This window comes from Protopterus annectens, chromosome 7.part0, assembly GCF_019279795.1.
Source record: "Protopterus annectens isolate FY-2018-M chromosome 7.part0, PAN1.0, whole genome shotgun sequence".
Taxonomy (NCBI): domain Eukaryota; kingdom Metazoa; phylum Chordata; order Ceratodontiformes; family Protopteridae; genus Protopterus; species Protopterus annectens.
Genome location: NC_056739.1, coordinates 1,332,745,591 through 1,332,817,679, shown reverse-complemented (window position 1 = coordinate 1,332,817,679; position 72,089 = coordinate 1,332,745,591).

Genomic DNA, 72,089 nt, shown 5'->3' with positions numbered 1-72,089 from the left:
TGTGGCTTTTGCTGTTGTCCGCCCCTACTGGGAGTTTGTAGTGTACTCAGTCCTGAGAGATAAAACTGGTCAAACAGCTTCTGTGTTATCTCTTTGTCTCAGAGTGTGACTTTGGAAGGGTCTTTTATCTGCTGGTATAAAAATACTAGATTTGAGTTGAATCCCTGCTTATCTTGCTGAGCTCCAGTTGTGCCTGACGAAGAGTACTTCTTAAACAATCTGAATTACAGAGCTACATAAACATATTTTTCATACTTTATCTAATTGTTCAGTGTTTCTTATCAACACTGCACTGGTTGTATTTATTTGCTTATCAATACTGCATTGTTTATTTATTTATTTGTGTAACAGTTCTGCACTAGTTTACTGCACCATTTTTATTTATTTGTTTGACTGAATTATTTACTTTTCTGTGTCTCCATTTATATAATTGCTGATCTATGGTTGAATTTTTGTATAGTTTGTGGCTTTTGCTGTTGCCCACCCCTACTGGGAGTTTGTGGTGTACTCAGTCCAGAGAGGTAAAACAGGTCAAACAGCTTCTGTGTTATCTCTTTGTCTCAGGATGTGACTTTGGAAGGGTCTTTTATCTGCTGGTATAAAAATATTGCATTTGAGCTGAATCCCTGCGTATCTTGCTCTACTGCATTTGTGCCTGACGGAGAGTACTTCTTAAACAATCTGAATTATAGAGCTATATAAGTATATTTTTTACACCTTATCTAATTGTTCATTGTTTCTTATCAGCACTGCACTGGTTGTATTTATTTGCTTATCAGTACTGCATTTTTTTTTTTTTTTTATTCATTTGTGTAACAGTTCTGCACTAGTTTACTGCACTGTTTTTATTTGTTTGACTGAATTATTTACTTTACTGTGTCTCCATTTATATAATTGCTGATCTGTGGGTGAATTTTTGTGTAGTTTGTGGCTTTTGCTGTTGCCCACCCCTACTGTAAATTTGATAAAGGACACCCCTCGCAGTCCCATCTCATTAGCTCATTCTACCTAATATAGAGATCATTTGGGAAGGTCAAACCCCTTAGTTTCTTAACCTTGAATTTTCTTCTGTTCCTCCTCTCTCCCTTTCCACTTTACTAACAACAACAAAAAAACACTTTATTCATCTTTTTTTACTGCATTTGTGTTTCCTTCTCCTGCTCAATACTTCATCTTGCTTTTTCTGCTACTTGCTGCGGCTTGTTCTATTAAGTGTTCAGTTGCATCTTTTCTGTTGCATTTGCCACAGCTTGTTTATAAATCCAAAAACAAAACTTTTGAGGCAGCACCACAGTAGAAAAGGAGCTTTAATTCCACAAAACAGAAACAAAAAATGATAAAAAAAAAAAACAATCAATGTTTTGTTGAGGACCTCCACAACGTGCCTGATGAAGCATTCAAGGAGAACGTGTAAATGCTTGCATACTTGATACATTGCTTTTTATCGTTTTTTGTTTCTGTTTTGTGGAATTAAAACTCCTTTTCTACTGTGGTGCTGCCTCGAAAGTTTTATTTTTGGATTTCCTGGTGTTTCATTGTGGCACTTTATCCTTTGACTGTTTTTTTGATACTACCGCTTGTTTATAGCCTGTTTAAATTGTAAGTGTTATTCTAAGCCTCTTAGTTTTGGTTTAAGCACTTGGGCTTTAGGCTAACCCCTTACTCTCCCTGGCTTTCTCTCTCAGATTATGAAAAATATGGATGGACAATTCCCTACAGTTTCTCCTGCCAGTCTGGTTGATATGGGCATTCTGAGACAGTATAGCAACTGCCTTATGTACATGGACAACCACCTACTACTACTACTACCACCTAGAAATACAATTTGCGAGAGATGCAATTACATTAGGAACCTAGAATCCAAGCTCTCTCCCTCACAAACCAGTATATCTGGCACTGAGAAGGTTGTCAACACAATCATTGCATCTCCTACACCACTCACACCTACACAACACACACCCACATATGTGGAGGTCCTCAACAAAAACATACCCAAACAAAGGAGACCTCTGAGGCAAAACCTTCAGAGGCAAAAACACATGCAATCTTCATAGACCTCCACATTACATACCACGCAAAGTTCACACACCAGTGTCTCACAACCACTAAGGCTTAACCATATACCCAACATATTAGTCATAGGTGACTCCATTGTGAGACACACAGATGTGCCTCTCACCAGCCTGGATAAGGAAAAAGTCACTGTTAGTTGTCTGTCAGGGGCCAGAATCCACCATATCACACACACACTCCAGGCTCTCAACAAGAGGTACTGTTATGATTCTGTTATACTCCATGCTGGTGTGAATGACTTGAGACGTACTCCCTGGACTATTAGAAGAGAGACATGATTGAACTCGCTGAATATGTGTTCCAGGCAGGTATGTCCCTAGCCTTAAGCAGCATTCTACTGTCACCCAGAATGATGCCTGAATACAAACAGAAAATGATTGACTTTAACAATTGGCTTAGTTTCTGGTGTCATATTCCAGGGGGATCCAGCACCTGACAGCCTGGGAAGATATGATCAACAGACCATGTTGCTTTGCCAGAGATGTCCTGCATCTGTCTCACCTGGACTTCAGGATTCTGGCAAAGGCTCTTGCCTCCCCTATAGTGCCTTTTTTAGGAAAAGTGATGTGGTTAAAACTACCAACATAAACATTTCAACAAAACACAAATTAAAGGTCATGCTGCTAAACACTATGAGTCTAAACATGAAACTGCACTCATTGTAGGCATTCCTAACCCTGAAAAATGCTGACATCTGTGAATTCAGAGAAACCTGGCTCAAAGCTGTGGAGAGCATCCCAGCCTTACCTGGTTACTCATCCTATCATACATTCAGACCCCAAACTGTGGGTAGTAAAGCCAAGGGAGGTGGAATTTCAATATATATTAAAGACATATACACCTCCAGGTTGGTCAAACAGAATGACGGACAGGAGACACTACAGGTGCAGTTAACTATTGACAAGACCCCTATACAAATCACAGCAAGCTACCGGCCCCCAAATCTGACCCAAGATGCCCAAACTGTCTATCTAGAACTTTTCAAATCTATCAAGATTCAACCCTTTACCCTGATCTTGGGTGACTTCAACTATCCGAGCATAGACTGGAAGAACTACTCTTGCCAGAACACAAATGCCCAGAGATTTCTCGAATTTGTCAATGCAAATGCTTTGGAAAAGCTAGTCAATACCCCCACAAGAGGTGATAATATATTGGACTTGGTATTATCCAACACGAGTAACCACTGCAGCAATCCTGCAGTATCATCCTCCCTTGTAAGATTCAACCATAAAGCGGTCATGTTCGAAGTCACCATCTCCCCGACATCCTCTAACTGGAGTCAATCAAAAAAACTTCTCCAAAGCTGATTACAGCCTCCTGAGGGATGGTATAAACAGCTTCACAGCCCCCTCCCCCTCTCTAGGAACTGGCACCAGTATCCAAAACTATACCAAATTACTATATGGACATTTATATAGATGTACGGAATCAGGAATACCTGACAGGACTACGTCATCCTTTGCAAGGAAGAGTAAACCTGTCTGGTGGACATCTGCAATAAATAAATTCTATAACAAAATAAAAAATGCACTCCAGGACCAAGAAGGAGCAGGTGCCCAACTGGAAGCAGTCTCTCCTTAGTCTAAACAAGCAAATAAGAGCACTAGTGAAATCCTCCAAAGCAAACTTCGAGTCCAAATTGGCCACATCTACTAGAGACAATCATAAGGCCTTCTTCACATATGGTCGTAATCTCAAAGGTAGCACCCAGATGTGTTCAGAACTTGTGGTTAAGTACAGCATATATACAAGTGCCGTAGATATAGCAAACTTTCTGGCTGACAGATTCAGCAAAAATTTCACCCCTCTGTCCCCGATCAGTAAATCAGGACATTCCCAGTACCTTCCCCCTTCCCCTTATATCTAGGGATCAGGTCATTACTACTCTCTCAAAGGCAAAAAATACAGCCTCCATGGCATCTGATAACATCCCAGGGTGCATCCTACATGAACTCAGGCAGGAACTTTCAGCATCATTAGGCACCCAATCCAACCAAAGCCTGAGTACCAGTTTTGTCCCAGCTGAGTGGAGGACAGTCACTGTCATCCCTTTACACAAAGGTGGAATGTCTACTGATCTGGGAAATTATACACCCTGATCTGCAAGGCCATGGAAAGAATTATCATGGGCCTCATTAACAAGGATATTGACAACTTCCAAGCACTTGATCCCACACAGTTTGGCTTCGTGAAGGGAAGGTCATGTATGTTAAGTTTGGTCGACTTTTTTGAGACTGTCACCAAAGCCATGGATGAGGGGAAGATAGTGTACACCGCTTACCTTGACCTGACCAAAGCCTTTGACACTATTCCCCACTTAAGCATAATAGATAAACTCTCAATTAGGCATCAATCCATATGTTATCATTGGTAGCCAAATGGCTGACTGATAGAACCCACCAAGTCAAAATAGGGCAAGCCACCTCAAGCAGTAGATGCGTATCGAGTGGCATACCCCAGGGTTTGGTCATGGGGCCTCTGTTATTTTGGATATACTTTTCTGAGGTACAGGCCAAAATCAGTGGGGTATGGCTGACCAAGTTTGCAGATGACTGCAAGTTGGGAGTTGTCATCAATTCCCCTAGTGACGTGGACATCCTCCAAGAGGGTGTCACCCAAACAAATGACTGGTGCCAGAAACATGGCCTCAAGCTGAATACTAAAAATGCATCATCATCCCCTTGGGGAGAGAGATGTCCTCACAAATTATCACACTGATAACGTTCTAAGCACACAGTCAATCATGAGGGATTTGGGCCCTCAGATTGATAGCAGCCTGACATTTGACCACCATGTTGCTTCCATTGTGAGGAAAGCTTTCTACATGGCCCACCTCATGAGTAAAGGTATGTCATCCATGGACAAGGAGGTCATAACATCCCTGTATTCTTCCCTTATAAGGCCCATTATTGAGTACAACACCCCATTCATCATGTACCTTGCAAAGCACAAGAAAGCAGCTGGAGAGACCACAGAGTTCCTCACCAGAAGAATCCAGAGCCTCAAAAATCTGCCATACACAGATACCCTAAAAGCCCTATCCCTTTACTCTGTTTCATACAAACTCCTCAGGGGTGACCTCTGTCTGGCATACAAGGTGATCTCGGTCCCCACCTTGATGAGACTGCTGCATATCCGCAAGTCAAGCTCCGCTTGAGTAACCCGCACACGTGGCCTCAACCTGGTCTGTGACATCAATAGGACTTGCTGGCAGGACAGATTTGTGTCCCAAGACTCCCCGCATCTATGGAACAGACTCCCTCTCCACGTCAAGCAGAGTACCTCTTTACCCCTTTTTAAGCACAATCTGGATAACTGGATAGGAAATAGAAAATACATCCCTGGGATTCCACCTGTGTTCCTGCTGGACAGGGGCATTAGGTGCTGATTTGTCTATATATGGGGTAAACTCTTGGCTAGGCTTATAAGGGCATCAGGGCCAATAGCCTAGTAACTTCATATGATCCTATGATCCTATGTTTATGTTGAGTATAAGGAGATCTGTTTTCCTGGGGGTGGTTAGAATGTTATTTGTTTGGTAGCATGAGGAGTTGCTATTGTTTGTAGGGCCAGGATTTGGGAGCATTTCTCCACTAACTATGATTCAGGATGCTATTTGGATTATAGTTTTTGACCATTTGATTATAGATGTGTTATATTTTGAGGAAATGTGGTTGTTTAGTTGATGTGGGGGTTACTTTGAATGTGGCAAGGTCAAGATCTGAGATGTTGTAGATAGAAGGGGATAGTAGTGAAAAGGCTGATTTGTCTTGTGAATGGGTTGGGCAGGTAGGAGATTTAGTATGCAAATTTTGAGTTATTTTGAGTCGCTAGTGTAGTGGTATGAGGTTAAGTGTAAGGTGATGGTGAGGCTTCTTATTAATGTAAAGATTAGGGGCCACATTTGCTCTGACAAAGTGTTGATGTATTATTGTGAATTTTTAGTAGGTATCTTTACATGAGTGGGTAGGGATTTAGGTGTGGCTATACTTTAGGTAGGATTGTGGTTAGAGTGGGGGGATTAGGTTGGGGGTATTAGCCTGAAGAGATTGCACAATTTGGGTATTTTGTGCGTGAAGTGATGTAGAGTGAAGGTAGATGGTGATGCGGATTGAAGAGAGCGAGAAGAGAAGTGGCTATATAGAAATGCATTTGTTGTGAGAATGAGGCTTAGGGGAGTGGCTAGTTAGGTATAAAGGTTAGGAGCCTGGGGGTGGGTGGGAATGGAGTAGTGGAGTGAGCTCGAGCATAACAAAGGGAGAATGGAGCAGGAAGAGCCAAATTCTAGGTATGTGCAAGTAAAAACAATCATTTGGTCTAAACTATTGGCTGCTTTGTAGTACATTCATTTGTCCATTAAGCTATAGCACTTGTTATTGTAGATATTAGTGAGACTGCCTTGGTATGGGCAGCTGGGAGCCTAAATAAATTTATATAGTAAGAGGGCTATAGTTAAATAGAACAATGGAAAAAGCAAAACAAAATGTATTTAAGTTGGGAAGGGAGTCTATAGGGAAGATATGAAATGCAAAAGATGTCTGGTGACCAGTCAAATTACTATAGGGACTAGAGGAAAAAAACTATAATCCAGTACCATGTGCAAGCTACTGTAATAATATTGGAGGAAGAAGAAATAGAGTAAAAAAATCCCTGCTGCCTGCTCAGGCATTTGTATTTAACAAGTTAAGGATTATCATAAAATACAGCTTTCAAAATAACCTTAATGTGGTGAAACATACATATAATAGTGTTTGGTACTTCAGGATCGCATAAACTCCCGATATCTTTTAGGATTCACAGAGGTGGATTTTTGTGCAATAAAACGAGCTGCAGCAATGTTGTGAACAGTGGGAATGCACAGCAATTTAGGAATATACTAGTGTTTGGTTCATCAGGGCAGCATAAACTCCTTATATCTTTTAGGTTTCACAGAAATAGATTTTTGTGAGTAAAAAAAGTTGTAGCAGTGTTGCGAATGTTGGGAATGCACAGCAATTTAGGGATAAAAAAATGTTTGGTTCTTCAGAGCAGATTAAACTCCCGATATCTTTTAGGTTTCACAGAGTTGGATTTTTGTGCAATAAAAGGAACTGTAGCTGTGTCAAGAATGCCGGGAATACACAGCAATTTAGGGATATAATAGTGTTTGGCTCTTCAGGGCAGCATAAGCTCCTGATATCTTTTAGGTTTCACAGAGTTGGATTTTTGTGCAGTAAAAGGAGCTGTAGCAGTGTCACGAACACTGGGAATGCACAGCAATTTAGGGAGCAAGTGGACAAACACGTTGTGAGGCCAGTAGGGAGGACTACCTAATTAAAAAAAATGGGAATGATCTCATATGTTTGTTCTTAATACCATGGTTTGATAGTTCAAATCCACACATGTTTCTGTTATAAGATAAAGGTGAGGAAACTTCAAAAATGTACATTTAAAGTACATGTTTCAATTTTTTTTTCACTTAATCGTTTGTATGCCATTTGGCATTGAGCTCCATTGGCTGGCAACAGTCAGTATCTGTGACCAGAAGATCACTTCTTAAGGTAAAAACTGACATTTAATTTGGAATACCATCAATAGTGCAACTGAGACTGTCATTGGTGCTCTTTCCTCAGCACTTTGGACAGTACCGAGTGAAGAAATTCATGCTGTCACACACCTATCTCAGTGGCATGATGGCTAAATTTATTGAGCTTAGACAAAGAGTAGAGTTGATGCAATGTTTGAAACCTATTCACAGACCATTTTATTGAGGGAGGTAATAAATATTGTTACTCGTTTTGGTGTATGAATGCAGTGAGATGGGATACTCAAGTAAGGTCAGGCATAACTCATCCTTGATATCAAGCATGCATATCTTCTCCAATAATTCTTGCTGCTTGCATTAGGCAATGTGATCAACAGCTTATCTGTGTGTGTATTCAATAGCCAGAAGCAGTAATTAGTTGTTATTACAGGATAGTATTTCTAAAATATTAACAATGATAATATGTCAGTAACAAATCAAATCTGGTAATTGCAATTATTTAATTTTAATGCATATACCCTATCCATCATAGGGCAAAATGCTGCTTTTTCTTATGTCCTAGCAGTGAGATTTGTTTATTTTTCTAACACATTAATAGATTAACATCACATATGGATGTGGCAAAGGTGTATGACAATAAATTATCTTAACTGTTTACATATTGCCAAAAAAGTGTTTTAAAAAAATAAATGAATGTAACATGCCATGGAACTAATTATCTCTTTTTTTCTACCCTCCACCCTATCTCTTATTTTTTGGGAGGAAACTATATACTTTATTAATATTTTGCTGATGGCATACCTTGCTGCTGAAAACAAAATGAGCAACAGCACAGAGAGGTAGACTAGACCACTGCACCTCAGCCCTCCATACCTCCACACATAGCAGCACAGCACCCAACAGTTTAGGTTCACAACCTGTTATCATTGGATCTACAATCCCTCCTCTTTCTACTCCACCTGCATCAGGTATCTCTGTCCGGGCTGCTGGTCCAGTGATAGCCTCATTGGAGCAGTAGCAATGGAGTTGGCAATTTTTTTCCCCAGCAGGAGATGACAAGACTGTTACAGGATACCATGGAGTGGGGCCTCATTGCATGTATTTGCAGGGTTGTTAAGGTCCTGTGTCGGATTGCAAAAATGATGCCACATCCAGCACTAACCCAGACAGCTGATACAGAAAGCAGTGATGACAGTCTTTATGGTGAGGACTAGATTCTCACTGTTCTCAAGCTGGATGTGGGTGCATCTCTGATGTCCTCTATCTATCCTCTATTATGGTGTCCCCCAACCTTTTATCTCCATCCTCATCCCTGTCTGTCTTGTATGTTCTGTATGTCTGTGTATGCTTTCTAACTTACCCTACCTATCTACCTGACCCTAAGCACCTTCCATAACATCCCTCACTCTCCACCCCCCAAAAATGGTCACCTGTCCCACAAAAAAGTATGCCCCATACATAGCTCTCCTCTTCATCTATGTGTCATCTTGACACACTTGATTTGATCTTATTGGCCATACATTATTCTGTTATCACTCATCATTAGTGTAGTGACTCTCCAAAATCATGAAATTGTGTGTACTATTGTACATTTATTTTTTGAAGAAGTGAATAACCATGATGTTCTCCCACTCGTCTCATCTCCTGAAAATTCCTGTATTCTTTCCCTTGTGTCATACCCTCTGCTTGCCAACCCCATTTTTATTACTGTCATATCCATCACTTTTTCACCCATTTAATCTGGTCAAAAATAGATTCACACAAAACATACATGGCCAGAAATGGTCCATGGAAAAGGCTTTACTTTATGTCCTCAGCATTTGCACATAGGTTGGCAGAGTGCAACAATGCTGAGTAACAGTGAACACTGTTTAACCTCCTATTGCAAAAGCTGAAGATTTCAATTTAGCCACAATGGTGCTAAAATCCTCTCTGCTATAGGAATACTGAGTAAACGCAGACTAAAGGCAGTACTTTGAAATAGTTTATGTAACAGTTCTTAGGCTGCTGGATGTAATGATCTAGGAGTTCCTATGTGGCATGTTGGGATAATTACCCTATTTTTAGACTGATGTTTTTGCATAGTGACATGGGTTTGAATACAGCTGCAGGTCACATTATTTCATGACATTTCATAATCCTATCATATAGTTAATTGCAAACATCTGTATTTTCTCCATATATGACCTTTCATTAACATACCATTTGTAGAGTGCAACAAGGCATCATTTGCAAAAATATGGCAGTCCCAACAAGGATATTTATTACATTTATTAAACCATTCTTAGCCTGCTTCTGATTTCACACTTGTTAAACTCTCTTACCCCTTAGTTCTCCCTTTAGTAAGTTCTTTATTGTACACACCATGACAAATGAATAGTGATTTAATAAGAGTAACATATCATACAGGTGTTCCTACATGTACCACAACACACATTGTTTCTATTCCTCTCTGCATCTGTTCCCTCCTCCCTCTGATCACACCTTCTGCTTCAGTAAATTGTCACTGTCACTGTCCTTCAATTGCCAGATAGAGTGAGACTGAACAATAAGCATATGAATGATAAACAATTTTGACTCACATGCACAAAATAAGTTATAATTACTTTGTGATATGATGAGATAATGCTCATATGTATGAGTAGATTTTTGACTACTTTCACGGGTTCTAATCCAGGCATTAGCTACATGTTGCTGACAGTTCTTGGTACATTATTTTATGTGCACTTGTTGGCCATATATTGTTATGTGCCACCATTATCCTACTTGTGTCATAAATTACTTCGCCCCTGGCTGCATCTCACCTGGTCAATGTACCTTCACCCTTCTGTGTCATTATTTTCCTACTCCTGCATTTGTGCAATGAGTGATGCTAGGCACCAAATGCAACTTAGGCTAAATGGAAGTACACAGCTTATGGCAATGGCTTGTGTTTTTTTTCTCCTTTCAGCCGCATTAATCTGTTGTACTTCATGCTGCTGTGTTTAGCAATGTTGAAGAGTTGAATGTACAGATTATGGTTGTCAATAAGGTATGGAAGATAAATACATCCATTCTCAATGTTTTGAAATCTGCTATCACATATAAACTTTCTTAAGTATAACTTTTTTTTAATTTCTCCAAATCTTTTTGGTTTCTAATACCATGATGGGAATGGACCCCATTCCTAAGTCAAGGTACACTTAAAGTTCATGAAATTAGTATTGTTTCAGTCTTTGATGTCAGCCAGAAGTGCTCTTCACAGCACCCACAATGTGCCCAGTAATGACTTCTTCTGCAATTCGTATGGGGTTACATGTATTGGTAACATATCTAAATATGATTGTAGGATCATAGGATCATAGGAAGTTACTATGCTAATGGCTTTGAGACCCTTATAAGCCTGGTCAAGAGTTTAGCCTATGCATAGACAAATCACCACCCAATACCCCTGTCCAGCAGGGACATGGATAGACTCCCAGGGATGTGTTTTCTATTTCCCATCCAGTTATCCAGATTGTGCTTAAAATGGTAAAAAGGTACTCTGCTTGACATGGAGAGAGAGTCTATTCTATAGATGGGGGAGTCTCTGGGACACAAATCTGTCCCACTAGCAAGTCCCATTGATGTCACCGACCAGGTTGAGGCCTCATGTGTGGGTTACTCGAGTGGAGCTTGACTTGCGGATATGCAGCAGTCCCATCAAGGTGGGGTCTGAGATCGCCTTGTATGCCAGACAGAGGTCACCTCTGAGGAGTCTGTATGAATCAGAGTAGAGGGCTAGGGCTTTTAGCCTATCTGTGTATGGTAGATTTTTGAGGCCCTGGATTCTCCTGGTGAGGAACCTTTGTGGTCTCTCCAGCTGCTGCATGTGCTTTGCAAGGTACATGCCGAATGGGGCATTGTACTCAATAATGGGCCTTATAAGGGAAGAATACAGGGATGTTATGACCTTCTTGTCCCTGGATGAGATACCCTTACTTATGAGGTGGGCCATGTAGAAAGCTTTCCATACAATGGAAGCAACATGGTGGTCAAAAGTCAGGCTGCTATCAATCTGGCTGCCCAAATCCCTCATGACTGAATGTGTGTTTAGAACATTGTTATTAATGTGATAATTTGTGGGAACATCTCTCTCCCCAAAAGGGATGATGATGATGCATTTTTTGTATTCAGCTTGAGGCCATGTTTCTGACACCAGTCATTTGTTTGGGTGAGACCCTCCTGGAGGATGTACATGTCACTAGGGGAATTGATGACAGCTCCCAACGTGCAGTCATCTGTAAACTTGGTCAGCCATAGCCCACTGGTTTTGGCCTGTACCTCAGAAAAGCATATTCCAAATAATAGAGGCCCCAAGACTGAACTGTGGGGTATGCCACTTGATACAGGTCTACTGCTTGAGGTGGCTTCCCCTATTTTGACTAGGTGAGGTCTATCAGTGAGCCAGTTGGCTACCCATCTGGTAACATATGGATTGATGCCTAGTTGAGAGAATTTATCTATTTTGCCTGAGTGGGGAATAGTGTCGAAGGCTTTGGCCAGGTCAAGGTAGGTGGTGTGCACTGTCCTCCCCTCTTCCATGGCTTTGGTGACTGTCTCAAAAAAGATTTAACAGACATGACCTCCCCTTGATGAAGCCAGACTGTGTGGGATCGAGCATTTGGAGGTTGCCAATATTCTTGTTAATGAAGTTCATCATAATCCATTCCATGGCTTTGCAGATCAAACTAGTTAGGCTGATGGGTCTATAATTTACCAGATCAGTGGACACTCCACCTTTGTGTAAAGGGATGACAGTGGCTCTCCTCCACTGGTACTCAGGCTTTGGTTGAATAGGGCACCTAGTGGTGCTGCAGGTTCTTGCCTGAGTTCATTTAGGATACAGCCTGGGAGGTTATCAGTTCCCATGGAGGCTGTATTTTTTGCTTTTGAGAGAGCAGTGATGACCTGATCCCTAGATATAAGGGGGAAGGGGACAGGTACTGGGAATGTCCTGATTTACTGATGGGAATACAGAGGGGTGAAATTTTCGCTGAATCTGTCAGCCAGCAAGTTTGCTATATCAATGGCATTTGTATATGCGGTGCCCTTGACCACCAGTTCTGAGCAGATCTAGGTACTACCTTTGACATTATAGACATAAGTGAAGAAGGCCTTATGATTGTCTCTAGTAGATGTGGCCAATGTGGACTCAAAGATTGCATTGGAGGATTTCACTAGTGCTCTTATTTGCTTGTTTAGGCAAAGGAGAGATTGTTTCCAATTGGGCACCTGCTTCTTCTTGGTCCTGAACAGCAATTTATTTCTTTTGTTATAGAGTTTATTTATTGCAGATGACCACCAGACAGGTTTACTGTTCCTTGCGAGGATGATTTAGTCCTGTCAGGTATTCCTGATTCCGTGCATCTTTATAAATGTTCGTATAGTAATTTGGTATAATTTTGGATACTGGTGCCAGTTCCTAGAGAGGGGGAGGGGGGCTGTGAAGCTTTTTATACCATCCCTCAGGAGGCTGTAATCAGCTTTGGAGAATTTTTTTTGATTGACCCTGGCTAGAGGGGTGTCGGGGGAGATGGTGACTTCAAACATGACTGCTTTATGGTTGGATCTTACAAGGGAGGATGATACTACAGGGATGCTGCAGTGGTTACTCATGTTGGTTAATACCAAGTCCAAGATATTGTCACCAGTTGTGGAGGTATCGACTAGCCATTTCAATGCATTTGCATTGACAAAATTGAGGAATCTCTTGTCATTTGTGTTCTGGCAAGAGTAGTTCTTCCAGTCTATGTTTGGGTAGTTAAAGTCACCCAGGATCAGGGTAAAGGGTTGAATCTTGTTAGATTTGAAGAGGTCTAGATAGGCAGTTTGGGCATCTTGGGTCAGATTTGGGGGCCGGTAACTAGCTATGATTTGTATAGGGGTCTTGTCAATAGTTAACTGCACCTGGAGTGTCTCCTGTGCATCATACTGTTTGACCAGCTTGGAGGTGAGTATGTCTTTAATATATATTGAAACTCCACCTCCTGTGGCTTTACTGCCCACAGTTTGGGGTCTGAATGTATGATAGGATGAGTAACGAGATAAGGCTGAGGTGCTCTCTGCAGCTTTGAACCAGGTTTCTGTGACTGCATAGATGTCAGCATTTTCCAGGGTTAAGAATGCTTGCAATGAGTGCAGTTTCATGTTTAGACTCCTAGTGTTTAGCAGCATGACCTTTAATTTGTGTTTTGTCGAAATTTTTATGTTGGTAGTTTTAACCTCATCACTTTTCCTAAAAAAGTCACTATAGGGGAGACGAGAGCTTTTACCAAAGTCCTGAAGCCCAGGTGAGACAGATGCAGGCCATCTCTGGAAAAGCATCATTGTCTGTCAATCATATCTTCCCAGGTTGTCAGGTACTGGATCCCCCTGGAATGACACCAGAAACTAAGCCAATTGTTAAAGTCAAACATTTTCTGTTTGTATTCAGACATCATTATGGGTGAAGGTAGAATGTTGGTTAAGGCTAGGGACATACCTGCCTGGGACACATATTCAGTGAGTTCAATCAGGTCTTTCTTCATATAGTCCAGGGAGGTACATCTCAAGTCATTCACACCAACATGGAATATGGCAGAGTCATAACAGTACCTCTTGTTGAGAGACTTGAGTGCATGTGTGATATGGTGGATTCTTGCCCCTGACAGACAACTAACCCTGACTTTCTCCTTATCCAGCCTGGTGAGACGCACATCTGTGTGTCTCACAATGGAGTCACCTATGACTAATATGTTGGGTTTATGGTTGAGCCTTAGTGGTTGTGAGACACAGGTTGAACTATGCATGGTATGTGTTGTGGAGGGATGTGGAGATCGAGTGTGTTTTTGCCTAGGAGGTTTTTGCCTCAGAGGACTCCTTTGCTTGGGTATCTTTTTGTTGAGGACCTCCACATATGGGGGTGTGTGTGTTGTGTAGGTGGGGGTGGTGTTTGAGGTGTAGTGATTGTGTTGACAGCCTTCTCAGTGCCAGATATACTGGCTTGTGAGGGAGAGAGCTTGGACTCTAGGTTCCCAATTTAATTGCAGCTCTCGCAAGTAGATTATTTTTTATATGACCTGTTGCTCCTACTACTATTAGAACTCTCTAATTATCTTTCTTCCACATTGCTCTCATTTCTGCCTGCAAATCCTGATATTTTATGACTTTGTTTCTCTCTGTATGCATGACACTGTAGTGACTGGGTGTGGCGATTTCAGTGATGAATGCTACTTTTGTCTTCTTTTCATGTACCACGATAACCGGTTTTCTAGCATCTATCTTTTGAACAGTTGGTAATTGGCGATCCCATGTGATGTAGATTTCATCATTGTCTATAATACTTTATAGCTCATGTTTCCAATGTTTTTCAACCAATCTTAGCAACTTGGCATTTTGCTGGCTTGCTCTGTTTAACCATGTTGGAAGATTGTGATCTGTCACTACAGTGAATTTTCTTCCATACAGATAAGGCTGAAGTTTCTGCAGTGCCCAGACTATGGCTAGACATTCCTTTTCTACTGCTGCATAGCATTCCTCCCTGGGTTGGAGCCTACAACTGAGATAAACCAATGGGTGCAATTCTCCCTCTGAAGAAATCTGGCTAAGTGGGCTCCACCCCATAGTTTGAAGCATCCACCTGCACAACAAATTCTTTGGTGTAATCTGGACTGGCTAACACAGGAGGTCCTCACAAAGCTTCTTTAAGCTTCTAGAATGCCTGCTCACATGCTGGGGTCCATACTACCTTATCTGGCCTGATTGTCCTTGTCAGGTCGGTATGGGGAAAAGCTATGGTACCATAACTGGGGATGAACTTTATGTAGTACCCCGCTATCCCTAAGATTGCCATCACCTGCTTTTTGGTAACAGGTGCAGGGCATGCCTGAATGTCTTCCACTTTGGCAGGTTCTGGCCTGATCTTACCACTCCCCACTCTGTCCCTGGTAGGAGACCTCTGCCATACCCACCTGACATTCGGCTTAATGGTCAACCCTGCCCTCTGTAGTCTGCCCAGCACCTCCCTGACATGTTGAAGGTGCTCTTGCCAGGAATGGCTGTAGATTGCAATATCATCTAGGTAAGCAAGGGCAAACCCTCCTGCTCCTTCTAGGATGTGATCTACCAGCCTTTGGAAAGTTGCTGGGACATTTTTCATCCCAAAGGTCATCTTTGTGAACTCATACAAGCCAAAAGGAGTCACAAAGGCTGACTTCTCTTTAGCACTAGGAGTCAAGGGCACCTGCCAGTAACCCTTGGTAAAATCAATGGTTGTGAGATACTTAGCCCCACCCAGCTGCTCTAGGACCTCATCCTAGGCATGGGTAAGCATCTGACTCTGTGTGACTATTTAATGTCCTGTATTCCACACAGAACCTAGTGCTGCCATCCTTCTTTGGCACCAGCAACACTGGGGAGGCCCAGGGACTGTTGGACTCTTGAATTACCCCTAGTTCCAACATTTCCTGTATTTCCTCCATCAGAGTCTGTTTGACTCTCTCAGGCACCCTATAAGTGGCCTGTCTAATAGGCCTTTGGGGTCCTGTATCCACCTGGTGCTGCACCAGTTGGGTTCACCCTGGTTTCCCAGTGAACACACCCCTAAACTCCTGTAACACTGCTCGGATTTCTCAAACCTGAGTAGAAGATAGCTGCTGGGACATTGCTACCCCTTCCACTGAGGTGTCAGTCCGAGCCTTACTGAGGAGATCAGTCACCAGATCTCCCTCAGACTCCTCCTGCAATCCACTGCAAATACTCAGCACAATGGTCTCCCTATCATGGTAAAGTTTCCTCATGTTAACATGGTACAATTTTTGCCCCTGCCTCCTGCCTAGCAGTTCTACCAGGTCTATATTAGATCACTGAATGCTTAGGTAAGCAAATGGTGATTACAAGGCTTACAAAACCGAACTGTCAGAAAAAAAATCACTGTTCCAACAAAAAAAAAAAAAAAAAGAAAGCATATTAAAACATGAGATTAACTGGGGAGCTTTGCCCCCCACACCCCCCCACACCCCCCTACTTAAATATACCAACTCCGAGACCGCACTACAGTGCTGAAAACAACAAAGTACCAAAGTGGCCAAGCAAATTCTTTCCTAGGGAAAGAATTTGCTTACGTGCCGCTTTGATATTTTTCAGTTTCAGTTTTGTCAGTTCGACGAAAACGCATTCGAAAACATGCATCTATGGTCTGCTGATAGGGTCTTGTTCTACCATGTAGTTAACACCACTTACCTTTCTTACCACCTTGTAGGGTCCCTCCCAAGCTGGTGCAGCTTGTTGTGTCTGACAGGAATGAGAACCATTGCTTGCTGCCCTTCAGCTTACTCTTGCTCGAGCATTCCTGTCATGTCTCATGTACACAGACAGCCCTCTCCTCCTACCAGCCGCCACTACAATCTGAGAGAGATGCACTTACATAGCCAAACTGGAAGCAAAGCTCTCTCCACCCTAAATTGTGCTAGACAGTCAAGAGGAGAAGGTTAACACCCGCACTACACCTCAAGCAACACATAGCCCTTCTAAACCCACACCACCAACACCCTCACATAGCAACACTAAACCCTCATATGCCGAGGCCCTTAACAGTAACCTGTCCAAGCAACAAGGACCTACAAAGCTGAAATGCAAACACCAGTCACAACCAAAGTGTCACATAGCTCACAACACCAGTGTGCCACCCAACAACAGCCTCTAAGGCGAGACAACATCCCCAACACTTTAGTCATAGGTGACTCTATAGTCAGGCACACTGATGTCCCACTCACCAGGCTGAACAAGGAGAAAATTGCAGTCAGCTGCTTGTCGGGTGCCAAGATCCACCACATAATGCATGCACTCAAGTCACAAGTACAAATATGACTCTGTCATTGTCCATGTTGGAGTGAATGACTTGAGACGTACCTCCCTGGACTACATGAAAAGAGACATGGAAGAGCTCTCGGATCATGTGACCCAGGGAGGTATGACTCTAGCCCTGAGAAGTATCCTGCCTTTGCCCAAAATGATACCACAGTATAAGGACAAAATGATTGACTTCAACAATTGGCTAAGCTTCTGGTGTCATTCAAAGGGGATCCAGTATCTGTCTGCCTGGGACGACATGATCGACAGACCACAATGCCTTGCCAGAGATGGTCTGCACCTGTCGCCCCTGGGATTCAGGTTACTGGTTAAGGCTCTTGCCACCCCTATAGTGCCTTTTTTAGGCAAAGTTCAAAGGACAAAATCACCACCATAACAGGTACAAGCATGCAAAATCTGAAGGTAATGCTACCCAATGCTAGAAGTCTAAACCTCAAAATGCACTCTCTCAAGGCACTCCTAAAAATGGAGAACATCGATATCTGTGCAGTAGCTGAGACCTGGTTCAAGGCTCCAGAGAGCACCCCTGCAATACCAGGCTACAACTCATACCACACTTTTTGGCCACCAAACCAGGACTGAAACATTAAAGTTGGAGGAGTGTCCATATTCACCAAGGATATTCACACCACCAGGCTAGTTGCCCAACACAATGCGTCTGAAATTCCCCAGATGCAACTAACACAAGGTATGACTGCAATCCAAATTGTAGCTTGCTACACATCCCCCACCATGCCCCAAGATTCTCACTACACCTTTCTAAACATACTGGAAAATATTAAGATACAACCAAACACCCTAATACTGGGTGATTTCAACTACCCTGCCATTAACTGGGAAAACTACTCATGTATCAACACCTTTGCCCAACGGTTCTTGTTATTCATAAATTTCAATGCCCTGGATCAGCTAATCCATAGTCCCACCAGGGGCTCCAATATCTTAGACCTGGTCATTACTAACATGGGAAATCGATGCTCCACACCTATGCTCACCCCCACATTGGTCAGGTCTGACAATAAGCTAATCACCCTTGAATTCCACATCCCTCCCCCATCCTCCAGTAAGGAAACCTTTGTAAAAAACTTCTCCAAAGCCAACTTCATGACTCTAGTCAGAAGTGACAAATTTCATGACACCCATGCAGATGGGAACTGAAAGTTTGACTGCTGAATCCTGCACTAAGGCACTGTAAGAGCACATCCACTTGTGCATGAATCGTGCCATCCCAAATAAAACCAAGAAAGACACTCTCCTCCAAAAAAAAGGAAACCAATCTGGCGGTCCCCTGACATAAATAAACTTTACAACAAAAGGAGGAAACTGTTGCAGAAAAGAGGAAAATCCCAGGATGCAAAAAAAACTCCCTTACCAGCCTCAGTAAGAAGCTGAGATCCCTCATAAAATCCTCCAAAGCTAGTAACGAAAATAAAATTTCCAAATATTCCAAAGACAACCACAAGGCATTCTATAGCTATGTCAAGAATCTAAATGGCAATGCTCAGATTGCTCTGAGCTACAACAGAATGGCATTAAATATACTGATGCCAAGGATATTGCCAATATCCTGGCAGATCGATTCAGTGACAACATCACTCCCCCTCTCACCCCCTGAAGGGTGCATGTCAATACCGAAAGATTGCCAAATTTTGGTAATAATGGCCACACAGGTAAAAACCACACTCTCCAAAGCTAAGAATACAGCATCCATGGGACCAGATGACATCCCGGGCTGTGTACTACATAAACTACAAAATGAACTGGCACCTCACCTAAGTGTCATGATTAATCATAGCCTCACCTCAGGCTTCGTGCCCACTGAGTGGCATACAGCTACAGTTATCCCACTCCACAAGGGGGGATCCACCTTGGATTCTGAGAACTATTGCCCCATCAGTCTGATGAGCCTGATCTGCAAGGCCATGGAACGTATTATTATGGAACTTATAAACAAAGACATTGGCAACCTTCAAACACTGGACCCAACCCAGAAGTGACAAACTTCATGACACTCATGCAGATGGGAACTGAAAGTTCGACTGCTGAATCCTACACTAAGGCACTGTACCAGCACATCCACTCGTGCATGAATCATACCATCCCAAATAGAACCAAAATGCTCTCATCCAATAAAAGGAAGCTAATCTGGTGGTCTCCTGCCATAAACAAACTTTACAACAAAAGGAAGAAACTGTTGCAGAAAAGAGGAAAATCCCAGGATACAGAAAAACTCCCTTACCAGCCTCAGTAAGAAGCTGAAATCCCTCATAAAATCCTCCAAATCTAGTTACAAAAATAAAATTACCAAAGATTCCAAAGACAACCACAAGGCATTCTATAGCTATGTCAAGAATCTAAATGGCAATTCTCAGATCTGATCTGAGCTACAACAGAATGGCATTAAATATACTGATCCCAAGGATATTGCCAATATCCTGGCAGATCGATTCAGTGCCAACTTCACCCCCTCTCACTCCCTAAACAGCTCATGTCAATGCCAAAAGATTGCCAAATTCTGGTAATAATGACCACACAGGTAAAAACTGCACTCTCAAAAGCTAGGAATACAGCATCCATGGGACCAGATGACATCCCGGGCTGTGTACTACATGAACTACAAAATTAACTGGCACCTCACCTAAGTGTCATGTTTAATCATAGCCTCACCTCAGGCTTCATGCCCACTGATTGGCGTACAGCTACAGTTATCTCACTCCACAAGGGGGGATCCACCATGGATTCTGGGAACTACTGCCCCATCAGTCTGACAAGCCTGATCTGCAAGGCCATGGAACGTATTATCATGGAACTTATAAACAAAGACATTGGCAACCTTCAAACACTGGACCCCACCCAGTGTGGGATCATGAAGGGCCGATCTTGTCTCCTGAACCTGATTGACTTCTTTGAATCAGTTTCCAGAGCTGTGGACAAGGGTAAGGCAGTCCACACAGCCTATCTGGACCTTGCCCAGGCCTCTGACACCATTCCCTACTCTGGAAACATAGATCAACTTACTAAGCTAGGCATTAATCCCTACGTCACTTGATGGGTTGCCAACTGGCTTACTGACAGAACCCACACTGTAAAAGTAGCCGACTCCAAATCCAACTCCAGAAAAATGACAAGTGGAGTACCTCAGGGTTCAGTCCTGGGACAGCTCTTGTTTGGCATCTACTTCTCTGAAGTACAGGCCAACACTAGGGGACTCTGGCTAATAATGTTCACAGATGACTGCAAACTGGGAGCCATTATTGAATCCCAAATGATGTGGATATTCTACAAAAGGGCCTTACAGAAACAGATGCTTGGTGCCAGAGCCATGGGCTCAAGCTCAGTGCCAAGAAATGTATAGTTATCCCCTTTGGGAAAAAACATGTACCCGTGAATTACCACATTGGTGGCAGTACACTAAATACCGAAAGTGTGATAAGAGACTTAGGGACACAGGTGGACAGTGGTCTCACCTTCGATAACCACATCGCCACAACAGTCAGAAAATCCTTTTATGTGGCATACTTCATCACTAAGGGATTTTCATCCAGAAAAAAGGAGGTCATTGTCCCACTGTACTCATCCCTCATTATACGCATTATAGAATACAACGCCCTGTTTGGTATGTACCTCTCAAGACATCTGCAACAACTGGAAAGGCCACAGAAATACCTCACCAAAAGAATCACAGGCCTAAAGCAGATGCCCTATGCTGACTGTCTAAAAAAACTCCAGCTATACTCTGTTGCATATCATCTACTCAGAAGACATCTCTGCTTAACATACAAGGCCATATCAAACCCAGAGCTGTTGCACATGCTACACTTAAATAATTCCCATTCTCTCAGAGCCACATGCTCCAAGGATCTAAACCTTGTCATCACAATGAACAAAACATGCCGGAGGGATAGGTTCTTGACCCAGAGACTCCCCAGACTCTGGAATAGACTACCCATACATGTCAAGCAGAGCATCTCTTTGGCCCTCTTCAAAAGGAACCTTGACGATTGGATGGGAGATAGGAAATTCACCCCGGGGATCACGTCAGTCACCTGCTAGACAGAGGTCCAGGGAAGTAAATATTGTGGGATGAAATAGCCAGGGAATTGTTATGGCTAGGCTTGTATAGACCCTAGGGCCAATAGCTTAGTAGCAACCTATAAACCTATGAATAATACCTTTTTCTGTTGCTGGGCTTCTGCCAGGTTCTCCTGGGCCAAGCCCATGAGTGCCCTGAACCTTGTCCTGAGGTTTAGGACATATGCCACAATAGACTCCTTGTGAGATTCACAGTCACCTTCCCACTCATCAGGAATTAAATCTAGAGGTCCCCTCACCCTATGCTCATACAGAAACTCGAAGGGTGAAAACCCTGTGGATTCCTGGGGAACCTCTCTGTAAGCAAACAACAAATGGGGTAAATATTTGTCCCACTCCCTCTTAAACTGGTCTGCAAATGCCCATAGCATGGACTTGATTATAGAGTTTAACCTCTCAACAAGATCATTAGTCTGGGGATGGTAGGGGGTGGTCTTCAGGTACTTCACCCCACAGTACTTCCACAGACAAGCCAGCAGGTCTGACATGAAATTGGCACCTCTGTCAGTCAGTATTTCTTTTGGGAAACCTACCCTGCTGAAAATCTCTAACAAAGCATTTGCCAACTTTTCTGCCTCAAGGGAGGACAAAGTCAGTGCCTCAGTATCTTGTAGCATAATCTACTACCACCACAATATACTTTTTCCCTGTGGAACTTGGGGTATTCAGAGGCCCCACAATATCCATAGCTACCCTCTGAAGTGGCTCCTTAATCACAGGCAAAGTCATCAAAGGAGCTTTCACCTTATCTCTTGCCTTGCCTACCTTTTTGCACTGCCCACAGGTCCTGCAGTACCCTGTTACATCTCTGGAAATTCCATGCCAATAGAAGCTCTGCATAATATGTCTCTTTGTATATTTATGGCCATATGACCTGCAAAGGGAATATCATGGGCTATGGCTAGAAGTGCCAGATGGTAGGCTCTAGGCACTACCAACTGCTGTACTCTCTCCTCTTCTAGCCCTCCTTCAGAGGCCCACTCTCTATATAGTAACCCTTTGTCCCAGTATACAGATCCCCCTTCCCTTGAGAATCAGGTGCCTCACTAGCTACCTGCCTCAGGCCTTACAATGTAGGATCTGAGAGCTAAGACTGTCTCAACTCTCTCTTTGTAACCCTTCCTAGCTCTCCTTCCACAGGAAGCCTGACATCCTCTGGCAGTGGTGCCTCACTATCATCTCGGGTACTACTACTCACCTCTACCTTTGCAGTCACTCTGTCAAAGGGAATATCAGTACTTACAAGCAGCTGTGGCTCACCTTCAGTCTCACTGCTACGGAGTAGCTCCCTCCCTGAAGTAACCACCTCATCAGTCCTGGCTTCAAGTATGCGGTCTGACTGGGTATCCTCCAGGCTACCTGACCCCCATGCTTGCCTGCAAGCCTGACTGCATGTAACTGCATAAACACATGGTACTGCCTCATCAAAATCCTTCCCTATCAGGACATCTGCAGGATGGTAGTTTGGTACTCCTGTTGTCTTAAGACAACCTACTATTGGCATCTTGTCTTTCCCACTTACTGGCTTTCTCACCTTTTGTTACCCAACTTGCCTCTGGGACATCTGTATGCCACATGGCCCCACTGGTTGCATTCAAAACATTTAACCCTAGGTCCTGAATGTGTACCTGGATTAGTGATTTCCCCTGCTACTGGCAGATTCTGTTGGGGCAGTCTCGGCTGCCCACCATGGGTTCCTTTAGACCCATGAGCAGTACTGGGGGGTCCCCTTCCTGTGCAGGGCTGCTCTGCTGGCCAGGTATAGTTCTCCCTTCTTCCCCAACTCATCTGAAGTAGCACATTGTCTATCAGCTAACCAGATCCTCATGTCTTCAGGCAAAGTGCTAAGGGCTTGTTCCCTCACCAAATGTCTGCCAGACATTCAAAAGTGGTGACCTGACATCCACTCACCCACCTATGAAAATAAGTGCCCAGTTCAGCAACATATTAACACACACTTTCATCTGCCTTGCGTCTATGCTCACAAAACTTTTTCCTATAAGCTTAAAAAATTCTAACAACTGATTCTTAACAGCGATTCTTAACAGCAGTATAATCAAAACATTCACAGTCGGTTAATTTAGACAGCACAGTTACAGCTTTACCATGGAGTAAGGGGGTCAGGAACTGTACCCAAAGCCTTTGGTCAACATTATACTGTTTACATACCCTCTCAAACAAATGAATGAAACCATCAAAAGTATCCCTCTCTGTAAATTGTGGAAGAAATTTACTGACCTTTTGTGCTTCTGGGGTCTGGTTACTCCCTTCCCCATTACCTCCATGACTGTGGCAAAGAGTCAGCATCTCCTTTTCATGCTGCCTCTGCCTCTCCTTTTCCACAGCTTCCATTTCCAAATGCCTGGCCTCCAACTCAAGTCTCTTTATCTCCAGATGGATTTTTAAGTCCTCTGCACAAAGGTTGAGCTGTCCATTCCCTGAGTGTTGTACATCTCTACTGTCAGTCTGCTTGTCCTCCTGGTTGTTGTTTTCTGATGCAGCTGTGACCAAAGCTGCAATCATATCTGCCTTAGTCAAGTTTCCCTGCACCAGTCCTTTAGCCTGGCACATCTCAGCCAACTGGCTCCTTGTCAGCTTTCCATACTCCTCTGCTGACATGCTTTTCTCCCTGACTAACTAAGCCCACAAAAGAAATAAAACAATTGTGATCTGAACTGTGAATATTCACTGCATGGCTGATATAGAGTACAAAAACACTTTCAGTGATCACTGTACACAAGCTACAGGAATTCACTATCCACACCACTACAAGCCAATTAGTATGTGCCCCACCAATTAATATGTGGTGTGGATATCCCACCACAGCTAAACAATCAATATGTGATGCCCATGCACTGGCCCAGCAATCAAGGAGCCTCAATCCTCACCACTAACACCAGTGAGGGGTGTCCATATTGGCAATGATAACAAATACACACACAGTAAAGTACAATTTCCCTTAAGAGCACACAAAGATTACAGTCAGTCTGAGGCTGGTTTCTTCCTTTCTCTCCAGATCCCCAATAAGACTCCCCATTGGCACAGCTATAGGGTCCAGATCTCAGCCTAGTGGTCAAGCTAAAACCTCCAGCACCCTCTCTGTCCAACCAGTGCTTCATGTCCCTGCCCAAGTAGCTGACACACACACACTTTGAGATATGAGTTATATACAAACACACTGACACTCCTGGGGAAGGCTGGCACAGGTTCTCCAGCTCTGCCCCTTCTGCCCAGAATATACAGTAGTATCACTTGCCACCAACCACTAATATCAGCTACTAATAAGGCCCTTATCAAAGGGTGTCCAATTATTATTGTACAATATTATTATCCAAATGGTAAGTGTGACAAACAGTAATGCTTATTTGGAGAGGCTTGGCCAGTATCACTATATACATGCAATGTACTCTAGAGCTTAAATTATCTCTACATAAAAGAGCCACAGTTAAAAGGTTTAAAAAATATTTAATAATAAATAATAAGAACACAAGACAATACTTCTTACTACACAGTGCTAGTCAACTGTTCAGAGACCAAAGAGAAATGTTTAAAATAATACAGTAGAAAAGTTATGACATCAGTACAGAAAATAACTAGTCTAATCTTCCTATTTCCTAGCTATTTCTAAGACAGACACTAAAGTCTAAGATCCCACTTACACACAGAGCACAGGTAGAGTGCTGGTGAGTTGGATGTTCTCAAGACAAATGCAAAATGCTCTCTGTCTCTGAGAAAGTCCTTTAAATTGATAATGCATCCCGCTGACTCATTTTAGATTACATCATTCTTAACAATTCTCTGGTTACCAGGCTGACAGAAACTCTACATTTACATTTCTTTGCTTGCACCTGGTCAGGAAACTACAGCTATTAAAGGCATTATATTTGTAAAATCTAGCAATTAACTCTAGTCTCAAAACAAAAGAAAGAATCTGCTGGTTCAGATACCATGGATCCTAGCCCTGTGATCAAAAAAGCCATAAAATGCTTGACTTATCAGCTTTCTTACAGCAGAGTACATTGTTGTTACATTTTTCCAGTTTAATATCCAATACAGTCTTTTCACATTTAAGAGAACAAGCATGTGGCCTATATTAATATTTACAAATGACAGAATCATCTACAACATTCTATCTAACTAGGGTGGCAGCCTTCACATATCTTCACAAGGCCATCCTGTCAAAAATATACTGTCTCCCCTTAAGACTCAGACTTCTACTGTGGCACTTATGACTAATTTTGTGCTCTATAGATTAAGTAACTATATAAGTACTAGATAGGTAGAAAGTTTAATGCTCAACATGTGAAATGTGTGTGTAATTCTTGATGCTGTATCCACTTTCCATGAGGGGAATTTATTTCACTTTACACACTGTTCCCGTATCCCACTTTTAACAGGAACATCCTATCTGTAACACACTGATGAGGTCATCCTGTCAAAAGCATACACTCACTCCTTACAAGTCAGACTTCTCCAGTGGTTCCTGCATCTAATATTGTGCTCTATAGGTTATATAACTAGAAAGATAAGAGGTTCAAAGCTCAAAGTGAGAATTGTGCGTTTATATGTGTAGTGTCAGGTGAGCATATTTTCCAACACAGCTGTGCTCAATCAACTTCTACTCTGGAGAAATATTTAAAAAACTCTGCCATCTCTTTATACCACCTTTCACAACAACATATTCACTGCAACACACTGATGAGGTTATTATTTCTAAAGTGCACTTTCACACTTTACAAGTCAAACTTCTCCTGTGGTTTTTGTGTTTCTTACACTATTCTCTAGAATGTGTAACTAAACAGGCAGGAGGTTCAAATACAGCAGTGAATAACTTCTACAACTGTGTGTGTGACTGAAAATGAATTCAGGATTGGTTTGCACAAATTTGCATTGGCAACATTTGCATCCCCAGATGGCTGTAAACGTCATTTTACTACATACAGTATCCTTGGAAGTACACTTCTGATGTCATCCCTTCATAGATGCTGTGTGCCTCACTTGCACTCAGAATTCACCCGTGGTACTGGCTGCTGATAATGTGCTATATGGATTGTTTAACTAGATAGGTAGGTGGTTCAAGTCCATCCATGCTTAAATAGTGTGACTTTGTTTACTATCCTATACAGCTGGCTATCTTACAACCACCTTTATGTACACCTTCACTAATGAGATGTTTTTACAGTGGCACAGTGTTAAACTAGAAAATTCTAGCATTCCCCAGGAAACATAACTTTTTGGCAACACAATGATTACATAATACTACCATAACTGCAGTGTCTACCAGTTTTAGTTTGACTTCTCCTGTGATGCATGAATTTGATACTTTGCTTTATACATTGTGTAACTACATAGGTAGGATGTTTGAGGCCAGCTGTGAGTGTGTCTTTCACTTTCATACTGTGTATACAACTTTTCAAATACATATATGATGTGTAGCTGTCCGGGGTTATTGTGCCCTTATCCACTTTTTAGCATAACCATCCATCTAATAAACAACAGTGATGTCATCCATTTACATGTGCACTGTCACAGTTGTACTGCAACATGTTGTGTGGCACTTGCAATTTAGGCAGTAATCTGCAACTTGTGATCTTGGGTAGTTAGTTCAAATCCATCCATTACTGCTCAGACTACATTGTGTCAGTCTTATTGTGACTGTACATGTCACTAATACTGTCAAACATGTCTGCTGTGTACACATATAGATGTTGATTCCTCTTACAAAAAACCTTGATAATTTCTCAAATAGCAATGGTTTTATTCAGAGTGATAGTGGCATGTGATTAAATTTTACTTACTTAACATATGTAGTAAACGTTCTTTGCTGGCATGAGGGAATGAGACAACATTCCGTAAGCTGTTGTCTTAGTACAGCAATTACAGGTGCGCATATCCCTTGCAGCAATAACATGATGTAATGCCTTGAAATACCAACATATTTTATAATTGTAGTGACACATTTACCATCACACATTCGTTCTCTACAATATCATGTATTTTCTGTAGTCAGCTGTTCAGGTGTTCAACATCCACACCCAGTGACTGTTAGCATCATGTAACCTTATAATGTAATACATGAATGACGTCCACAATTATGATGTGCACACTTACAGTGGAAGAGGCCTACACCATCCCTTTCATCTCAAAGAGATTGCTTACAACACATACACATGATGTAATACGTTAGCATAGGTGGAGTGTTGTGTTGAGACTTCCACTGTGGCACATGTGGTTCATCCATGTGTCATTAGTTGGTAGAAATACATAGCCTGCTGTTAAACTCATGAAAAGGGCAACATCATATGAAAGCCCTGACATTACACTAATATAATTGTATCTAGTTATTTAAATCCATTTTTATGTTAGGCAATTATATGTAATCACAGGTTGTGATTACATGGTAGTAAAATGGATATTCGAGTCCTGTTATGCTGTGAGTCATCCTGTAGAATGTGCATTGAGTTCTGGCTTGTGTAGCATACCAGCATAGATAGAATGAGATTTAATTCTGGGATAGTGTGTGTGTGTGATACATGATGGAAATATCTTCCTTGGCAAAGAAGCAATGATATTGTACTACTCACTGTTGTGTGGACAACATATGTAGCTCCTTTTCGGTATTCTGACTAGATCGGATTGTACAATTTATATTTGTAACTCCTTTCTTAATGCAGACATTGATTTCAGTTATTGGTGACAGACTTCATTACTAACTCCTGTGGAACATGCAGTCAACACAATGGTCTGTAGAGAGCCTAGTATCATAGGCAGAGGTTTGACTCTCGTAACATCTGTGTGTCAAACTGCAGTAGCTTACGCACAGACAGTAGTCATGGCACAGTCAGAGGGCCACCTGTTTTCAGGCTATTGTCCTTCTGCCCTTCAAGGTAGAGCATCTATAACCTTTAGGACAGAAAAGTGCTGTAAGCCCTTCATGGGTGTCCTTCATGACACAATTGATATGAGTATTTCTGAGCATTCTGATGTATGATCTTACAACTTCTATGGAGTTCTAGTGGTAAAGATTTTTATGGCTTCAGTGTATGACATTTTAATGAGTTTTGTTTGAGAATGTGATAAGGGTTGAGATGAGAGTGAGAGTTTATGATGCTTACTGTATATTCTTGTTCATGAGAGAGATGCCAACATGTTAGCTAGGTATTTATACCTCTTACAGTCAGTTTTCTGTCTTTAGTAGGAACTTACCACAAGCATATGGCAGTTATTACACTGCCTTAGGATACCAAGTTTGCTGACCCTCCATGTTACCTAATGTTTTACGTGTTAGCTGGCTTAGTGCACAAGGATGCTACAAGAGGCAAAGGGAGGGCTGAGGAGAGTACAGTCTGAAAAGTTTCACTGGTATCAGCAGAGTGACACACAGCAAGGCAATCATCATCAAGGCTTGAATCAAATCAGTGCAGAAAAGCAAAGATGAGTGCAAGCTAATGCTGTCATTGGTATGCTCAGGCAGCTATAAACCTGGAGAATAATTGATAGTTTAGGGGACTTAATTAAAGGGAAAAATGAAAATGTTCTCACTATCCAAAATGTATTGCCAACTGCAGCAACACTGTACAGAGCACAGCTCAGTACTCAAGTCACATTAAACTAGCAATTAATTCAAAGGAGACAACAGAACCAAACAGTAAGCAGCTCTGGAAGAGATAGTGGTGCCCAGGCACTTAGCATATAGCAGTAGTTAACCTTCTCTCACAGAATAATTACTACATTTTCCAAGATGGCCTCTAACATCTGACTAAAGAAGCTGTTTTCGTAGTGTTATTTTTTTCCAAAGCAGTTGCGGTTTAAATGCTTAAAAACAGGTACAGCAAAAGAGAACATAAAACAAAATCAAGTGCAATATTGTTTTATTTCCCTCATGTATAGAAACTCAGAAAAATCATCAAATTAGGTTGAAAATATCTCTAGACTGGTACACAGAAGTGCAGCTTCAGAGAAATCCAGCTAATAGGACAGGAATGCAACACCCAGCTATGCTTTAAAAAAGCAATCAAATCAAACAAAACAAAGAAGAGAACTAACTGTCCAACAACTCTGAAAGAACTAATGATGTTTGGGCCTTCAGAAAATGGCAGCAAATAACCTTATGTCATAAGAATAATGACTACAGATTCCAAGATGGCTCATTTTTCAGAATAAGCAACTAACGGTGCTTATTTTTCTGCTCAAGCCTTCATTTCAGTTTTTTTCTCAGTACTGAAATGGTATGCTTTCCAGAAATGAACACTGCCTGGGGTAAGGGATTCTGCACTTCTGGCTCTACAATCTTTCTCAGACACTATCATGTGCTGCACTGTTTAATCATCCTTGTGTTTCATTTCTTTTCCATTATCAAACATAGCTAATTTAACCAGCCTTATGCAAAATATGTATTCTGCCACATTCCTGTTGCTCCCTTTCAGTTGTTAAAGTAACTCTCCTATTATTATGTGGTTTAAATTTTATTAATTACTCTCCTAAGTGATTATACATGTTATGCTTCAAAACTGCATTACTTTACTCCACCCTTCAATTGTATTAGCTGCCATAGGAGGTCTCTGTATCATATTTTGTCTGTATTTACTCATTTTATTATACCTATGCATGTCTGTTTCTTTCTATATCTAAAGGCAGTGTCATATTGAGAAAAAGTGGATCTGCCATCTTGGCTTACAAATGTGAATGTATACTAGACTATGATATACTTTTAATGTTGTCTGTGAGCATTAACTGTTATTACAATACTATGCTGTTTGCAGTTCTTAACTGTTTCACACATCACATCTCTCAGCCTCTTAGCACAAGAATTCTAGACAAAGCCAAAAATATTGAGATGGCAAAGACCTAAAATCAAGCACAGGTTTTAAGTTTTTGCTCCTATAAATTTTAAAACTTGTCAGAACAACAGTTTTTGCATTAACATGTATTTTCTGAAGGATATCAATTCTGAAACTCAAATGTGTCGTCATTAAGTGACTTCAATCCTCCACGATTTACCAGAAAGCTGCAAATTTTATGAGGAATAGACTGAAAATATGAGGCAAAAATATGATCATTCTTCAAAAGTCTGGGCAGTTGACCGGTATGCAAGCATGCAGCCTATATGCCTACAAAGGTAATTCTGCCTAAAGTAACAGACAAACATATGGACACATAGGCAGACTACTGCAGTGCCATTTGGAAGACTTGCTCCAGGTTCATTGTCAAGCTGAAAATCAATGACATGGGCAGATACTATGCTGGCAATGCATTGTTATGCATTTGAGCACAAGCATTCCCATCTGAGGAAAGCCACATTCACTTTTTATTCCACTGGCCATCATAAGGTACATAAATGGTGATAGAATACTTCCATGAACTGATATGCATGACACACATTCTGTATTTCAACTGTCCAAAACCACTGAGAAGCTTGTTTTAGAAAAAAATAGCTCTTTCACTTCAAGACCTTCACAAAATAGAAATGTTCACATTTATCTGAAAATATGTAATCTTAGAGTTGGTTATCTTAATTACCTGAGTTGTAGAATATAGAGTCACCTACACAGGATATTCTAAAGGTGAAATAAACTGGAATATATATATATATATATATACACACACACAGACACACACACACACACACACACACACATATACTTACTTATACACACACACACACACACACACACACACACACACACACACTGTAGTATGAAATAAATCCAGGAACTTCGATTATGTAAAAATTCGCTCATTTGAGCATTCGATGTTCCGTGATTTGATTATATGATATAAACCCCTATTTCAGGCCCCCAAATGCTTTACCCCTAAAGATGCTGAATTCTTTGTGACTCAGAAGTGTGCTGCTAGTCAGCAATATTTACTTTCAGGATTGCAGAGTAAATCTTTCAGAATGGCTGTCATCAATTTGGGTAATGAGGCACCATTTTTTCATTTCTCTAATTAACTGTCATAGATAAGGAATAGGATTTTCTTGAGCTAAATTTTACTAAGACTGTATCATGAATTCAACCCAGAAAAAAAAAATCAGAAACATAAAGCTCCAAGCCACTTCCTCGTTCCTTTCCTGTATTGCATTTCCCGTATGTAAGGAATAAGAGAATATGAAAGGGCAAAGTGTTGTTTATTGTTTGATATATAATAAAGCATGAGGGTCTTGTATACCAGGGAGTGTGCTCTTATCAGACAGTAAACTGTATTGTCTTAGTCCTATTATTTTAAGGCTACTTACAGATAAAATAGTGCCTTATGAGTTTTATTATATGTGTGCACTTACATAATGCTTTGGTCCTCCAGTTTATAAATCTGGTTATACTGCACAATTTATTCACTTGTCAAACATAATTTTACATGCCTTTATGAAGAAAGTTGTAAAGATGCTTCAGCAGATGCAGGGATTATCATTCTCACTTTTTAGATTAACAGGAACAGCAGACACAGACGTGCTGCTATATTTAAGGAAATTAGTTATAGTGTTAATGCTGTTGGTTGTCAACAACTTCATATGTACATTGGTTATATCCACCCTATTTTCTGTACTAAATGTTATGCACCAGTCAAAGATTTGTAGGGCCCCAGCAAGAAATGCATATTGCATACTGCAGATTTAGATTGTTCCACTTAATATAGTAGTATAGTACTGAACTCTACAAACAGCAAATGTTGTCTCTCTATGCAGTGATAGATATAACGCTGTTTACCAAAATCTATTATAGTTGGCCTTAAGTGTTTCAGTGAAATTATGGTCTAGTATACAAATGAAACTTTTATGCAGCTATGCCATCTGCTGCAGCCAGATTGCACACTTGGTTTTCTTTGCAGCAAGATGTTTATTTGAGGCTGCTCACAATACTTTTCCTTAGCTACATATTGAAGGCAATAGACAAGATATCTCCTTAGACAAGATATCTCCTTTGTATACCATTTGCCAAAAGTGAAAAAAACATCATTTCACAAATCTTGGACTGAGAACAAGACAGGTTAATATTATTAAACTTGACTATAAAACACAATCATAAGTGCTTACATGTGTATTGCTAGTATGGAGATATCTACATAAATACTCCATTGTCTGAAGGAAAAAGAATGAAAATTAGAATGGGGGGGGGTCTCAGAAGAAACTGTGGTGATTGTGTGTGTTAGGTTTTTCTGTTGCCTCAGGACATGCAATTGCAGCAACAGAGGCTACATTTCACAGCCCTGGTATGCCAAAAGCACATCAATACCCTTCTTATCTGAATAAAATGAGTTAAAGCAGTAACTCTTAAATAACATATTAACTTTGGAGTAATTCAAGATGGAGACTTGTTGTGCTGTAATAAAATGGCTGATGCTGGCTTTTTAACAACAAGTGCTTAGTAGTTTTTTTTTTCCATTTTATATAAGTATTTAAGCAATATTCCTAGACTTCTGAACTCTGATTTGCTTTAACATACAGTTTTTTGCAAAAGATTAGCTACTGTAACTGCCCATGTGGGGGTCTCATCCTTCAACACCTGATGATGGTGATCTACACCTTCAAAAAATACGAGATACTTGTTTACATTGTAAAATTAAGTATTCTTCAAATGAGGTTGTGCAGCACTTTAAGAAAGAATATTAGTAGTGGGCATGCAGGAGGAACATCCTCAGCATGAGCTGTGCAGTGGAAGATGTTTTGGGAATCATGTTAAATACGGTGAAGGCTACAATGCAAGAGTCTGATGTGTAGCTTGCAGTAGTTAAATCACTGATATTTTAACAAATGTATTGATCTTGTCTGTTTATGATGTTACTGAAGAAAGACTATGCTTTTTTTTGATTTATCATATAATAGACAATGTTTTCTGTTTTCTAGAATTTTTCATCATTCATTATGGATTCTGTGATGCATTCTTTTAAAATACACCATTTTAAATAGACATTGTTGCAATAAGTGAAATAAAAGATTTCTCATGGATATGTTTGTTAGCCTTTTTCATCACTTATATATTTATCAAAGTTATATAATTTGGTTGGTATGGGGGTAGAATTTCAGCACCCGATATTGTTTATTTATTTATTTCACATTTGTTAACTGGGTTAGTCCAACTGAGTTTGCAAACAAACCTATTTTCAGTGGAGACCTGAGGGGAAAAGCCCCTGCAAACATAAATAAAGTGACAATATACAAATATAAAAAAACAATCACAATACAAAATAATTGTAAAAAGAAAAGCTATTAGCTATTTGCATTGCACTGAAAGTAAGCAGCCAATTTTCAGTGGAGACCCAAGGGGAAAGAGCCCCAGCAAACATAAGCAAAGATAAACATACAGGACAAAAACTATTAAAAAAATGCAAATATGAAATTAATTATAAAGAGAAAAACAAAAGAAAAAAATTATGAACATTAAGGGTCGCACTGATAGGTAGCAGTGGTCTATAATTTACTACATATGAGAGTAAAAACAAAAAGATAATCATTGTTCAAAAGAAGGACAATGTATAGACATTCGGGGGAAAAAGATAAATAGTATGGAGAATGGGAGGGGGAGAGAAATGAGGGGGCTATAGTAGGGCTATAGTAGTTGAGCTGAGGGTTTAGGAGGTTAGTTTAAGCAGAAATTTACTAACAGAGAAAGAAAGTTAGGAGATGCAACAGGTTATACAGTAGGTCAGATTAAGACTAAGTGTGGTCAAGACAATGGCATAATTTCAAGTTTAGTAGGTGGGATTTAAACTCCTTTTTAAAACAGAGAAAGGAAAGGTTGGATCTAATATGGAGAGGGAGTCTGTTCCAATTTAATGAGACACAGTGTTTGTAAAGTAGTTTGCCAATATTCCTTTTGGGTTTATAAACTGAGAGAAGATGCTGATCAGCACTCCGGAGAGGCCAGTGGGGAGAGCAGGGAGTAACAAGGGAGGCGAGAGGAGGGCAGGCAGAGGGGTTGTTGAGTATGGAAAAGGTAGTGTGGAGTTGCAATTTTAAGAGAAGGTATGAAAATTCCAGCCACTGAAGTTTGTTAAGTGAGAGGCAGTGATGCGACAAGAGTGGTTGGTTTAGAATAAATCTGGCACTTTTGTTTGTTCCAGTTTCTGCATTGAGGTAGTTTGGATATTGGTAAGGATGGGGAATGCATATAAAAGACTAGGTAAGAGAAATGCCTGTGCAAGAGTGCATTTAGTGGAAGTAGTGAGGAATTTTTTGTTCCTATAAAGTAGTCCTAATTTTTGGTGAGTTTTTTTTGATGACCTGTTGTACGTGCAAGCCAAATTTTAGTTGGTCATCAATTAATGCCCAAAGGAGTTTGGTGTGTGAGGCAGGGGGAGATAGTGGTGCCATCTAGGGAGGAAATAGAAACATTGGATTTAAGGTGAGAGTTTCTGAGGAAGGAAGAGAAAGAGTTGAGTTTTCTTAGGGTTAAGGAGTAGTTGATTGTTTCTGAGCCATTTTTCAACAGAGATAAAGGAATTATGTGTTAGTGTGTGTAGTTCAGAGATAGTATTAGAGATAGATAAAAGAGTAGAGTCATATGCATATTGTATTACAGATGAGAGACTGCAAGATGAATGTAGGTTGTTGGTAAAAATTTTGAAAAGGAGTGGCCCAAGTATGGAGCCTTGGGGTACTCCTGTTTGAACAGCAAGGAAGGGTGAGAAAGCCTGCTGCCATCTAACAGCTTGTTTTCTGCCAGTAAGATAGGATTGGAATCAGCAAGAGTAGAAGGAGAGAGGTTTAGGTCTGAGAGTTTAAGAAGGATGGGATGAGATACAGTGTCGAAGGCTTTAGAGAGATCAAGGAATAGACAGGAGACAAGGAGGTTGTTGTCCCTAGCTTCTGCAACCTTTTGAGTAAAGGATAGTAAGGCAGTCGAGGTACTGTGTTTAGGGTGGAAACCATGTTGTGAGGGGGTGAGGAGATTTTTGTGAATGAGATAATACAGTAGTTGAGTATGTATACATTTTTCAAGGATCTTAGCGGTGAGAGAATAACGATTGGTCTATAGTTAGAGGGTTCAATAGAGTTGCCACCTTTATGCAGAGGAGTGGTTTAGAAGGATTTCCATATTTCCAGTACGGTAGATTCCTGAATGGCATGGTTGATTAAGATAGATACAGGATTTGCAATAGAGTCAGCAGCAATTTTCAGAAATTGAGGGAGGGGAGTTTATCAGTGGAGGGAGAGCATGGTTTTAGATTAAGAAGCAGGGATTTGATATATTTAGTAGAAACAGGTCACAAGGTAAAAGGTTGAGAGATAGAGGAGATAGAGGTTTAGGGGGAGGTGAGGGTGACACAGAAAAGTTGGGATGAGCAGAGTTACCAGAGGGTAGGAGTTTAGAGATACTGTCTATGAAGTGCTTGTTAAGTACGTCTGTATTTTCAGAGGGAGAGTGATAGGGGAAAGGGTTAGGGATGGTAGGAGAACCAGGGAGTTGATAGTACTCCAGAATTGTTTGGGATTATTTGGGTGAGAGCTTTGAAATGTAGTGAAATATTGGTGTTTATCCAAACTCATTTTTTACATGATATCTGAGTTGCTTATAACCTTGGAGAAAGGTAGAAGTTTTAGTGGTTGCCATTTTTTCCATATAGCATCTCTTTCATGCATCAAAGCATGAGTAGCTTTGGAAAGCCAGGGTGCAAAATTAGATTTGATTCTGATTTTGCGAGTTAGGGCAATAGAGTTTAGGACATCAAGGAAAATGTGGTTGAATTTAGTAACAGCATCACTGAGCGGAAGAGTTTTTAGGAAAGACCAGTTGATGGCAGAGAGTCTATAGTTAAAGGTTTCAGGGGAAAAGTTAGTCAGTTTCCTACAATCTCTGTAGAGTTGGGGCTTAGAGATGAGACTGCCTTAAGATAGAGATAAGAGACTGGTCACTAATAGTCAGGGAAGGTAGAAGGGTTACAATAGTTATTTGGAGAGTTGGTCAAGATCCAGTCAATTGTGGAACCAGTAGCATTTTTACTGGGGTGGGTAGGGGTAGTGATAAGTTGTGATATGATTTGATTCAGGTACTGATAACCATAAGATATGAGGCCGGACGATTTGGTAAAGAGCTGCAGAAAGACTATTAAGTATACTTTTCTCCTTTTTTAGGCAATGATGCCATGATCTTTGTTGTAGCTCTTTTAGTCTTTTGCTTGGGCATCTATTCTCTGTCATAAATTGACTAATCCTTGGGTACAGTCTTCTGTTTTTTTACCAGAGGTGTTACCCTTGTAGCTACATATATGCTACATCTTAATTGTGCTTTATATTATACAAAGAATTGCTCTAGCTTTTTGTTTATTGTCATAATGTTTGCTTAATTTAAAGGCTGTTCAAAATCAATTGTTCTCTCTCTCTCTCCCTCTCTATGCAGCAAGTTTTCAGTCAGTTTATTTATCCCTTTAGTACATATTTATTTTATTTATTTATTTACTTTACATTTGTTAACTGGGTAGTGTCCACCTGGGCAAGTATCCCAGTTTCAATGGAGATGCAGGGAGAAAAGCTCCATAACAGTAGTACAAAAAAATTACAACAATTTTACAAAGTTTTGCAAAGAATATACAATAAGTTTAACAGTTACTACAATCACAATTTACAAAAAGAGAATATAAACAGAAGACATTACATTTCCTATGCCTTACTACAAACAATAAAATAAAACTCGTTAGATACATATCTAAAATAAACCATTGTGGTATTTTCGTTTGGTAGAAATAAGACAAGGAGAAGATAGCAGAAAAGAAACATTTGATTGATGGCATGAGAAACTAGCCAGGAGCATTACAGGAGCATAGCCATTGTTGAGTAAGGTATTCATTTAGTTGTTTGAAGCTATGACTATTTGTGTTTTTTAGGATATTCTGGGATATTATGTTCCACTGTTTGGCTACTTTATAGGAGAAGAGAGAGTCAGCAAAGTAATTATGGTACGTTGTTACCTTGACTAGAAGTTTATCAGATGATCTAAGTGTCCTGAGGTTGGAATTTAGTTGTACTAGTTGGAAAGTACAAGGCAGGTTTCAGGTTTATGGATAATAGAGTGGGCAGTGGTGATCTGATTGAGTGATGACAGATTGGGAAATTCAAGCCAGTGTAATTTTTGAAGAACAAGGCAATGATGGGTCCTGTTGGGTATATTAGCAGCAAACTTTGCTATTTTATTATAGCAGAAATCAAGTAGATGTAAATCAGACTTGTGCAGGTTAGTGAAAAGTTCAGAACAGTAGAAGAGAGTGGATAAGAGGTGGGTTCTTGCTGTGGCTAGTCTGGCGTTTTGAGTGAGGTTAAGGTTTGGCCCTATACATTGCACCAAGTTTAAGTGAACTTTTTAAATTGTGAGTGATATGTGTTTATCAAATGTTAGGTTGTTCTCTATTGTGACACCAAATAGTTTTGTTTAGTTAACTGGTTCTATCATAGTGCAATTAGTGAAGTAGATGGAGAGAGGAGGTGGGTTTGCTTTGGATTTCCTGTTACAGAAGATCATTAACTTTGTTTTGTTTGGGTTTAGGATGAGTTGAAGTTCATTTAGGTAATTTTCAATATCTAGAAATGATTTTTGCAGTTTATCCTGGAGGTCTTGGGGTGTGAGAGTAGACCAAATAAGAGTAGCATTATTGGCATATTGAATGATAGAAGCAGATTAAGTGGCAGTGTTTAGACTATTTGCGAATGTAATAAAAAGGAGAGGACCACGGATGGCACCCTAAGGAACCCCAACAGAGACTGGGAGGAGTGTGGAGCGTTTATTACCCATTTAGTTGCCTGTTGTCAATTAGTAAGGTAGCTAAAGAAACAAAACTTTTAAGAATGGGGGTGTCCTTGCTGCCAAGCTACTTTACAGTGTACTGACTTGCTGGAGAGTAGACAATGCCTTAAATAAGTATATTTTAAAAATTAAAACTACGTCAACATACTTTGCATATAAAAAGAGAACCACTGCGAGGCGAGAGATAGCAGAGCTGTATGTTGAGCAATTTTTGTTGCAACCATTTATTCAGTATGCAGCAGTTTAAACAGTACACTGGCAGTATGGAGGGGAAAAGAAATAAAACTTGGCTGATAGCTGAGGAGGGAAAAAAAAGGCGAGGTACTGTACCTTTCAATGGTGCAAATTTAATTTCCGTTTCTTCTGATGTTTTGTTTTGTTTTTATACATAGATTTGTGAATAATGGCAGCTCTTAAATCAATGTGCTTGAAATTAAATGAGTTTGGGAAAATACCTCTTATAATAATTCAATATTTCTGGTAGAAGAAAAACAACAAAGCTGTAACTGCTCTGCCTGGCATCAAGAAATATCCATATACGGGGGGCGTGGCCAAGGATGAACACAGGATAGCAGCAGATTTCTTCAGCTCCACCAATTTCATTATACTGACAGGAATTAATTACTTAAAAAAATAATTTTTGAAGTAATTTTCTTTCTAAATATGTTTGTTTTATATAGTTCTTGAACTATATCTAAAAAAGAAAGGAAATCTTAACAATATTCCTGTCAGAAATCACTTTGGAAATTTTCCTGTCAGTTTATCAGTCTGAAATGAGTTCCAGTAAGACAAATTCTCAAGACTCCAGCATCAAAAAAGAACTTCAGTCTCTGATAATTATAATCCAGCAACTTACTGCTAAGATGGATAAAATGGATACTAAAATAGACACCTTCATAGAAAAAACTACAAAACAAATAGACTTGTTACATATAGACCTGCAACAACAGAAGATCCAGATGACAGGCATAGAAGAAGCTGTGAATGACATGGAAAATAGAATCCAAGAAGAGGAAATCAACATTGAGTTTCTGCTGAAACAAAATACACATTTACAAACAAAGCTGGATGACTTGGAAAATAGATCTAGGCAATAACATTAGGATTTTTGGACTGCCAGAAAATATTGAAGGTAACAATATTACTTCTTTTTTAACAACATGGCTCCCTAAAACTTTAGACTTACCAAAAGCATTCTCTTTTGGTATCGAAAGAGCACATAGATCTATAGCTAATACTAACTCTAACAAAAAATATCCTAGATCAGTTATAGTTAGATTTCTATCATCTTTTGATAAAGAGATGGTTCTTAAATCTGCTTGGGCTAAAGCTCCTGTTAAGATTAATGAGACAACTGTGCGTTTTGACAATGACTATTCTTCCATGGTAATAGCTAAAAAAAAAGTTTTTCTGCCACTAATAAGGGAGCTTGAAAAAGCACAGTTTAAAACATACCTTCTGTTTCCAGCCAAGCTTAAAATCTTCCTTCCTGATGGTCCTAAAATTTTCGATGACTTAGACTCTGCTTTACTGTTTATCAAAAAAAATAAGATTTTGGATAAAATAGAGGAAATGGAATGGGCTAGTCCTTCATTAAAGAGACTGGCAACTGAAACTTCGTGGAAGACTTCAGAGAAGAAGAAGAGACTAAAAAACAAATGATTTGTTCTATGTTTTTTTTTCTCTCATCATTTTATTTCATTATTAATCTTTTTAAATATAGTTCCTGCATTTCCAAGAAGCCACAAATATTTTGAAAAAGATTTAATCAAAGTTATTCTCTGTGTGCAAAGAAATGTTTTGTTTCATAATCAGTCAAAATATCTGAAGATTTAATGGCAAGCTATGATTCAACTTGTTTCTCTTTCTGAAAAGGAGACGTAAGATCAGTAATTTGATAAATTTTTTTCTTTATCTTTTTTTTCTTCTCCTTTTCTTCTTTTCTTTGTTTAAACAATGACATTCTATTTAGATTATGTAGTGGGTAAAGGGTGGGGGAGGGCAGTGAGAGAAGAGTAATGAAAATATGATTAATAGAATAATAACATATTTATTCCATGTAAAAAGTTTATATGTTCTTCAAATGCTATTCCTAATTATACTTTCTTGATTATACTGCTTATGCTTGTTTGTAAATAATCTGTCATGCTTTAACTAATAATAATTAGAACTAAATAATAGTAAATAATATGTTTTATTTTTAACTCTATTAATATAAACAGTAAGTAATATTCCATTGTATATACTTCTTATAGCTTTCTCTTACATTTTTTTATTTCTGCCTTACACCCTTTTATTTTCTACTCTCTTTTTCTTTTCTTTATTAATATATAGAAATGCTTTTGATCATATAGACACAGTAAATAATAAGATTTGCATAAAAATTGAGTTGGGACAAAAATATTGAGTTTTATTACTTATTAATAATTTTGGGCTTAATTTCACTTACATAGAGGCTGTAATAACCTGTAAAATACATTGTGAATGTTTTGTCATGTTTAGATGCATTTACACTGCTAAATGAATGTTTGTCACTAGTTTTTAATAAGTTTCCCGCCAAAATGTTAAGAGAGACAATCTGGGATGTGGGCTGTCTCATGCACAGTGTCCATGAGCTACTTCAAAAGCTTCAACTCTCAGAATTCTCACAGAGAAGCTGAAAGCAGTTAGTCTAACCTTTGACCTAGATATCACACTGACACATCACAGATTCAGGAATAACACTCTACCAGGAAATAGAAATGATGCAAATGTGACTATGTGAAGGAAAATGAACTCTTTAACATCTAAATGTGAGTTATTTTATATAATTACTTAAATATCTATGTTATAATTCATAAAATATGTCAGTTATAATGAGTTTAAATGATACAGTTTCTTGTAGTAAGTAAATGTCTTATTTTAGAAGGCATAGAAAATGAAACATTTATTCAAGTGTTTTTGAAAATCTACTTAACAGCAGCATAATAATCTGTGTTAAAACTTATGTTCCAAACATATACATTACTATAACTCATTTAATTAATCTGATTGACAAGCATAAATAATTTTATAACTCTATTCTGGAAGAAATTGTCATGTGATATATTTTAAAGCAGTAGTATAGCATGGTTGTAAAATCTGGTTACTAAAATGTGTTTGCTGTGCATTATTTTGTATAAAGCAGACAGATTTATTGTAGGGACAGCAAGTAGGATAGTGCTCAGCAAGGACACAACTCAGTGAGATCAGATATATATATATATATATATATATATATATATATATATATATATGTGTGTGTGTGTGTGTGTGTGTGTGTGTGTGTGTGTGTATGTGTGTGTGTGTGTATGTGTATGCATATGTATATATATATGTATATGTGTATGTGTGCATGTGTGTGTGTATGTATATATATGTGTGTGTGTGTGTGTGTGTGTGTGTGTGTGTGTGTGTGTGTGTGTGTGTGTGTGTATGTGTGTATATATATATATATATATATATATATATATATATATATATATATATATATATATGTGTGTATGTGTGTGTGTGTGTGTGTGTATGTATATATATATATATATATATATATATATATATATATATATATATATATGTGTGTGTGTGTGTGTGTGTGTGTGTGTGTGTGTGTGTGTGTATGTATATATGTATATAGGTGTTTCTGAAAATCTGCATAACTATGCAGTATGATTTATAACAATTTCTATGAATACAATATCTTATTCTATTGACAATAATGAGTTTGAGTAAATGCTCATATACAAGCAATTCAAGGTTTTTTTTGGAAGCTGTTAATTGCATTTACATGACAGAAAATAGATGCATCTTAATATATGTAATGTCTGAATCATATTAGCCAAAGTTTTTGATTTAAATGAATGTTAGAACTTATTTTTCTCTCCTCTTGATTTCTAACATCAAGATTATTTGAATGCTATTTGAATACAAGTGTTTTATGTTACATAGATGTATATAGTAGTATGAACAGTTTTTTAAAAAAAAGGTTTATTTTAGTTTATTTGATGCTGTTTTACCAAATGTGTAGTCTTATCTTGCTAGATAATTGAATTGAAAACTGTTAACCTCAGTTAAATATAACTAGTATTAAATTGATAAGGTGGTAGCTGAGGTACTGCTGCTTAGGGTAGGGGGTTAACTTGAGTGGTAAATACTACTCTAAGTTGGAGTTTATAACTCCAGGCTGGATGCAAGGTTTAATCCTTACATTATTTTCACTTGTTCATTGTTATTTGTATATAGTTTTGACATCCACAATATATTTTGTACATTCATTGTCACTACAAACAAAATTGAATCCTATACAAAATCCCATAAGAGATTCAAGGGTGGCCTAATAGTTAAGGTGTTTGCCTTACAAACACAAGGTGCAGGGTTTGAATCTCACAAGGGATAATTGGCTAGGCTTAAAATGGCTCTGAAGGGCAGTTAGCTTAGTACTAATCTATGAACCTATCGATGAACCTATTTAAAGGTACACCTAAAGGAGGAGATGTAACATTACTTATCTTGTTATTTGTTATTTTGATCATAAGATTCTTAAGTTTTAAAAATGCCAAATGACATCTTTAAAAGGAATTTCTTTAAACATTAATGGATTGAATAATCCATGTAAAAGGGCAAGCCTAATAAGATACATTAATTTACATAAGGCCAACTTAGTCTTCCTGCAAGAAACCCATCTCTTGAAAAAAGATATTGATAAACTAGCCACAAACAAATATACAGTATTGGTTAGACCAGAGCACACTCAGAAAAAAAGAGGAGTGGCTATTTTATGGAATAAAAGTATGCCCATTCCTAAAACCATTAAGTCTTATCAGGATGACAAAGGAATGTTTTGTATGGTTACAATACAAATTAATGGGAAGAAGTACACTTTAATTAATGTATATTGGATACCTGGAATTGGTATTAATACAGTGAAACATCATCTTGATAAGATCATATCATTCTCTATAGGAGATATTATTTTAGCTGGTGACTTTAATTGTATACTACATGAAAGTGATACTACCACTATAGGGAAAAGAAGAATTACATCTAATGCAAAACATTTAAATGATTTTGCTAATTCTTATCATTTGAATGATATTAATAATCAGATAGATTCAAAATCATTACCATACACCTTTTTTTCTAAAAGCTACAAAACTTATTCAAAAATAGATAGGGTCTTTATTTCTAACCAGATGGCAACAGATTTAATTAATTCCAAAATCATTTCATGTCCTATATCTGATCATAATTCAATTGTTTTTGAATTCATGATAAAAATACTCATAATGTTCAGATCAAAAGGATACCAGCATACTTAACTCAACTAAAAGACTATAAAGAATATATACTTTCAGAAGTAAAACATTTTTAGACATAAATAATACTCCTGAAGTCTCCATTGTTTATGTTTGGGATGCCTTAAAATCATATCTATATGGACAAAGTATCAGATGGTATAATAATAAAAGGAAATCTTGGGATAAGGAATTGTTAGATATTCAAAGTAAATTAGACTCTTATAAACATAATAATAAAGAAAATATTATGGACAAGAAAGTTATTGAAGAAATAAACAAACTAAATGAGAAATACAAAGAAATTTTAACTCATAAAGTTAAAATAACTTTAGAGAAATACAAGTTTTGTCTTATTCAATAAGCCCCAAATACTTACATAGACTTAAAAATAAAACAAAAGGTTGAATAAACAAAACCATATCAAAGAAATCTTTTCTCTAAGGAAAAGAAGAATGTTTCTAGTATACTAGAAATACTAGATGAATTTAGAAATCACTTTCACAAAATTAACCATAATAACATTAACATGGAACCTAAAGATAAAATAAAGGAGTTTATAACCACAAACATGAATAAAAAGCTTAATAAACAACAGATTAAACTATTGGACAAGAGTATTTCATATACAGAAGTTATTACACAAATAAATAAGCTTAAATCAAACAAAGCACCGGGTAATGATGGTATTATACCAGAGATATATAAAATCCTTTCTAAAAGTACATATTCATTAATACATAAGGTTTTTATTTTGGCCCAAACTGAGTTAATAACACCCCATCTTGGCAATATACATTTATTTCGCCAATTTTAAAACCTAATAAAGATCCAACTAGATGTTCTTCATATCGGCCCATCTCATTACTTAATGTTGATTATAAAATGTTTATGAGTATTTTGCTGATACATTGAAGACAATCATTCCGGCATTATAGATATAGATCAGACAGGCTTCATTGTAAATAGAAATACTTTTGATAATATAAGAAGAACTTTAACATTAATAGATTTTGCAAATAGGAAAAAGAAAGATTTAACACTTATTAGTCTTGATATAAGTTCAGCATTTGATTCAGTAAGTTGGGACTATCTGTTTACCTTAATGAAGTGCACAAACTTCTCAGATGCATTTGTAAATCTAATTGAGCATTTATACAAAGGAACGTTGGCTTATATTAAGGTAGGAACATATGTTTCACAAAAATACCCATTCTTAAAGGTACAAAACAAGGATGTCCACTTTCTCCACTATTATTCACTTTAGTAATGGAGCCTTGGGCTAATTTGATCAGAAACAGTACTGACATAGAGGGTTTTGAAATAGATGAAAATACAACATCCAAAATTCAACTTTTTGCAGATGATGTTCTAATTACATCAGCAGGATCTAATTCTTCTATGCAGTCTCTATTTGATAAAATGATGAATTTTAAAAGTATTTCTGGTTTAATATTCAATGAAGAAAAAACTAAAATACTACCTATATATACACGAAAAAATATTCTCATTAGTGATTTTACTAAATATGTACCCAATTCAGGTCAGATAACTTATTTAGGTACAATACTATCTAAATATATTAAATCTATTATATATAATAATTATAATACCTGTTTTCTTAATATACAAAATCTTTTTAATACCTGGAATAATATGTTTTTACTATGGAGGAGAGACTTACAATTATTAAAATGATAATATTCCCCAAGATTTTATACTTAATACAATCAATAATACTTCCACCTACAAAAATAATTATCAAGAAACTGAATACACTAATGTTAAATTTCCTATGGGCACCTAATAGACCTAGGATTGCATTAAATAAACATACTAATAGCTGGTCTCAAGGGGGTATTTATTTTCCAGACTTTAATTTATATACTATCTCTTCTATTGTAAAAGTTATTACTTTATTAATAGATCAGTCATATGTCACAATGGAAAGATTATTGGGAGCTAATTAGTATGCACTTCATGAAAATCTCCTTAACACATAAAAATATGATTGTAAATAACTCCATGTTATGGTTACTAAAGGAATTTTGTACTTCACCTATTACACCTAAACATATGGTTTGTTACCCATTAAATATTATTATTAGCTATTGTAACTTTATATTCATGCACCCTGAGTATAGGGAATGGAATTTTATTGTATTCCCTATAATGTATACTCAGGGTATGCTTTTGTCTTCTACTTCTGAAGGAACTCATTTAGCTATAGATAATGATCTAAAGTACTGGTATCAGTTGATATCTGATAATAAAGTTAAAAATCTAGATTTCTTAAAACAAGAATTTGATCTAAGAGAAACTTGCTGGTTAGAGGTTCAGACCTTTAGACAACATCTCATTAATAAAATAGATCTAATGTCTATAACAGTTAAAGAATCTATTCCAACACTGATTGATTACTTGATATTAAATTTACAATATAAAGTTTCTGATAAAGGTAAACTTTCATACATACATAAAATTATCAGACAAGAAACTTTTTACAGTGTAGATTCATACTGGAATTATTTCACTTCTATTAATGGGGACCCACCAAATCAACAAGATAAACAATATATATTGGAATCTGCTTATAGAACTACGTCTTCCATTGTCTGGAGACTTTATACATGGAAATTTTTACATAGATCTTTTTATACACCTTTGATGATGAATAAAATAAATAATAAAGATAATTTATATAAGAGATGTAATGTAGAAATTAATGCTGACTGGGCTCATATGTTTTATGACTGTATAAAATTGAAAGAATACTGGAAGTCAATTAATGAATTTTGCAGGCTCTTTTTACAGATAATTTCATTATTTCTAAATCTCTTATATTATTCAACACACCTGTACCTCAAAGTGTTAAAAGGTTAAGCTTCCCTTGTTATGGTCTATTCTAGCAGTGGCTAGGAAAATAATAACTAGAAATTGGATTTCAGATACACCTCCTTCGTTCAATGAATTTAAAAATGTTATGAATATAGTGTGCCATATGGAAATAAACACAATTAGGACAAGAACAAATAGAAAAACATCTTATTATATTGTATGGGATAATTTACAAAATTTGTTAAAAAATTCTAATTTCAATAGCATGGTATTTTAGTTTAATTAATTGATCTGATTGTAGTGGATGTCTTTGTAAATACTTTAGTTGTTTTGTTGAATATTATAATAATACCTATTTTTAATTACTTGTATAAAATTGTTATGATATTTCTCTTATATGTTAAAACAATAAACCTGTTTTGAAAAAAAAAAGAAATATCCATATACAATGTTCAATGAATTAACATAGTTATTTTAATGTTTATCTTGCTGTTGCATGCTTCTTCATTCCATACATCTCATTCCTACACTGATGGTTATGCTCTTGATAGCTCACTATGAAAATGTATTTTTCTTTATGCAGGACTTATGGATTAGTGGGCTATAGATAGAACCATATTTAAAATTGGTTCTGCTCTGATAAGTTCACTGAAATATTTTCACTGGAATGCTGTCCTAGTTATTAAGAACATTTATTTTCATAGAATTATTTATTGGACCATTTGTCATTTTAATCCTAGAAGACTGAAGCCATCACTAAATATAATGTTGCATTTGCCCCTGAGATTTAAACTGTCCATTGAGATGCTAGCTAAATCTATACCACATGAAAAAGTTATGTTTACATTCTGATGACCTACTCACAAAGTACTGTGGTTTGTGGGTGTCCCACTGTTCTAGTCTTGAATATCTTGTAGTCAGTGTTTGCATATTCTCCTCATTTAACTGCATGTCCATGTTTTAGAGAAGTAAAATGTTAATTTCCAGCATTTATAGTAACTGCATGGTATTAGAGGATTCTCTTTTCAGCCTTCCATATATCATTCTTTCAAACAACAGACCCCCCAGTCCTACTGTACACTATTAGCAGGATATAATTTTCTTATCAAAGCATACACTGTTGGGAAGCCATTTAAAATGCCTTTATTATTTTTCTTAAATGTAATTAACAAAGGAACTGGCACCTTGGCCACCTGCCTTCAATGGTTATACATTTGCAATTCACAAATCCTCTTAAATAGAAAAGTCACATCGAAAAGCCATTTAAATCAAGTCATTTCATCATTCAAAAACAATGAAAATCTATCAGATCTTAATATCATTGATGAATTATGAACATTAAGCATTCAAACTGTCTTAAATTCTTATTAAAACAATGATTTTGTTCATATTAAATACTTCACATTTAACTCATGATTCAAACATATGGTATAAAGGGTTTCATACCCAAAATGAAATACACTTGAGACAATTTAAAGAGAAATCCTTGCCTTGTAAATTATGCAAAATGAAAAACTGTAACCCCTTTATAATTTTGATTGATATTCTTGAGATGTATTGCTACTGGACTAGTTACACCCCCATTCTTAATCTCTCTGACATGTTCCTCTGGACTTATACCTGTCATGTTGTTTGTCTGATATAACTTGCATGTACAACATAGAGCATATTTCATGGTTGATAAATAACAGTTCTAAGAGCCAACTACTGTACTACAATAATAAACACAAAAGCCAAAAAAGAAAAACTTTGTCAAATAACAAAAAGCAAGTGCATTTGTGTTAAAATATATTTCTTCAGACTGAGAGCAAAAACACAAAACACGCAAAATACAGTTTTAAACAAAACATATACAGTAACTATACTAACCAATCAGAATCAGATAAATTAGTCATTTGGTGGTTTGCTTTTTAAAACAACTGGAAAACTCACCATTTCATTCCTCAAATGAATGTTTATTGGTGTTAAATTTGGTCACATTGAATGAAAAAGGAGACAATACTGAATATTTTTTTAGCAATGAAAGAATAAAGATGGCAAGTGAGGTTAGATCCTTGCAGATTTTCATCTGGTGAGATGACAAATTTTAAAGCTGTCTTAAAAAACAAACAACTGAGTCTCTAATTTAGCGGATTCCAATTTTTTATTATTTTGTTGGTTTGTGTAAGCAGTCCAATGTATCGCTGAATTCTTTTATTTTTAACATGAAACAACCATTAATATTATAAATACCATTCTTATATCTATATTCACAAACTGTATAACAATTACAGTAACATAACACTCCCTAGCTTCCACCTATCTCAGGCAAAGTCCATGAATGAACTACTCTTTCCCTAAGACTCGGTTTCTTCTTCTCCTTTTGGCTTTTCCCATTAGGTTCATAGGTTCATAGGTTCGTACTAGGCTATCTGCCCTAGGGCATTTATAAGCCTAGCCAGAGTGTGTGTGGCTTTCACCACCCCTTAGGATGAGAATACTGCGCCCTTTTAGGGTTTAGTTTACTGTGCCTCTGTCTAGTAGTGACACAGAGATGACCCCCGGGGTAAACCTACGATCTCCCAGCCACTCGTCAAGATTTCTCTTGAATAGAGTTAGTGAGGGGCTCTGCCTAACATGGATTGGGATTCTGTTCCAGAGTGTAGGGAGCCTCTGGGTTATGAATCTGTCCTTCCAGCATGTCCTATTTATTTCTGTGTTGAGGTTTAAGTCTCTTGCTCTCATGGCTCTGATGGATTTGGATTTTCTGAGGTGGAGCATGTCCATTAATTCCGGATTGGACATGGCCTTGTACGTCAGGCACATATCACCTCTGAGTAGGCGGTATGCGACTGAATAGAGCTGGAGTTTTTCAGTCGGGCAGCATATGACATATGTTTAAGACCCTTTATCCTCTTGGTGAGGAACTTTGGGGTCTTTCCAACTGCTGCAGGTGTTGGGTAAGATACATCCCAAATGGGGCATTGTACTCAATCATTGGCCTGATAAGAGAAGAGTACAGGGGCACAATGACCTCTCTTGATCTAGATGTGAAACCCTTCATGATAAGGTGGGCAATATAGAAGGTCTTCCTAACCACTTTGGCAATGTGAGTGTCAAATGAGAGGTTACTGTCAACCTGGGTCCCTATGTCCCTGATTACCTCTTCCGTACTTAATGGATTACCACCTATGTGGTAATTTGTGGGTACCTTGTTTTTCCCAAAGGGTATGACTATACATTTTTTGGCGTCCAGCTTAAGGCCATGGCTCTGGCACCAATTATCCATTTCTATGAGGCCTCTCTGAAGGATGTTTGTGTCCGCTGGAGTATCAATTATGGCACCCAGTTTTCATTCATCTGCGAACTTTGTCAGCCACAATCCTCCTATGTTTGCCTGTACCTCGGAAAAATAAATGCCAAACAAGAGGGGTCCCAGGACTGAGCCCTGTGGGACACCGCTTGTGACTGGCTTAGAGTCTGACATAGCTCCAGCAGCTCTGATCCTGTGGGTTCTGTCCTTGAGGCAGTTTGCAACCCATCTTGTGACATATGGGTTTACATTTAAGCTGGTGAGTTTGTCTATGATGCCCAAGTGGGGTATTGTGTCAAAGGCTTTTGCAAGGTCAAGGTAGGCTGTGTGAACTGCCTTACCCTCATCAATGGCCTTAGTGACTGTTTCAAAAAAGTCGACCAAGTTCAAAAGGCAGGATCTGCCCTTGACAAAGCCAAATTGGGTAGGATCCAATGTCTGTAGGTCCCCAATGTCTTTGTTTATGAGTTCCATAATGATCCTCTCCATAGCTTTGCAGACCAGGCTCGTCAAGCTTATGGGGCGGTAATTTCCAGGGTCCGTAGAAGCACCGTCTTTGTGAAGTGGGACCACTGTTGCCGTACGCCACTCTTTGGGTAAGTATCCTGTAGTAAGGCTAAGATTAAAGAGCAGCCTTATGTGTGGGTTTAGTTCCTATTGGAGTTCATGTAGTACACAGCCCGGGACACCGTCCGGTCCCATTGATGCTGTGTTTTTAGCTTTAGAGAGGGTGGCTCTCACCTGGGCATCTGAGATGTTAGGGATCCTTGTCATCTCCTCTATAAAGGCAAATAAAATGGACATTGCCCCCCTACCTACTTAGCTTTTATATTTATGAATCTCATTTCACTGAAAGCTAACAATATAAAACCAAATGTAGGTTGGGGGTTATGCCCCCAACACCCTCCTAACTATATATATACTAACTCCAGGATCACACTACAGTGGGGAAAAGGGCATATACCTTTTTTGCGCAGCAGGACTTACATTCAGTTAAATGTGATTCAGTGAAATGAGTATTCAGTGATTTGAGCTTTCAGCAATTTGGTGTAAGTGTTTTGAAATTCAGTGAAATGAGTTTTCAGTGAATCAAAATAGTTCTATATATATATTTATATATTTATATAGTAGCACTTTACTATCTCAAAATACTGAAATCGCGAATTTCAGTATCTCAAGACGAAAATAGTGAAAGTGCAGTTGAGAGAAACTGCACTTGGTCAAATTCAAAGTGTCGAATTTGCGGTTGTGGTGGTGTGGTATGCAGGATTTGCTGTGCTTGTAAGGTATGGTGTGCTGTGGGATATGGTTTGCCTGCTGTTGTGTGGCTATATGTGGAGATTTACGTAAGTGCTGTTTTTTTAAGGGTTTTGGGTAGGGATTTGAGTATATGTGAGTGTGTTGGGAATTTTTAGGTGTAGGTTAGGGTAGGTAGGTAAGAGTGTGAGTGTGTAAATATTGAGAGTGGTGGTGTTTGTATGTATGTGGTGTGTGTTTGTGCAAGGGGAATACAGAGCATGTAGTGGTGGGTTTAGTGTATTTGTGTTTTTAGTGCGACCTCGGAGTTAGTATATATAAGTAGTGGGGGTGTAGGGTAGATGTGTGTATTTGTGTTGTTGTGTTTGTGTGTGTTTTGTTGGTTTGTTGTAGTGTGAGGAGGAAGGTGTATGTAATATGTTTGCTTGTGTGGTGGAGGGTGTATTTAAAAGTCGCGATTTTGAATTTTGTGCTTTTGGGGTTTTGATATTTTGAATGTTCGGCTTTATAGTCACGAGATACTGAAATTCAAGATTTCAGTATTTTGATATTGTAAAATATATGTATATATATATATATATATATATATATATATATATATATATATATATATATATAAACATACTTTATCTTCAAGAGTACTAGCTGGCAGGGGGAGAAAAGAAGAAGTAGGTGTTGCCTTGTGTTGCTTTCTCTCTGGGAGAGTTTGATGGTCTCTGCAACATAACTGACATATTTGGGACTTCGTTTTGACAGTGATGAAGTACTTTCTGAACGCAGCCTCATCTCATGTAGGCACATTAGGTGACAGGAAGTATGGTAGCATGCTCACTTACTCATGGTCATTGAATGCATGGCAATGGAGGGTTTAAGGACTTAAAAAGGTTGTACTCATCAAAGTAATTGGGCACTTTATGGATATCACCACAGGAAGGGATGGCCTGTATAGTTTGTGGTGAGAAGCAATGAAGGGTCATCAGTTTCTTCATGACAGACCCGGAGAGAAGAAAATCTGATATAGGAGGTATCATGGATATGCAGAACCCATATACACATATAGACATAACACATATAGACATAAACACACACGTGCACACATACATATCTGTCTATCTATATCTATTTATCTATGGTTATCCTTTGAAAGAGTGAATAGTCATGTGAGTGAATGCTTTTTCCTGGTATAAAAAAGTAGACAATCATGTGAGTGAATATTCATTCAAACAGAGTTTTTGCTGCAGCCTTTGTATGGGATCATAGAGTAGCAGGGTAAGGGAATTTGTCCTTACTGTACTGTTGTGCAATCTCAGAGCTAGTAGTTATGTATATATACATATATATATAGATATAAATATATATAGTTAGCAACTGGTGTGGTGGGTGTGGAGGAGAGACTTGGAGACTTGCCCCCTGAAAAAAGCTGTTTGTTTTTTGCATTTTTTTCCACTTAAGATTCACTCTAAAGTGATATACACATACTTATACACACACACACACACACACACACACACACACACACACACACACACACACAGACACACACACACACACACACACACACACACACACACACACACACACACACACACACACATATGTATCATACATAAGCACACATACAGACATATAAACAAAAAATGCAAATGACAGTGGTACTTTGTGAATGTCCGAAAATGTACTTGAATGCTCAAAGAGTAGCATATAATGTTTGAAAATCTTTACATTAACACATGGATAAAAAACGATCTGAGTAAGGTAGTTGCAAAAATTTTAATTATGAAAAACATAGGATTTTCAAATATGACAAAGAAGCTCTTGTTCCACTGTAAAAATAAATTATAACACCATGTTTGTAATTATTATCAAATGCTGAACTGTAAGTCCAGACTGGTATAACTTCACTGTAACTCTCTCTCTCTCTCTCTCTATATATATATGTGTGTGTGTGTGTGTGTGTGTGTGTGTGTGTATGTGTGTGTGTGTGTGTGTGTGTGTGTGTGTGTGTGTGTGTGTGTGTGTGTTAAGTAACTATTAAATGTTAGAGTAATTGTGCTAGGTACTGAGATAATGAGATGAGACTGGAGTAACCAAATTGTGCACAAATTGTATCTCAATTAGTAAAATGGAGAAACACATAAATAAACACCTCATTTATTTCCATTAATAAATAACGCATTAAAAAGTGGTAATTATGATTTATTGATACTCATACCATTTCCTGTAACATCTATACAACCAGTCACCAGTGGAGCCCACAGTGTTCAATTATGGGACTTCTCTTGTTTTGTATCTACTTCTCTGAAGTAAAAGCAAATAGCAAAAAGCTCTAGTTGACTAAGTTTGAAGGTGACTGCAAGCTATGAGAAATCATTTTATCCCCCAAATGACTTAGCCATCCTGCAGAAAGTTTTGTCCCATTTAAATAATGGATGTCAAACTCCTGAACTTTAGCTAAATATGGACAAATGCGTTATTGTATCCTTTGGGAAGTCATCTACCCCTGGGAAATACAGGATTGGCAATATTACCCTAAGAGATGGCATTGTTGCTCGGGATTTGAGAACTTATGAGAGCAATGACCTAACTTTCAACTAAGACATGTTCATTATCATAAGAAAGCACTTATGTATAGCACAACTTATAAACAAAGGGATTGTGTCTAAATCTAGGGATGTTATTGTCCCCTTTTTCTCAGCCCTTAACAAACCAGTCATTGAGTATAATGTCCCCTTTAGCATCTATCTGCCCAGACACATGCAATAACTGGAACACCCACGGACATGCCTTACTAAAAGGATACAAGGCCTAAACAGTATGTCCTGCATGGACTGACTTAAATCACTGTCACTATACTCAGTATCCTACTGACTGCTAAGAAGTTATCTGCCTGGCATGCAGTGCATCCTCTGACTCAATATTGATGGACCTATTGCACATCAACAAGTCAGATTTTATTAGAAATATTCACTCTAGGTTTCAAAACCTTTTCTTCAACATCAAAAGAATGGTTTTGAAGGACAGGTGTATCTTTCAAAGGATGCCACTGCTTTAAAATCTCATCCCTGTCCATATTCAAGAACAACTAGGATCTATGGATGGGTAATAGAAAATTTACCCTAGGACTGCCCGTGTAATACTAATGGACACAGACAGGTCCTAAATGTTTTGCCCCGTGCGTGTCTCTCCATCAAAGTATCTGTGGTATGATCCCAGTTATTTTCAATAGAGATGGTATATAATTATTGACCATGGGATAGTTAAGGATAATGTAACCCTAAATGGGATATGTTAATTCAAAAGGAAAATCAGCTAAGATTAAAATGGCCCTCAAGGGTAGCTAACCTAGTACAGACCTATGATCCAGTACTAGAAAATATATGGATATTATTTAATTTGAAGTTGTCACACTCTTGTAGCAAATAAACCACCACACTATAGTGGCATTCTTCAACTAAAAGACAAAGTCTGTATATGAAAAAAGTAGATAATAAAACAAGAAATAATAAGTTATCCACCAGGATTGCTAGTTCTCCACAGCTCACCCCTTTATTATTTATTAAGCACTTTTATCCGTACCGGACTTAATCAGAACAAATTTATAATATGACCACAGGTCCTGTGGTTTTGTTGTATGTTTGTTCTGATGAAGTCTGATACGGATGAAGGTGCTTAACAAATAATAAAGTGGTTTGCTCCGGAGAATTTGCGATCTTGGTGGTTTACTTATTATTTCAACATCTACATATGAGGCAAATGTTTCATAAGAACAGAGCTATGTATGACTCTAAATCAAATGTTTCCCTAATATTCAAAATATACTTATAGAACGAATAACAAAATGTCTGTTTTGAAGTAGGTAGAACTGCTGCATAAACAGCTCATTTTTAAATAGAAAAATATAAACATAAAAGGTATATTACATAAGCAGTATCAGTGTATTTTCCAAAATGGTCTGTATTGTTGCCTTCCTAAATAACAATAGTTGTAAAAAGGAGTCATTAATTTAATAGTAGTAAGATTAAAGGATGAAAGTAAGCCTAAAGAGAATTAATACAATACAATGTTGCTGGTGAACTATGAAAATGGTCTCTTGATAGAAAATTCAATATGCTGAAACTGGATGTTTAAGTTCCCTGAAATAAAAAAAAAAACAGATATTTATCACAAATGGATGTAAATGTGCTACATTTATTGAAAAGAGCTTTAATCTAAGTATTACATCTGTGATACAGTTTGCAGATGTATCATTTCTAACTTTGATAAGATAAAAATATGACAGTAATGTAATTGGCTAACTGTTGCATCAAAAATAATTACAAACATATTTTGGTAAAGGAATACAAAGTTTTAGATGACAAAACATTTACTTAGAAATACATTGTACTATCATATGGTCACCCTGATGTGGCATTCCTCCAGAAACATACATACTTTGTTCAGAAAATATGTTACAGTTACAATCTAGCTAATGTGTTAGAAATTAATTAATTCAAATGCAAGCATCTGTTCAATAAAACATGTCTGCTATGTCATGTAAGTCAGCAGGGGACAAGAAGGCAGAACAAACATTGATGGTTTGTTATTGTACAACAAGGAGAAGGCAGCAAAGTGGGAAATTAAGTCATTCATTTTCAAAGGCGACACAGCATAAGAGGTTTGAGAAAATGTGAATGAAACACATTTGTGAAGGAAGAAACAAAGCAGCGTGCAAAGGTATGTCTAGGGAAGGAACTTAAGAGCTAGTACAAAGTGATCCATCTTGGTAACTTGCAGGCCCAAGTGTTGTAGGCACTAGGACCACATGGTCCCTGGTGCTTCCTCACAGAATTGTTCATCGTGATGTACCCATAATGCTCCTTTATTTCCAGCTCCCAAGTTCTTCATTGCTGCATGTTGAGTTTAGATGTGCAAAAAGATTTTCAGAAAGCTATTGGTCTTGTCTTATTCATGAAAAAGTTGACTTCTAGTATTGCTGTTAATAATCTTGGGTTGGTAAACATTTCTTATTCTTTTTTCTATTTCCATGGTGCATTTTTGTCAACCTTTCATCTGTTTTTGACATCATTATAAAGACTGCTTGCCCTGATTCCTGTCAGACTTCACAACCCCTTTGTCATTGTTCAAAGTATGCAGCTGTACCTCTAAGTACCAGAATGAACCCAGTGGTAGCCAGTCTCATTGTGTCTTTGTTTACATGAGCAGCATGATCTTTGACACATTCTACTGTGAACCTTATTTCGAACAAATGAGCAAGTTCAAGGACTTTGGGTTAAACATCAATCACAGTGATAATTGTTGTAAGGAAATTTGGGTCATGTTAAGTGCTGCTAAGTCAAACGTTAGATCACTTCTCCAAAATATGAAAGAATTGTGCCACGAGCAAGGCAATAATGAAACTAGAGTCATGAAAACATTAGTCTGATGGTTATGTGACTGCTGCACTTTGAAGAAGGATGATATTGGAAAGAAGGAAGCTTTTCAGATGCATGGATATCACAGCCTTCTTCATGTGGGATAAACAAAAAAAGACAAAATGAATCAACCTTGTAAGAACTTCAGATGTGTCAGCTGGTGAAAATTAATGCTCAGTGGAAGTTGAGGTACTTTGGCCTCATTACAAAAAAGGGGACACTCACGTTACTCATTTTACAAGGCAAAGTAGATGGCAGATTAAAAGTCTTGCAGAGATCCTCTAACCATTTCCACTAGTCTAATTTGTTCAAAGATTTTCATGTAGTCATAATACCAACACATGATATAAATCAACTTGACTAATTTGCAAACTTTGTTTATATTTATTAAAGCTTTTTTTAATACTAAATAAAGTACAGGCTAAAATTAAACACAATATAAAAAATATAAAGATGCAAATAAAAGTAAGAAACAGGGGCAAGGCAAAATTTGCTAGACAGACGTAATGTGCAGCCATGGTACACAGTTTTTAAAAATAATTTGTTTTGTGTAATAAGATAATGCAAGTGGAGCTTGTGATGGACTCACAGGTAGAAGATATCCGTCATGCCCAGGTGATGCTATGTGCTCAGCCTGTACCTCTACAGAAGCCTTTGTAATAGTGGATGGGATTGATCCTTTCCCCTATAGATTTACAGACAGTGTCTCTATGTCATCAGACCATGGCACTTGCATGTTGCTATCGTTGTCAGCCACAGGTGCCCTGCTGATGTCAGACTCATTCTGTTCTGTTGTGCAGGACTCTACATGCACGAACTTCTGAAAAAAGAAATGCACACAACAACACTGACCACAGACATATGCCCCTAAAATCTTCTGTGGCATGCTTAGAATACTTTGACAGACATACCTTGTCATGCAGGCTTTTGCAGATGCAGACCAGAGGTTTCTGGAAAGACAGATAAGCAGGTGGCCCTGAAACCCCAACCCCCCTGTGCAAGTCCCACTTGAAGCTTCCACTGCTCATGTTTACCCTGCCCACAAAAGCAGGCAGATGGTGCGGTGCCATGCCAGTGTCCTGAATTCCTAGTTAAATATGCATATCAATTTCTGCATCAGTGTGAATAACATCCACATAAGAGTTTGTTGTTCTTGCTGAGGTCATTTATCAGGCAGGGTTCCTTCCTTAACTCTCTAATGCTGCAGTTTAACAGAATTTCTACAGAAATTTCTCTTTTCCACAGTTATCAGATAATGACTGGTGCTGCATAAAATGGCACTGATACTTTATATCATGCTAGCAAGATTCAATTAGTATGACAGTTATGCTGATCAAGCTACTTAGTATCACAGTATCTGAATCATTGTCATAGTGCATTGTGCCATCTAAACATAATGGCAGTAGCTGTGCATATTACAGTAACTGCAAAGCATGTGATCAGTATACTTGTGCGTATGGCACACGCATACACCCAAAACATCACAGTACATTGCTCTATGCATTCCTAATGCCACGGTGCAATGCTAGGACATAGACTAGTACCATTGCGCAAAGTTAGGGACATACACTTGTGCCATGTTGCAGTGCCAGGACATACAGTAGTACCATGGTGCAGTGCTAGGGACATAGAGTAGTGCTGTGGTGCAGTGCTAGGACAGACAATAGTGCCATGGTGCAGTGCTGAGAACATACACTAGCACTGTGGTGCAGTGCTAGGACATATATTACTGCCAATGCGTGGTGCTAGTGCATACAGTAGTGCCATGATGCAGTGCCTTTAATGCACCAACATACATCATTGTGAATGGGGCTACCATTTTATTCCTTGAGTGGACCTCAGTGACTGACTATGACTACTTTAGGCATTACAGAATGCAGGTGCCCATCATAGTGTGCCAGACAGAACACGATTTTCTTATTTTCCTGCACAGTGACTTTATGGAGCACCTGCTGGGCCAATAAAATGGTCCCTTGCAGAAGGTAGATGCTTGGCTTGAGCTTGCCAGGATGCTGAGTGATGCTACTGGCATCACCAAATCTGATGAGCAGTACCAGTACAATTTTCTGAGGTGCCAGCATCCTGTCCTGCTTTATCAGTGGGGAGTAAAGGTGAAAGAGAGAGAGAGAAGGACAAGCATATACTGTAAACACATTTTCTCTAGTATGGTTTTATGCTTACTTACCTCTTTTACACATATACATAGGAGTGCAAATTTTGTTTTCTATTGGCAGTTGATGGAGAGCTTAACATAGCTGGATGTTTTAGGTGTGACTGCCCCAGAAGTGGGGTGTGCATGACATATGTGCCAGTCCACTGTACAACACTTACTGTGTTTGTAGCCTGTCTGTAATAATTATTTCCCATAGTGTCATTTCATGTGTCTGCAGGTCCAGCTGTGGAAGATGAGGAAGAGGAGGAAATTAAGCCAAACTCATCTCTGTTTGCACTGGCTAATGCCTCTGATGCTGGTTCAGCAGTGGCTGTAAGCACTGACCCTCAGCTGGGAGATAATAGTTTTTTATTGGATGTCCTCTGGAGAGGTCATTGTTACCCACAATTATTACCTCTCTGGAGGGTGGAGGAAGGCTGTTCTTCTGAAATGGATCAGAGGGATCTGCCCTGGTCTCCTAGCATGAGTTGCAAAGTTTGATGGGTTCCTACATTGGTGGGAACTGGATGCTAACCTTGGCACTACAGAGCAGCTTCTGATGTGGTTAGTGAAGTCACATGAATGACAGCCCTGCCTGTTTTACCACTGTAGGACTAACTGGACTATAAAGCCCACTACCCAGGTGAGTGATGATTGAAGTTGCAGCCTTCTGATCTAGCCTGGCATCCAGCCATTAGAGGACCATACCTTACCCCAAACCTGGTTTTCTCCTTCCTTTATTTGTCGTTTCCCATTCTGTGTTCATTGTACACCCTTCCTCATCATTGCTTATCTACCCTTTGTATGTTTGCACCCATGCACTATCCTTTGAACCTTTTATGAGTCCAGTTGTCTTGTCTGCCGGAGTCTGTATTTCATGTCTGTTTGTCTGTCTGACCCAGCTACTCCCCCTTCCCCCCATCCCATCCAAAGCCTTCACTCTCTACCTTCATCACCTATATTTATTTTCTGTATATTAAAAAGGTTCCTGTCCCTGAAAGAGATTACCATCCTGCCCTTTCCAATCACACCTTATGGTTTCCATCGGTTTGCTGTTCTGTTTCTTACTTTTCTATTTATACACATTCTGCTATTTGTATGAAGAGCAAAACTGGCATTTTGCTGTGCACACTTGCAGTGATGTATTTGGCGGCCGCTGCTCTGCTCTTCTTGTGCCAGATGAATGTAAAATGTAGCTTGTAGTGATATATTGCAAATCTGAATGCACTGAAACAGGGTTATACTAGTATTCCTTCCTTGTTACACATCACATTGATCATGTCCTTTACTATAGTGCTGCTTCAGCAATCAACTCTATGCTCCTCAATTATTACATAACCTTTTCTACAGACTGCCTGCACTAGTCAATGCCTTATAAATGCATGATTACCTGTCTAACTCTGGTAGTTACCCTTTCAAAAATTAGCACTGGTCTAGGAATCTCATTCCTTTTGTTTTATCTTTTATACACTTTAGACAAGTATTAGAACTATAATGTCAGGATTTTAAAAGATATCTGGCACTTATTGCAAGCAATTCAAGAAATGTTTCCTTAATTATATAGGGTGAAACTAAATTTAGCAAAGTCTGTTGTTGAAACTGCAGTTATTTTATTTTATAATTAGTTCATAGTTCTTCAATAAGCTTGCTGGGGTTCCTTCTGTGCGGAGTCTGCATGTCCTCCCTGTGGTCGCTTGGGTTTCCTTCTGTTGCTCCGGTTTCCTCCCACATCCCAAAGACATGCAGTAGGTAGATTGGACACTCTAAATTGGCCCTAGGTGTGAGTGCGTGCATATGTTTGTGCCTTCTGTGGAAGGTTGGGCACTGCGCTGGCAACTCGACACCGTATAAAAACTTCACTGCCAATCATGAGCAGACAGATGATCTGCTGTGGCAACCCCTAACCAGGAACAGCTGAAAGAAGAAGTTCTTCAATAAGTGCATATTAATTCATGCATTAATTTTGATGACACTGTTCACTACCTAAGTGTCAGTGATCAAAACATATTGCACACTTTAGGTATAGAATGCCTTCCTGTACCTATGGGCTAGGATAGTATCCTGGATAACAGTGAGTTATATGATTAAAAAACAAAGAGCCTGTGCTGAATCCAAATGCTTGAAATTACGGACACAATGAATTAGCGCTTTCATTCACATTTATTTTTTCGTGAACTTCTTCAGAAATGTTAAACCATCCACTCACATACAATATATACAAATTGAATAAATCACATGTTCAATGATGTCATCAATTAAAAAATTCTTTAAAGATATATAAAATGATTAATAAATATTCTTATATTAGATGTATATTCAGTAAAAAATACATACTTGTATTATAAACTTAAACTACTATACTTGTGTATAATCTCTAATATATGTATTTTTAGATAGTTGTAGTTATACCTATGTAGAAACTAAAACAAGTAGAACACTGGGCTGTATAAACCACTTTTTCAGTACTGCATGTGAAATAACTGTTAGACCAATAAGTTTTCTTCATGTGTGGAAAATAAATAGAAGAATTACTTAAATATCTACAATTTTGACATGCATAAGTACCCTTTCCTTTAATAGTAACATCTTTAATACTTCTACATGACTTTGTCGTCCATTCTAATATGTTTTTAATATTTCTTATCCTTTTATAAATAAATTTTGGCTTATCACCTATAATTTTAATCAAATCTTGGTTCCCTAAAAGTACCTTCCAATTGTCAACAATAATCTGTTTAATACACCACATTTCATTCGTAATTGGCAAAACAAAAGCACATGAAAAATTGTTCTCAGATTCACCAAATAGTCTATTAGTTGTATTATTATTAATATTATTATTGCTTTCCATAGAAGATCTGGACTGACTAGTTAATATAGGGGAAGCTTTACCTTTTCTAAGTACCAGCACTTCCTGGCAATATTTTTTATCCAAAAGGAATCATATCCCCTAGCTATGAAAAAGGATGTCAGCAAATCTATCTCTTGACAAAAATTAGTATCTTGCGATGTTAACCTACTAAGTCTAATCATTTGTCCCTTCACTACTCCCTTTTTCATATGATTGGGGTGTAAACTATTCCTATGTAAATACTGGTTAGCAAATGTTGCTTTTCTATAAATTCCACTATTAAATTCCCTAGAAGTGATGTCATAAGATAAATGCAAGTCTAGGAAATTTAAACTCTCTCCAAATTCTCCAGAGGAAAACCGTAAAAAACTAGTGGTGGTGTTCAAAAAATCAACAAATTTCTCAAATTCTTCTAGAGTGCCATGCCAAAGAAAAAACAAATCATCTATGTATCGACAATAGAACAATATGTTATTTTTAAATGTATTGTTATCAATAAATTTGCTTTCCCAATTGGCCATTACAATATTAGCATATGCTGGTGCTACCTTAGCACCCATTGCAACTCCAGCAATTTGCTTATATATTGCCTTATTGAATGAAAAGAAATTGTTGTCAAGTATTAATTCCATCAAACTACACATAGTGTTAATTTTGGTGTTATTAAAACTGTTTGTGGAAGATAAATATTCCCTCATGTATTCAACACCTGTATCTTGATCAATACAAGTGTATAGGGACACTACATCTAAGGAGGCAAAATAAAATTCCTTTCCTGAACTATCAAAATCTCGAAGCAATTCTAATAAATGCCAAGAATCTCTAAGATAATACTTAGAAGCTTGCATAACAGGGTTCAGGTAAAAATCCAACCATTTGGAAAGAGGTTCAGTTTTTGAATTTGGTGCAGAAATAATAGGTCTAAAAGGAGGATTAATACTGTCTTTTTGTATTTTCGGAATACCAAACATATGTGCCATTTTTGGGTGTTCAACCAATAAATAAGTATAAGTTTGATAATCAAGTTCACCTTGACTGAACATATCAAAAAGACTAGTATCTAACCTAATAAAACTTTGTGAAACATAATTAACTTCCACTTTTTTATAAGTTTTATCATCTTTCAACATGTTTTGAATAGACAAATTGTAAATTTCAGTGTCCATTAAAACTATTTTACCTCCTTTGTCTGCCTTCATTAATCTTACATCTCTATTATTACTTAGAGTTTTAAGAGCTTCTACCTCTGATTCTTCCAAATTCTAAACATTTGTATTGTGTTTTAATGATCTAAATCCTGCCTCACATAAATTCTGAAATACTTGCAGTGTACCTAAAAATGGTGGATTGTAGACACTAGGTTTTTTAGGACCTGTTGTAGGAACCTGAGAAGAAATATCATTTAAAATATATCTTAGATTAAGTTTCCTTAAGGTGAGTCTAAAATCAACTAAAGTTCTAGCTATGTTAAAGGAATTTCCAGGAATAAATGAAAAACCTTTTTTGATAAGCTCAACTGTAGACTTAGAAAGAACTAATTTAGACAAATTGTGAATTTGTATCTCATATTCACTTGAATTTAACAAGTTTACCATTTCTTCCTCCCTTTGGTCTTCGCTTTGCCCTTGTTCTGAACAACTTTGGACCAAGTGGGCCCTCTCTTGTTCCCTTGTTTGTCCACCAAAAAAGGAGCATTAGTATTAAAATTATTTGCTCCTTCACTATTACAAGGGTTAACATTGTCTTTGTTATTATTTTGTACATTCACTTTAGGCCCACTTGCTATTCTCTCACTATTATTGTCTCCTATATTAGGAGAAGAATTGTTATTATCATTTACCATACTGGAAATATTCACCTGAGTATCTGTCTCAGTATTGGCATTGTTATTAAATATTTTATTAACTCTGCCATTTTTCAAGGAATAAGCAGTATTATTAGCATAAGCAGTAACATCCCTCTTAAATTTTCTTTGCTTCCTAGCCACTATAGTGGCTCTCTGCCTGTCTGCCTTAGCTGCAATGCCACAATACAAATTTTCAAAACAAGAGAAACAGGAGAAGTTTTTTATTTTTTTATCTAAATCATTCATTTTACTTTTAACTTCTCCTATTTGTTTGACATAATGTTCAATTCAAATATTCATGAGTGTGATACCAAAATTATTAAATGTGTTGACAAGTAAATGATGTAAATTGTCCCCAAAATTAACACAATTAGGGAATTTGTTGGTCCTCAGACCTTGCGGAACACATTTTCTTTTAACACATTCACTCAAATAACAAATTTCAATGTCCAACATTACGTACTTCAAAGTCATTTTTTCTAATTCGTAAATTGTCTGCTTACAGTTTTTTTGCTCTACAACAGAGCTGGAAAATGTCTCTTCATTTAAAACATTGGTAGCTTCAACTTGAGTTATTTCAGCGAATGGATTACTTTGGTTTTGTAAAATATAGTCCAAAACGCCATTCGAACATAATGGCAGCTCTTCAGCTTGCTTCTCGTTCCCTGAAATTTCAGGTACGTTGGTTTTTACTTTCCAACTTGAACCAGAATTTCCCTCAGAGGATCTGCTACTACTGATGACTGCACCTTCTAATCCCTTGTAGATGGCAGTGGTAATAACACTCGTTATTTGCTCAGAAAAGAGAGCAAAATTATCGGGAACAGAATGAGTAGACAGGTTTAATAAAGTGTCCTGTGACATAATTAAAAGCCAAGAGAATTCACAGGCAAAACTAATGAAAAACTGAAAACTGGAACACAGTCAATAAACCAAACTTGTAACTAAAAACAAAGAGCCTGTGCTGAATCCAAATGCTTGAAATTACGGACACAATGAATTAGCGCTTTCATTCACATTTATTTTTTCGTGAACTTCTTCAGAAATGTTAAACCATCCACTCACATACAATAAATCACATGTTCAATGATGTCATCAATTAAAAAATTCTTTAAAGATATATAAAATGATTAATAAATATTCTTATATTAGATGTATATTCAGTAAAAAATACATACTTGTATTATAAACTTAAACTACTATACTTGTGTATAATCTCTAATATATGTATTTTTAGATACAAAAAACATTGTTAATGTTGACCCAAAATCAAAAAACACTTCATGTTAATAGACTCATTTAAACCAGGGGCAAAATCAGCTCCCAGATGTAACTGCCAAAGAGACTCTTTGCATTCTAGGAGAACTTCCACAAACAGTTTTAATAACACCAAAATTAACACTATGTGTAGTTTGATGGAATTAATACTTGACAACAATTTCTTTTAATTCAATAAGGCAATATATAAGCAAATTGCTGGAGTTGCAATGGGTGCTAAGGTAGCACCAGCATATGCTAATATTGTAATGGTCAATTGGGAAAGCAAATTTATTGATAACAATACATTTAAAAATAACATATTGTTCTATCGTCAATACATAGATGATTTGTTTTTTCTTTGGCATGGCACTCTAGAAGAATTTGAGAAATTTGTTGATTTTTTGAATACCACCACTAGTTTTTTACGGTTTTCCTCTGGAAAATTTGGAGAGAGTTTAAATTTCCTAGACTTACATTTATCTTATGACATCACTTCTAGGGAATTTAATAGTGGAATTTATAGAAAAACATAGGAATAGTTTACACCCCAATCATATGAAAAAGGGAGTAGTGAAGGGACAAATGATTAGACTTAGTAGGTTAACATCGCAAGATACTAATTTTTGTCAAGAGATAGATTTGCTGACATCCTTTTTCATTGCTAGGGGATATGATTCCTTTTGGATAAAAAATATTGTCCAGGAAGTGCTGGTACTTAGAAAAGGTAAAGCTTCCCCTATATTAACAAGTCAGTCCAGATCTTCTGTGGAAAGCAATAATAATATTAATAATAATACAACTAATAGACTATTTGGTGAATCTGAGAACAATTTTTCATGTGCTTTTGTTTTGCCAATTATGAATGAAATGTGGTGTATTAAACAGATTATTGTTGACAATTGGAAGGTACTTTTAGGGAACCAAGATTTGATTAAAATTATAGGTGATAAGCCAAAATTTATTTATAAAAGGATAAGAAATATTAAAAACTTATTAGAATGGATGACAAATTCATGTAGAAGTATTAAAGATGTTAGTATTAAAGCAAAGGGTACTTATGCATGTCAAAATTGTAGACAGTGTAGATATTTAAGTAATTCTTCTTCTATTTATTTTCCACACATGAAGAAAACTTATTGGTCTAACAGTTATTTCACATGCAGTACTGAAAAAGTGGTTTATACAGCCCAGTGTTCTACTTGTTTTAGTTTCTACATAGGTATGACTACAAGATGTTTCCGTATAAGAATTAGTGAGCATCTTTTAGCAATAAAGAAGAAAGATTTAGCCAATGCATTGGCTAAACATTCCTTAGTTTGTACTAATTTTAAAAAATTCACATTTTCAGTTTTAGATTTTATTTCTGCAGGGGCTTTTATGGGTGACATCAAAGTTCTCCTAGAATGCAAAGAGTCTCTTTGGCAGTTACATCTGGGAGCTGATTTTGCCCCTGGTTTAAATGAGTCTATTAACATGAAGTGTTTTTTGATTTTGGGTCAACATTAACAATGTTTTTTGTATCTAAAAATACATATATTAGAGATTATACACAAGTATAGTAGTTTAAGTTTATAATACAAGTATGTATTTTTTACTGAATATACATCTAATATAAGAATATTTATTAATCATTTTATATATCTTTAAAGAATTTTTTAATTGATGACATCATTGAACATGTGATTTATTCAATATGTATATATTGTATGTGAGTGGATGGTTTAACATTTCTGAAGAAGTTCACGAAAAAATAAATGTGAATGAAAGTGCTAATTCATTGTGTCCGTAATTTCAAGCATTTGGATTCAGCACAGGCTCTTTGTTTTTAGTTACAAGTTTGGTTTATTGACTGTGTTCCAGTTTTCAGTTATATGATTAACTTTTATTCCTTATTATCCTTTTTAATGATATTCTGAAATATTCCTTCATCCCAAACATACGGGGTGAAGTAAATATTATTATCATTCACAAACGGATATGTTTAGACACTACTAGCCATGGACTAATCAGTCTTTATAGTCTGATTATTAAGCTTTCTGAATAGATTTGGATAAGCAATTTATAATGCATGCAGATACATTCATTAGCAGGATTTGCTATCTGACTGGACATGTTTGACCAATTTTGTTATGTTCTAAGGTCTTATGAGGATCTCGATAAAGAATTCTGAGTTCCATTCATTTATTTAGATCTTGTTAAGGTTTTTGATTCCATCCCATATGCAGAAATTTATTTATTTAACATTTGCTAACTAGAAAAGAGCCTATTTTCAGTGAAAGCCCAGGGAGAAACACTCCAGCTGCATGTGTTTGGAATATGGGAGGAAACTGGAATACCTGGAGGAAACCCACACAAATGCAGGGAAGACATGCAGACTCCACACAGAAAGCACCCCAGCTGAGAATCGAACTGGAGAACCTCTTGCTGTGAGGCAACAAAGTCAACCGCTGCACCACTGTGCCATTACTGAGATGTAAGACCAATTACTGAGATCTAGACAGCTATGCTAATCAGATGCATTATAGCTTCTCCAAAGATCCAAACTCATATCGCAATTGCCTGACAACAATAGTGCTCAACTGATATTCTGAGTATGCAAAGGCTCATAACACATATCACAGAACTTGCCCAATTACACACAAATTACATAAACTGTAAATGAGTTAAAAGGCATTTTTAGCAGGGAGGAGGTTCTCTCCTCTTTGCCCATATGGGAGCTTCTCTCCAGTACCCCCTTACTTTATTATTCTCATTCTGAGATCACTGTACCTCAGACGAAGAGTGACACACACACACACACACACACACACACACACACACACACACACACACTACTGGTCAAGCTGTAAGACGTTGCTTCTGTTTGACAAGCAACTGTCACCATGAAGTATATATGAGCAACTGTGATATGAACACCTGTGATTCGAACAATTAAATGTAAACCATGTTAATCATTATTTTATGATATTGATTAGCTTACTGTTTGCATACTGTAAAGAAAGGGCAATAAATCAGGGAATATGTAAAAGATCCACTGACACCAGCCTCTCAAAACACTGAGATCCACCAAAACTGTGTTAAAGTGTAGGGCTCAAGTCCTAGTAAAAAAACGTGAAGTTCGAATAATTCGCTTAATAAAATACCAACGTAAACCTTGAGGATGAAATAGTTTCTTCTTTATTAATCCACAAAGACAAGTAAAACCAAGCGCTTTCGCCTGACTATCTCAGGCTTTTTCAAGATGAAATTAACTGTGTGACTCTACAGCTTATATACTCTAACTAAATAGATCAATTTGTTCACCAGTAATGAGGAAATTAAATAATTAAAACAATCAATACAGAATTAAATAATTAAAACTTTCGCAGTATCTTCTAAGCTTAGACATTATTTAAAGTGCTGCAGTGCTTACTTCTTTCATTGTTTGAATTTGTTTAGAATAGTTGATGTTAGAAATAGAAGGATGCACATAGAATTTAAAAATAGCATTGTTCCTCAAAAAATTCAAATGTAATATTATGTTAATGGGAGGTAAATAAATTAAATAAAAATATTACCATAAAACAATGTTAATGCTAAAAATGTAAAAATGTCAATATGTTTCGTGTGCTACAAAATTTGTGTCCACCCACCTATGTTAAGTAACAAATATAATTAAAAGACAAAAATATTTTGGTTATGTGTGTACTGTTAAAATTCAAAACCTGTGCTGAAAGTACAAATGCATGGTACGCTTCTGAGCGTCCTGTCCGTGCTTCTATAAACAATGCGTGTGTATGTAGTTCTTGACGAAATCAGTGCCCACAATATTAGACTAAGAATAGACAAAATAATGTATGTGCAAAAAATGTATATTTGTGGGCACTGATTTTGTAGCACACGAAACATATTGACATCTTTACATTTTTAGCATTAACATTGTTTTATGGTAATATTTTTATTTAATTTATTTACCTCCCATTAACATAATATTACATTTGAATTTTTTGAGGAACAATGCTATTTTTAAATTCTATGTGCATCCTTCTATTTCTAACATCAACTATTCTAAACAAATTCAAACAATGAAAGAAGTAAGCACTGCAGCACTTTAAATAATGTCTAAGCTTAGAAGTTACTGTGAAAGTTTTAATTATTTAATTCTGCATTGATTGTTTTAATTATTTAATTTCCTCATTACTGGTGAACAAATTGATCTATTTAGTCAGAGTATATAAGCTGTAGAGTCACACAGTTAATTTCATCTTGAAAAAGCCTGAGATTGTCAGGCAAAAGCGCTTGGTTTTACTTGTCTTTGTGGATTAATAAAGAAGAAACTATTTCATCTTCAAGGTTTACGTTGGTATTTTATTAAGTGAATTATTCGAACTTCACGTTTTTTTACTAGGACTTGAGCCCTACACTTTAACACAGTTTTGGTGAATCTCAGTGTTTTGAGAGGCTGGTGTCAGTGGATCCTCTTGTTGCTTTTGTTCCTGGTTTTCTTTACGCTTATTTTCTGAATATGCAGAGACAAACAGTAATAAACCAGCAAAAAACACACAAGCCTGGCGCCCGAGAGAAGTAAGTCCAAAGAACAGTAAATCCGTAACACTGTGAGTAAGCTGTAAAAGCTGACAACTTTTCAAAAAGATTACGAACTGTAACTGAAGACCAAAAGTAGTATCCAAGTAAAAGCAAGCACAAAAAGTCCCTTTAACGCAAAATTTATTAGTTACACAAGTTAAGCGTTTTCGCTGAAGCCACAGCTCCAGCTTCCTCAGAAGTACAGCAGATTACAATCAAAACACAACTTTTAAAGTGCTAAGCGCGGGCTTTTTTACTAGTAAGATTTAAAGGCATATTAGCCCTCTCTTAAATATACTAAACATTTCAACACTAAATGCGCTATTTCAGATGAGAACCAGTAACCTTAACTAACCAACCTCATTTTTTCTTAATACAAATTTTTTTAATAAAAATTTAATGTGTATATTGTCAGTCCAACTTCCCCTTAATATTAAAAAAAACCTAAAACAATAATTCATATTTTTTATATTATCTCAATTCTTTTTACTTGTATTTACGCTGTTTGCGGTTTTAGGTAGAAACTTGATTAGTTTACAACATTTTTTTAAGTAAATATGAATTATTGTTTTGTATTGTTACGGATTTACTGTTCTTTGGACTTACTTCTCTTGGGCGCCAGGCTTGTGTGTTTTTTGCTATTTTCTGAATATGTAAAAGATGGCAGTCTTTCACAAGTGAAGTTCTTCAGGGCTTGGTCCTGCATATCTCACAAGGCATAGATCTCAGAAGGCATTCACAGGTCACGCTTATACCGCCTGTCTGCCTAGTTTCATGCATTTACTCTTAGCTCCTTTCTCTATTCAGTTATATCCTCTGAATTATATAGTACCACCATATATTTGAAATGCTATTTGTCTTTGATTAAGCCCTCTCTTTTTCTCTCACAGTTGCCTGCTATAGCCAACTTCTACTCTTGTATATATCAGTAAACCAATTAAGCTGACTCAAACTGTGAATGGGTGAATTAGATGAAATAATTAGGAAAGTAAAATGAATGATTCACTATCAGGCCTAGATGGTTTAGTTTATGGAATCTACAAGAAATGAATGGACTGTCAAAGAAAATATTTTGTAATTGTACTGAATGAATGGTTGGGGGAAGGATTTGCTTATGAAGAGTTATGTAGTGAGGTATTAACATTCACTTGGAAGAAAGATGAGAAAAATGAAACAAAAATTGGAAACCCATCACAATAAATAAGACAGATTATACATTTTTTTTGTGGGAATAATGCAGAGTAGAATAGAAGGAACAGTGAGTGACCTTATAGAAGAAAGCATTATAGAGTTTAATAGAGAATGGAATTCAAGAATTGTTACTAGTTGTGAAAAAATTTTTGGACGCTGTTATAAGTAAAAGTGAGGCTGTGATACTTACGTAGGTGACATTAGGAAAGCATTTGAAACAGTAGAGCATGGTGCATTGTGGGTTGTTATATTAAAGTATGGAATAGGTAAGAGAATCAGAAGAGTGCCTATGTCAGCATGTCAGAATAATGGAGTAGAAGTGTTAGTGGATGGGTGGCTAAGAAAAGAAATATGCATAAAGAGAAGTGTAAAATTATTTGCACTGGTGATGAATGCACTAGTGAGTGAAGGAGCTTATAAAATGAAAGATGCCAGATATGTGATACAAAAGGAGGTGGTCATGCCAGTAGTTTTTTTTTTTTTGCTCAATTTTTTCTTATTTAATTTTCCAATAACAATAGAGAAAAAAAATAATTTTGCAATTTAAATGACAAATTGTAATAAATTATGTACAAAATTTACAAAGGCCTCAAAAGCAGAAGAAAATGGAATAGCAAAATAATATAAACATATAAAGAAGGTTATACAATATTCAACAATTCTTGCTTCTAATTTGATTAATTAGATGAAAGTGTATCTGGATTCATTGTCTTAATAAGAGAGAAAACTTCCTCCCAAGGATTATTAGTCCATTTTCTAGGAAAAATTCTTAATTCTGTAGCATCAATGGAAATAAAAGATACCAGTAGTTTTGACGTACACAGACAATATAGTTGTAGTCTCTCAGAACAAAATAGAGTTGAAAGAAGGAAGGTTTGTCTGAATGGATGTTTAAAGAAAACAGGCATGACTTTGAATAAATATAAAATGAAGGACTTGTGCGATGTGAAAATTGGGGATGTGTATTCTTTGATGAATGAAGTGTTTTTGCTAGGAATAATATTTGTGAAGATGTGATGTAGTTCTGATGCAGTGGGAGGGTCTGATAAAAGAAATTAAATAAATAAGTCTTTTGTGGAAGACAAATTAACATTCACAAAAAAAAGGTTTCTCTGATGATTTCAGTATTAATGAGAAAACAGCATATACTGTATATACTGTATCTTAGGTATTTATATGATCCCAATAAATTATGAAAAGGAAATTGCACAGTTGGTATTTTTCTTTCATATAGGGTTCAAGATTAAATACAATGAAAATATGAAGGGGGATTGGGGTTACTAAATCCAGTTGTTCATTCTGCTTTTTTTAAACTTGTCTAAGCAGGTAAAGGAATTGAATAAGCATTTAATACTTAGAATGTTTAAATATAGTACAAAAAACTGGGAGATTATGAGAATAAGAAAAAGAATAATGTAATGTAAATGAAGAAATTAAAACTTATCTAGAAAAAAATATTAATAAGGAAAATAAAAAATGATGATATAGAGAAATGTAAAAGGATATGATATAGTAATGTGAAGAAACAATATTATGATGTAAACTTGTGGGAAAATTTGCCAAAAGATGTGATTAAACCCATTAAAGTAAGGGAAAGGTGGAAAATGGTAATAAATAAGTTACCAGTAAAGTGGAAAATACCATTTAAAAAGAAAGAAAGTTGAAAGAGTGTGTTTATTTTGTAGGGAGGAAAAGACAACAGAACATGTTTTTTGAAATGTAAAAGAACGGTGAAAATGGAAAAAAATGTGTGATGAAAGTTTTTTGAGAATGTTAATGATAATCTTATTCTTCTTTTGGCTGCTCCCATTAGGGGTC